The 54,898-nt window shown below is 45.3% G+C and overlaps 1 protein-coding gene across 1 annotated transcript; it reads left to right on the forward strand.

Annotated features, from left to right (window-relative positions):
* Window positions 1-25,024: 25,024 nt before the first annotated feature.
* On the forward strand, window positions 25,025-53,796 carry MTRES1 (mitochondrial transcription rescue factor 1). Its single transcript, XM_088460401.1, has 4 exons — window positions 25,025-25,171; window positions 30,225-30,681; window positions 35,367-35,439; window positions 50,998-53,796. Exons 2-4 carry the CDS (start codon window positions 30,233-30,235, stop codon window positions 51,211-51,213), a joined length of 738 nt encoding a protein of 245 aa, XP_088316527.1. The 5' UTR covers window positions 25,025-25,171; window positions 30,225-30,232; the 3' UTR covers window positions 51,214-53,796.
* The last annotated feature ends 1,102 nt before the right edge of the window (window positions 53,797-54,898 follow it).

Consider the following 54,898-nt stretch of genomic DNA (forward strand, 5'->3'; position numbering starts at 1 on the left):
CCTCTGGGTGGCGAGTGCTCCACTGATGAACTTTGTACTACTGAATACCATAATGTTAAATTGGATGGATATCCCTGACGAACGGGCCAATCACATTCATGCAGGGTCATGCATTTATTACATGGGGGCACACATTGGTGGGCAGTGGGGGAGCTTAATGCATGACCCAGCCACCGCCGGCCTCAATACGGCGGGCGGTGGCTGGGTCATGCATTTATTACCTGGGGGCACACATTGGTGGGCAGTGGGAGCTTACTGCATGACCCAGCCACTGCCCGCCTCAATACGGCGAGCGGTGGCTGGGTCATGCATTTATTACCTGGGGGCACACATTGGTGGGCAGTGGGGGAGCTTAATGCATGACCCAGCCACCGCCCACCTCAATACGGTGGGCGGTGGCTGGGTCATGCATTTATTACCTGGGGGCACACATTGGTGGGCAGTGGGAGCTTAATGCATGACCCAGCCACCGCCCGCCTCAATACGGCGAGCTGTGGCTGGGTCATGCATTTATTACCTGGGGGCACACATAGGTGGGCAGTGGGGGAGCTTAATGCATGACCCAGCCACCGCCCGTCTCAATACAGCAGGCGGTGGCTGGGTCATGCATTTATTACCTGGGGGCACACATTGGTGGGCAGTGGGAGCTTACTGCATGACCCAGCCACTGCCCGCCTCAATACGGAGAGCGGTGGCTGGGTCATGCATTTATTACCTGGGGGCACACATTGGTGGGCAGTGGGGGAGCTTAATGCATGACCCAGCCACCGCCCGCCTCAATACGGAGAGCGGTGGCTGGGTCATGCATTTATTACCTGGGGGCACACATTGGTGGGCAGTGGGAGCTTAATGCATGACCCAGCCACCGCCCGCCTCAATACGGCGAGCGGTGGCTGGGTCATGCATTTATTACCTGGGGGCACACATAGGTGGGCAGTGGGGAGCACATATTGGTGGTCAGTGTGGTTGCAAACTGTACAAATACTCACCAAATATACAACAAAACAAGCCTTCAGTGTGCAGGCTCCCAAAGTGCGACTGTCTTGCTCCATACACGATGCTGCACAAGATGGCGATGGGGCGTGTCCAGGCTTCTGTCAGTCAAATTCCGCATTGTGTGATGAATCGTACGATTCATCGTGAGGAAAAAAACCCTCACGTTCGGCTTCCATCGTGTTCATGGTTGGCTAATCTGCCCTACAGCACGGCAGATCAGAAGATGCGATATACGACGAGTGGGGACGCGCATCGGCATTGTGAGTATAAACTCACGATTTGTACTCTTTTTACCCGATTCGTCGTCATGATTCGTCGAAATCGGCCAAAACGTGTAAAATGTCGCTAAGTGTGTGGGCACTGTTAGAACAGGTCGCAAATCAGTACACATACATAACTACAGTAGTGTAATTGCCGTATTCTTATGACGGCATAACCGATACTGTACATTAATGAGACGCACGCACAGCTTTCATTGATATGGGATGAATTATTCTCTAATGGTGGGGTACTGTTTACTAGTATAATATTTTGAAAGACACATTTTTTTATTATTAAAAACAGCAGCTTGTGGCTGGAGTGCACACGGATGAGCCTGCTAGTGACATTGTACACATTGCCTGCTGTAATTCATAGACGTCACATCACATACACGACAGGTTGCAGCTCTTGACATGGCTGGTGTGTTTGGGCTAGAGGTTTGGGTGAGCACCTTGCAGAGTGGGTGTCCCTGGTTTGAGACCTAGTAAGGGAAATTTTTTTTTTTTTTAAATTTTCACTACAGGATTAAAAAGAATCACTTGGTGGTGTGTGAGTTCTGTCATTTATACAGGTATCTGTGTTGACTGAAAAGACGCACTCCCAGCATTGCATAAAGACCAAGCAATTGAAGTCCAGTATTCTTATCCAACCCTACTTAACTCTACATTGTCCACAGCTTCCCACCACCTGGCATTTCTATGCTACTTTATGCCACTATACTGCTGATGCACCGTGTGCTCAAAAAAGTGTGGTGCTGCATACGCCATGTAGCGCCCTGCTAGTCACGCTTTGCTGTGGCATATGGACTCTGTGCATACCCAGTGGAGCCGATTGGGAGTCACACAAAGTGCATCCCAGACATAGGTACTATAGTGATTTCATGACTTAGAAACTAGTAGTGGGCTCTGTTTGAAAGAGAGGTCTCTGTATTACAAACTGACTGTGTGTTTTAAGCTGCACAGTTGCATCAATGTTGGCACTGTCCCAGACTTAGATACTAAAGTGATTTCATGACTTAGAAACTAGTAGTGGGGTCTGAGTGAAAGAGGGGTCTCTGGATTACAAACTGACTCTGTGTTTTAAGACGCACACTTGCGGAACTGTCGGCATGTCGGTGTAATGGTGGCTAACAGCTCCGGGGATTGCACATGGGATCTCCGGTGCATGCCCAGTAGAGCCGCTCCATACACCATGTAGCGCCCTGCTAGTCGCGCTATGCTGTGGCATATGGAGTCTCAAAGTACTGCGCATGCCCAGTGGAGTCGGTCGGGAGTGACACACAGTGCATCAGGTCTCTTCCCCCAAAGCAAGCAAAAGCCTTTCATTACCATAGTAAAGGATGCTTTGTTAGCCATTTAAGTAGTCAGCTCAAGGTCTGTGTCCTGAAAAGGCAAGGAATGGTGACCACTGCCAAGGACACCATCCCCGTCTGCTAGGACAACTAATGTGCCACTATGAAAGTGTCGGTCGCTGCGGCACTGCAGAATACGCAATGGCATGTCTTAGCAATTTGTAGTGTTGTTTTAACAGTGGTGCATAAAACCATCACTGAGCTGCAAATCAACCCAGAAAGATGTGTCTCTATATTACAAACTGACTCTGCATTTTAAGGTTGCACACTTGTGGCCCTGTCCTAGACTTAGATACTGTAGTGAATGCATCTTAGAAACTAGTAGAGGGGTCTGAGTCATAGAGGGATCCCTGGATTACAAACTGACTGTGCATTTTAAGATGCACTCTTGCGGCACTGTCATCACGTCTCATAGTACTGCGCATGCCAAGTGGAGTTTAGATGAGATCACTCACCCGAGATTGCAGTGTTTTCTCTCTGCCAAACTCACCTGAACAAGCAGCCTGTACATATCAGTGAGATATGTGAAGGCTGCTTGTGTGGTTTACCTGCAAAAAAAAGGGTTAAATGTTTTTAAAAAATGAAGTAGGGTCCCCCTCAAAAAACACATAGCAAGCCCTGGACTGCTCAGCCTGTCCTGGTTCCTAAAATTATGGGGGGGAAAATGTGTAGGGTTCCACCGTAATTTAGGAACCAGCACCAGGCTGAAAGCCAGTCCTGGTTTTAAATATAGGGGGGAAAAATGCGTAGGGGTCCCCTATATTTAAAAACCAGCACCGGACCAAAACCAACCGGGGTGTAATGCCATGGCCAGGGAACCCTATCACCGGGTCTCCATGGCCAAAGCATTTGCACTCCAAGCCAGTCAGCCAAAGCCAGGGATCTCAGGGGAGGTGAGGACCCCCCAAGAGAGGATCCCCCTCTCCCAAAACCCCAGGCTTAGGCTGAAGCCCGGGGTTCTTCCCTGCACACCTGGAGTGGTGGGTACAGGGGTAATAATGCTGTATATAGTTCAAAACTATTGTAATTTGCAGTAGAACTACAGGTGCCAGCATGCCTGCCCTTTGGCACTTGTGGAACTACAAGTGCCAGTAGGTGGCCGGCACCCATACCTCCACTGTAAATTAAATAGTTAAAAAAACACAGTACACACACACCGTCTAAAAAAGTAAAACTTTATTACACACATACCTACCTCACTCACACATACTTACCTGCTGCCAGCTGGTTGGTCCCCTTCTCTAGTAGAATCCATTTGGAGTACCTGGAATAAAGATCTTATACTCACCTCCATCCTCGTGCTGGTCTCCGTAGCATCCAGGGTAAAAAACAAAACCAAACCCGATCCATATATTTGCATTAGCAGTGTATGTGTGTGACCACATACACCGCTACCTGGCTCCTGACTGATCAGTGTGAACTGTCAGGAGCCACCAGCCAATCAGCAGGCGCTAACTGTAGAGCAGCCGCTGATTGGCTCCGGCTCCTGACAGTTCTCACGTGGGCTAGTCAGTGAGTAACTCTAAGAACTTGGGGTCTGATTCAGAGGCAGACGCTCTGACAGAGCGCTCGCTCTGAATCAGGGCCGTCCCTCTGTTTTTTTAGAGCGGCCTCCTGGCCGCTCGCATAGCTGTGGGTGGGTCTCGTTGCCGCAAGCCCTAGAGTGCTTTCGGCTCTACCAGAGCCGAAAGCACTCCCACTGACATCACTTGTGATGTCAGTGGGGCCGGCCTCAGACGGTAGGCGTTCCCATGGGAACGCCTCCGTCTGGCCAGCCACGCCCCCGGCCCGCCAACCAAAGGGGGCGTGCTGTCAATCAACATCGACAGCACGCCCCCTTTGGTACGAGAACCCCGGAGCGATGGCTTGCCCATCGCTATCCGGGTCTCGCACATGCGCACGACGGAGCCAGCTCCGTCGTGCGCATGTGCACTTGTCCACCATCGACCTGCTTGCGAGCGCTCGCGAGCGGGTCTGAATCAGACCCACGCTCTGTGGAAAATGAGATACAGTGCATCAGGTCCCTTCACCCCAAAGCAAGCAAGAGCATTTCATTACCATAATAAAGGATACTTTGTTAGCCATTTAAGCAGTCATCTCAAGATTTGCCCTTGCAATTACATAGTACAGTTCTTGTGTACTTAAAAGGTGAGGAATGGGTGCCAGCTGTCTGCTGGCACTTGTAGCCTCTCAGAAGTAGCAGTAGACGCCCACTTTACCGCCATGCTTATACTGTAGGTGCTGCTTTCATAAAGTAGGCAAGTATGGTTCAGGAGCACAGGGCTGGTTATGCTTTGGGGGATCTTCTTTTGACAATGTAGACAGAACCTTCTTTTGATGATGTACTGTAGACAGCTCAGGTGAACTTGCTTAAATCCTGTTGACGTCTTTACCATAAAGGCAAATTGAACTTTCTCTTCTGTAAATTGTTAAATTGAAAAATACAAAACATGGTGTATAACAAAAAGGTTTATTACAATAAATAAAAATACAATAAATAAAAAAATCCACAAAGAGGTGGGCAATCACCCGAAAGAGGGCCAACATGTGCAGAACTTGCTCTGTCAGAAAAGAAAATGGCACAGTATTACAACACTAATATACAGTACTTTACAAAACAGTGGGGGAGATGTACAGCGCCGCTATAACGCTTCCTACATGACATGCGCCAATGCTGCTTCGGCGGTTAATACATCTCCCCCAGTATATTGTATAATCTTGACATCCACAATGTACTGTACTGTAAGTAGTGTAGTACATGACTGTATACTATAGTAGTAAGCATTAATGTACTTTACCCCGTCTGTAGCCAACATTCTGGCAGCCCCTTCCGGGAGGGGGCTGCCAGGTTGGTCCAGCAGGGAGGGTGCGGGCGGGGGTGTGTCCGTGCATTTGCGTTATTCGCATTCGCATCATCGCGGCCTCGCCCCTCGCTTTATAATATTACCGGCATTACAAAGCAGGGGACAGGGTTACGATGATGCGATTTAGCGCGAATCGCATAATCGCCACCCGAACCGCCCACTTCTACATGGGGCCGCGGGGTGGTTGCGGGGTGCGGCAGACCATGCGGGAGACTTGCCTCCTCTTGCGGGGTGTCGGGAGCTGCACCCGATTTATGGGAGGCTCTCCACAGTCCCGGGAGAGTAGGCAAGTATGTGATTGAGTATACCCTTTACATTATGCGACATTGTAGAGCTGCCACGTAACATTATGTACTGTTGAATTGTAGTGTCACCACTTCACATTGACAAATTGTAGTGCCCACAAATCACACTATGCCAAATTGCAGTGTAACCACTTCACAATATGTCACATTATGGAGGATGAGAGGAAGATCACATGTTCAGTAATTTCAGAACATGCTATACTGTAATTCATATACAGTATTGGGGCTGATAGTGTAGGGAGTGTACATAATAGCACATAATAAGATATACAGTAATCTGCCTCATGCACAGTGCATGTCTCAGCTAAATATGTTTATTATTTATATTTTTAGGTCACCAAATTTTAGAATGCACTGTGGAGCACTGGATCAAGGCACTCATTCAGAGTCGATCGCAAGAAGCGATCGCTCACTCTGAATGAAGGTCGGCACATCTTGTTTTGAAGTGCTGCCTCCAGGTCGCAAGCTAAGCTGTGGGTTACCACCCACAGCTTAGCTTGCGATCAGGGTGATGGTCGCGATGGTCATCACCATCACGACCATCGGGGCTTACGACCAGACCCTAAGGTTGGGTCTGGGCACTCGTAAGCCCCAGGGAACTTCCTGCTCTGTTTGAGCAGGAAGTTCCCCACTGACATTATCAATGATGTCAGTGGGGCTGCCCCCAAATGGCAAGCATTCCGACTTGAACGCCTCCGTTTGTCTGTCACTCAACATCGACAGCTCGCCCCGTCTGCTACGAGACCCCTAGCGGCAGAGCGCCCGTCGCTAGCCGGGTCTCGCGCATGCGCACGATGGAGCCGTCTCCATTGTGTGCATGCTCTGTGGGGACCATCGACCCGGTTGCGAGCTCATCGGCGCTTGCGACCGGGTCTGAATGAGACCCCAAATGTGGGAGTCTGGAGTAGCAGCAGAAGAACCTTCAGTACATTACCTAAATATGACCGATCCATCTAATTGGCTGTGGAACTCCCCGACTCCACAGTCGACTCGTCAATGATTAGCCGGTCTTTGTGTAAAAAAAAATGCTATAAAATTACAGTAATTCAAGTACTTTTATTGTCTCCACATTACAACATGGGGAGAAATGGTATCATCACAAATCAGGAATTCTTGAGGGGGGTTTCCAAATTCTTGATTTTAGAATGAATGTGGCCAGTCCATGAAGAGGGCATAATTAACACTTATCCAGCTTTGCATAATACGAAGGGCCTGATTCAGTACCGCTCGCAAAAAGCGAGAGCTCGCTCTGAATCAGGGCGGCCGATTTGTTTTAAAAAACCCGACCTCATGGCAGCTTTCTAAGCTGTGGGTGACCACCCACAGCTTTAGCGAGCGGCCAGGTGATGGTCGCAATGGTCGCGATCATCGCAACCATCGGGCTTGTGACGAGACCCTTGTGGTAGGGTCTCGTCTGTCGCAAGCCCCAGTGAGCTTCCGGCTCTAATAGAGCCAGAAGCTCACTACTGACATCACTCGTGATGTCTGTAGGGCCGCCCACAAATGGCAGGCATTCCTTTGGGAATGCCTCCGTTTGGCCAGCCACCCCCCCTCCCCGTCTACAAAACGGGGCGAGCTGTCGATCAACATCGACAGCCGCCCTGTTTGTAGCAAGCCCCGGAGCAAGTGAATTTCTCACTCACTCCGGGGCTTGCGCACGCGCATTGCGCACGCCATGCTTGCGCAATGCCCCACTATTGACCCGCTTGCGAGTGCATAGCACTTGCGAGCCGGTCTGAATCAGGCCCTAAGTGTATTGAGTGTCATAATGCCAGCATATACAGGACCAGCGACCACAGCAAGTCATTACATGCGGCAGTAGGTAGTGGTACTAATTATTTCATTTGTGATACTGAGAAGAACATGCAGCTCTAGTAAAATTCTTGTCACAAGCCACCGCACTGCGAATACTGTGCGAGGTGAACACCGGGTGAGCGTTCGCTGATTCACCCCCTACCTCCTGCCCATCATTCTGGGATTAGTCCGGATTGACTCCTGCATCTATTTCCTGCTGGTGCGAACGCTGCTCCGATGCCGGTGATAGCGTTTCACGTGTTTCCGGTTCTGGCGTAGTCTCCTGTATCCTGTTGACCTCCCAGTGTTCCAGTCTTTGTTTTTCCTGCCGTTTGTGTCATCTAGGTGGCACAGTCTGCATACCAACTTTCTGCCATTTGTGTCATCCAGGCGGCACAATCCTGTGTACTGCTGCTAGTGTCATCACGGCGGCACTTAGCACACCTCAGCATCCAGAGTACGCAATCCAGTGTACTACCGCTAGTGTCATTCCGGCGGCACTTAGTGCACCTCAGCGTCCACAGTAAGCAATCAAGTGTACTGCTGCTAGTGTCATTCCGGGGCACTTAGCACAACTCAGCATCATTGAGCCAAGCATATCAGCCCTCAAGGCTGCTCCACAAACCAGAGACTGTTATTCATCCAAAAGGCTACTACTCAGCCTAAAGGCTGCTATACGGCCCAAAAGCCGCATTTAGCTAAGTATCCCAGCCCTCAAAGCTGCCACACAGCCCAGAGGCTGCTACTCAGCCCAAAGGCTGCATCTAGTTATTTTACCAGCCCTCAAGGCTGCTACACAGGCCAAAGGCTACATCTCGGTAAGCTTACCAGCCCTCAAGGCTATTACTCAGCCTAAAGGCCATAGGCCACTACTAATCTACTCTTCCAGCCCCAAGGCTGTTGCTGGCCTCAGTTTGTGTAACACCCTTACAAACCATAGCAATACCCTAAAGAGTCACACCTGTGGCATAACAATTGTATTCTATTACTAATTCTATAGTGGTCATAGTGTGGGTTTGGGTAGGGGGGTTTCCAGGCAACAGGAAACCCCCCCTGCATTTGCCTATGTACCCCATGTATTATTGAAGGGCTGGGCGGTAAATTACAGGGGCACTATGCTCCCCTACTCTGGCAGATGAGATGTTCTTATATGTCATCATTACTGATGATCTGTGCCGCTATAATACTGTACAACTCCCCCTAAATGTGCGCTTATGCTGCTTTTCCCAGTAACGCTGTTTCATACATCTCCCCCACTGTACTGTGCCAATATTTGGCTGGAGGCACTGATAAAAAAAAATGCAAGGTTAAGGCTTACCAGAATCGCTGCTCTCCTGACTCTCCAGCTCCACAAATATGATATGGAGGAGGTCTGTGTAAAGAAAAGAAAAACGCATTAATGTACTCAGCGGGAAAGTAGAGGGTAAACATAGCATTACTGTACACTAAATAAAGGGGCATATGCACTAGACGATCCTTATGAAAGATAATGATATCTTCGAATGATAAATCATTCATATAGTTCAGTGTGTATTCAGTGAACGGCGAACGATGCACACTCCCGCGGGTCGTTAACGATATTTGCAGTTATGCACACATGCAGGCCAATCTGATGATCTCATCAAAGTACAGGAGGAGCAGACATTCTTAAAAGGAAGTGAAGTACACAAGTAAACACAATGTACTATACTTCACAGTGCTTACTTTGCTGGGGAGGGCTGACGGGCTCAGCTGCACCGTCCTCTGCCTCCACCACCTCATCTTCCTCAGGTTGTGGACCTGTGTAAACAAAGAAATATATAATTGTGTCTTTATTTACAGTATAAGGCGCCACAAGTGTACATTACAAAATTATAAACAGAGCACCATTAACAATTAGTACTGTAACTTGATTCTCAGGACACAATATGGCTGGGAAGTAAGGTACAGTAAGCGAGAAGTAATAAGAGAAGCATTTACCTGATGGCGCAAGTATCAAAGCGCCAGTCATTGGCTAACCGGAGAGGACAGGAGGCAGTGTGTTAGGAGACGAGGTTGGAGATATAAGGAGCAGTATAGTCTTTGAAGTACAGGAGGTACGGTACAGGAGGAACAGAGACATTCTTCAAAGGAAGAGAAGTACAGTACAGTAGTAAAACACAATGTACTATACTACTGTATACAGTACTTACTTGGCTGGGGTGGGACTCAGCGGCCCGGTCCACTGCCTCCTCTGCCTCCACCACCTCATCCTCTTCAGGTTGTGGGCCTGTGTAAACAAAAAAATATATAAATGTCTTAAAAAAAAACCAAAGTGAATGGCGTCATCAGCCCTCCTGGACCGGCCACTTTCGGTACTTACTGTACCATAATTCTCTGTACACAATACTACTCCAATAGTGATGGCGCAAGTAGTAAAAGTAGAGCCACTGAGAGTGTAGGAAAGAGGTACAGTAGAGCACAGGCATTACTTACCTGACTGGGGAGGGTTGTCGGGCCCCGCCGCTCAGTCCACCTCTTCCTCCCCAGAGGAGGATATCTGGCGAATGCACCGTCGATATACTACATTGAAACAGAATACTATTATGTAATTTTTCATCAACATATTTTAAAAAAATAACTCTTGAAAACAAACACATATAGAACTTACTTGGCTGTGCAGGCTCTCCCTCTTCTGCCTGCTGCTGTCTCCTCTGATGAACTGTAAAAAAAATAACAGTGGAATGTATAGTAACGTTCGTCTGACAACAATTGGAACACAATCTACAGTATGACAGGGCAGGGCAGGATAGGGCAGGGGTACAACACGGCACCAGCACAGGAATAAAAAAATCAAAGACATTGAAACAGAGATAAAGTAGGAGCTCCCATTTGTTTTTTTTGGTGGCACACTTAAAGACCGCTAGTGTGACATTGCACAGCGGTTGAAAAATGCTGGTCTAGCGTGTACCCGTCATGTACACACTAAAGTTTATGGCACACAAAGCTTATTCATGTTACTGTATGTCTGCAGCATGCTCATTCACGTGCTGCAGACATAACTTTCTGCAGTGCTGGTCAATACACTAAAGCCGGGTACACATTTAATAATGTGTGTACTGTACCCGGCGACATCATTAGTGGCAGGGCAACATCAGCAAATGCATCCACACTTGCCAATGTCGTCAAGGATGAACAATGGTGGGGGGGGTGCGGGGGGCGCAAGGCCATGCTGCTTTTGGCACCATAACGATTAATTTTAAGGTTATGCTGAAGATTAGGGCTAAAAGACATAAAAAAATTTTTGACCATTTGTAACTGTCAACCTTTGTACATATTGACCTTTAGTGTCGACCTATTGACTGTCGTTCTGGTAATCCACACCCATTCATGTTACAGTATGTCACACAATAATGGTGCTATGGAGGATCCTGATTGCCTATACTTAAATAATGTAACTGTACAGTAATACTGTACTTACTATGCACAAGGCGCTGTCTGAGCCTTTGCAGCCGTGGGGCATCTCTCCTCACCGAGTCACTAAAGTGGCGCTGTAGTGACCGGATTGATCTATCCCGGCCTACTTGGGTCAGGATATCACGCCTAGCATTTCAAAATGCCTGGCATTTCTCAGCATTGCTGAGAAGCGGCCGATCCCTCCAATCAAGGAGGATCTCCAACTCCCTCTGGAATATGGCCACTGCCTCACAGCCATTTTCTACAACAAACAGTATTATAACAACAAGGAGCACTACGCACGATGCCGGATATTAATGCATATGAGAAAACGCATGCACAAAACATGAAATCACTTCAGTAAATTACGATGAGACTACAATACGCCGTACAGTGTGTCTCACTCCCGACCGGCTCCTCTGTACATGCGCCGGAGATCCCATGTGCAGCCCCCTCTTTCACTCAGACCCCACTACTAGTTTCTAAGTCATGAAATCACTATAGTATCTAACTCTGGGAAAGCGCTGACAGTGCAGCAAGTGTGCGGCTTAAAATGCACAGTCAGTTTGTAATACAGAGACCCATCTTTCAAACAGAGCCCACTACTAGTTTCTAAGTCATGAAATCACTATAGTATCTAAGTCTGGGAAGCACTGTGTGTGACTCCCGACCAGCTCCACTGAGCATGCGCAGTGCTATGAGACTCCATACACCACAGTATAGTGCAACTAGCAGGGCTCTACATGGCGTATGGCCCCACTGGGCATGAGCCAGAGATCCCATGTGCAACCCCCAGAGCTGGCAGCCACCACAGCGCCAACGTGCCAACAGTGCCACAAGTTTACGTCTTAAAACGCACAGTCAGCTTGTAATCCAGAGACCCCTCTTTCACTCAGATCCCACTACTAGTTTCTAAGTCATGAAATCACTATAGTATCTAAGTCAGGGACAGCACCGATATTGACGCAAGTGTGCAGCTTAAAATGCACAGTTACTTTGTACATTTATAGTTATATTATTTTTTTGATGCAGCGGCCTACAAGTTTTATCAAATCCAATAACTTTTGTGCTCTATGGTAATTGGTGCTCCTGCCAGTCATTTGGCTAATGTCAATAAACACATGTCATAATGCCAGAATGTGGCATCATACTGTATATCATATGCAAACTTATTGGGTTTAAACTTGTTGATAAAACTTGTTGATAAATGATGCAGTAAGTTAAGTACATTTGCATTTTAACAGCCTGTTATTTGCACTTTCAATTTCTGCATAATGTGCATTAAAAAAAAAAATATATATATATATATATATTGAAAAAGCTTATATTTAAAAAATAAACAGTGCAGAGTTTGTACTTTGAATAAAAAAAACAGGATGTAGGTGTAATACCCTGGTAGGGATAATTCATGGTGTGTAAACAATTCACTAACCTCTCGATTCTTCAGCCAAGTTGTTTCCATGGAAGCTATGGAAGTACAGGACCAGTCTCTGGTGTGGCGTGCAAGGCCTCCGTGAGGTCATTTTATTTGCAAGAAATGAACTTGAGTAAAGGAACACTGCCCGCAGGACGGGTGCACCACCATGACAAACAATATAAACACTGCATATGCAGCTCATCAAAAATTGGCAATAATCACTTTTGTATGAATATACTGTACTATACTCAATCTATGAATCACTTTTACATGCACCATGGATCACGTAATAGAGGGAGGGACTTCCCAATATTATACGCAATAGTATAAATCACTTTCAGACATTACGTTTAAGAAAGAAATGACTTTTCCGATATATTGGTAATATCAATATTCATTTAGTAAGTATCCTGTAATATAACACCAAGGCAGTTCACTGCAACATTATTCCTGGGATATAGTTCAGGTATACCAGAACTCAGGGTTTGAGATCCCAATATAAGAAAGAATATATATGCATATACATAAAGCCCTTAAATGTAAGATTAATTTCTCCAAAAGACACAGTAATGGGAATGATCCTGAGTGACATGGACACTGTTCTCCTTAGGATAACTCAGGTGCTGCCTTATCAAAAGCTTGCAACGTTCTGTGCCATAGACTGGAATCTGCTTCCTTTTAATTAAACGTAAATTAGTTGTCCCATAGCTAAACTAGTGTCTCCCTTTACTACTGGCTTGGTCAGGGGCCAGGACACAATACTGGGCGGTGTGGGTAGGTACTCGCTCAGTCCTGGTAGGTGTGCTGGTTCACCGGGTTTCTCACACATGTTACTGAATCAGGCTGCAGGGTCACTCTTTAGGTGCAGGCAGGGCTTCCCTCTCTGCATTAGCTCTTGCCTGGGTGCTGATAGCAGAATGCCCTTGTGTGGTTACAAGTGTCGCTGGGACTCCCTCTTTACTTAATCAGTCCATCTCTGCTCATCAACAACACTGTCTCTCCACACTGGCTCTTCTCTGAACTACTCAGCTCCCTTCAGATGCAGGGCATATTTAACACCTTTCTCTGTCCAGGGCAACATTCCATGCCTGGGATTCCCGCTCTCAGAGCATCTAAACAGGGGAAGGTAAGGAGGCTTGCAGCTAGCAACATTGTATTGTCTCTAGCTGCATTAACCCATGTTGTCCCTGACATTTCTGTAGAGGTGGGCTGTGTGAGCATGCCCCAGCCTTGCTGGCTGCAGAAGCATGCTGGCACCTGTAGTTCCACAGGTTTCTCTGGAGGTACCACATAGGGAGTCACCAGACTCAGCAACTCCTGGAAGGTGGCACCATCTATGCACAGGAAATTGCGGTAGTCATCCAGATTGTGCTCCCGAATCTTCATAAGCAGTGGCATTTAAGAGGCAGACTCCTTCTGCAGTAGCCACTCCTTTGTCCAGCATGGTCTCAGGCTTCTCCAATTCTGGGCCCTCTCCCTATCAGCTAACACCACAGCTGCAGCATATGATGCCCTCACTCGATATCGTTAAGGATTCATCACTGTCACAAACTCACGGGCGGATAGTGGATGCTACCCATATTCAGGGAATTGGCTAGACCTATTCCTGAGGTGCGGAGTCTAATGTGCCAGCGGTTTTCACCAGGGACCCTCGCAAGAAGGTATGGACTTGGCTGCGTCCGACACACAGGTCGCGACCCTCAGGTTAGGTTTCCCTATACAGGTGCTGGCACTTGGATGGTATACAGGAGACTTGAGCGTAGTCAACTTAGCCAGGTCAGAACCAAACGGACGAAGCGGTACCAGGGAGCAGACGTAAACGGGTCAAAGGGAATAGCCGAGGTCAGAACCAGATATCAACCTAGAACCAGGGGTCATGCAGAATCAGAGTCACAAACATGACAAAGGTTAGAACCAATTATCAGGATATGCACAGGAATGCTGGAGTATGGTAATGGAGCCTATACTCTGGCACTGGAGTGCTCCCAGGAACTTCCTTTTATAGGTCAGAGTTCAACTAGCCCCAATTAGCGCTTCCCTACTTTGGTGCCTGTCCCTTTAAATGCTGTAACAGAGTGGCACGCGCGCTTCTAAGGAAGCCGTGGCCGCCTGCACACAGCCGCTGGGGGAGAAGAGGAGCAGCTGACAGCGGGTGCCGGGGATCTCCCGCCCGCTGTCACACACCAGCCCGGACTCCAGCGTCGCCGGACCAGGTAGGAGCAACCTGGATTCTGCGGCGTTGTGACAATCACAACAGAATGTAGTATAGAAGCACTTTGTTAAGACAAGCAAAACAAAGCAGAGCTGTAAAGCAATGTACAGCATTTAGCCTCACTAGTCACAAAGCAGAACTGCACAGAGCTAAAATGGTGCCTACTTTATGTACCCTATAGAAAGTACAGCCCCTATTTAAATTTGTTCAGAAATCTTTAAGATGGTCGTTAGGTGTTAAGAAAGCAAACGATATATTGTTAACGATTTTTACAATTTGGAAGTTCCTAATGAAACACAATATATATTGGTCGTTTGGTAGATTACACAGTGTGTATGCACTATATAATTTGTCCGGGAAGCCGGATGTTGGGATTAGGTCCGCCGGCTTCCCGACTGCATACCTCTCTCCTTCTCCCAGTGGCCAGGCATAGTGTGCACAGAAGAGTGCAATGTGAGACAGCACTGCCATACATAGAGGTGCCACAGACCCTCCTCCTATACAGTCTTTTCCACCATCACCATCACAATTCCTGCCTTTGCCCCCTCCCCATATCTGTGCCTCTGCCCCCTCTCCATATCTGTGCCTCTGCCCCCTCCCCATATCTGTGTCTCTGCCCCGTCCCCATATCTGTGTCTCTGCCCCCTCCCCATATCTGTGTCTTTGCCCCCTCCCCATATCTGTGTCTTTGCCCCCTCCCCATATCTGTGCCTATGCCCCCTCCCCATATTTGTGCTTATGCCCCCTCCCCATATCTGTGCCTCTGCCCCGCCATTTATGTTGCTGTGCTCATTACAATCTTTCCTCTGCCCCTTCCCCATATATGTGCCACTGCTGCCAATATTTGTGCCTTGCTCAAACTACCCATCTCACTTCTTCTGACCATCCCTATCGCCTCCCAAGTATCTGTGCCTCTGCCCTTCCGTATCTGTGCCTCTGTCCCCCCCTTTATATCTGTGCCACCACCCCCTTTCTATCTATGCCCTTGTCCCATTTTCCCCTGTGTGCCTCTCACATTTGTGCTTCTGCCCCTTCACCCAATGGCTGCCGGCTGCCGATCAGAAGAAACTTGACTGACGGAGGCCCAACCACGTTCAACACCACATAATTGAACCTAAGGATGCCAGGTAAGCACAATTTTCAGTTATTAAGCCATGATATTTATTTGTGTGTGTATATGTGTATGTGATGGGCGTGTGTGCCTCTGGGATGTGTATGTGTAGTGTGTTGTGGTGTATGATAGTGTGTATGTGTGATGTGTGTGCAGTGCAGTGTGATGTGGTGTATGTATGATGTGGTGTTTGTATTTGTACTGTATGTTTAGTGTGCATGATATGTGTCTGTAATGTGTGGTGTAGGGATACGGTCAGAATCCCGGCACATGGGATGCCAGCGCTTAGGATACCGGTGCCAGATTCCGACACCTGTCAGAATCCCAGCACCGGCAATCCGACCACCGGCATCCCAAAGGTAAGTAGCGGGGTTAGGAGGAGGGTTAAAGGTTGTGGTTAGGCACTAGGGAGAGGGTTTGGTTTATGTACTGGGTGCGGGAAGGGGGATGTTAGGTTTTACGCACTAGGGGGAGGTTAGGTTTAAGCACCGGGGAGGGAGGGTTAGAGTTAGGGTAGGCAGAGGGAGAAGGTTGAGTCACTGCTCATGGGCTGGTGCTGTGTGCTTGCCACCCAGGGTAAAATTTGCCAGCCAGCTCCTGGCGGGACTGTTTACACAGATATACTACGGTATTTAAGGAATTTCTATAAAAATAAAATGATTAACCTGTCAGAAAACTGAGGCAGCACAGCCACGGGAATCTACTGGCTGCTAATACAATTCCTGTGAATAAAGCAACAGTGATCGTGCACCCTGTTCAAGGATATAATAATACTTGTTATTATGTCCAAATGACAAAAAAAAATCATGAAAAAATCACACATCACTAACAGTTTTGTGCACATAGATAATAGTTACTATGTAACTTTGAACCTTTTTGCAACTAGAGTTCATTTAAACAAAGTAACAGTTGGGGTTGTGTTATAAGCATCAATATTAGATACATCTGCGATCCGTGAAAGAGCTGTTTTAAATACATTTGCAGTCAGTGAGACATACGTCTCTGTACACTACGCACATGTATGTGTGTCAGTGGGCAATAAAAAAAAGTTGTAGCGCCACAAATACAAAAGCCCTTTCTTGCCTGTGTGCATAAAAGCAGTGAACAGACACTATTCGGGTATGTGATGTGAGGGCTTGCAATACAGAAAAAAAGATAGGTCACTTCTGCTGTTCGTATAAAGTTAACCAGCATAGACCCTGTTGCTGATAAGAGTGACTATGGGCTTTTTTTTACTAAAATAAAGTGAAAAAGGGTGTTTTCACATATTTTTCACATTATTTTAGTTTCACATAAATTTACTAAGGAGCAATTGGAGTAGAATTCGTAAAATTCTACTACAAGCCCTAATTATCACATATTGTTAGTAAGCAGATCGGGGGAAGCCCGGTGATAATAACGAGGTGGAGGTGGTGTTATCCATGGTCTCCCCTGGTTACTGTACTCCTTCTTTGCTCTACAGGCAGAGCAGAGCCAGGAGCCGGCCCCAGTGATCAGCCGTGTGGTCTAAACAGACCGCAAGCTGATCACTGCTAAAAATAAACGTGAAAAAAAAAAAACTTACCGGAGTCCAGGGACCTGTGATCGGTGCTCCGGTGATGTTCTCCGCGGCTCTGGTCAGCTGGTCTCTCAACCTGCACTGTGAGCACCGATCACCGGAGGTAAGTAAAATTAAGGGGGGGCCGCAATCATGGGGGCAGTCGCGGGGGGGGGTAGCGGCGGCTGGTCGGCGCATGTGCGGCACCTTCTCACTGTATATTTTCCGAAAAAATACAGTGATAAGGCTGCGGAGGGATTTTTAATCCCTGTGATATTGCCTGAATTTGCAATGTGAATTCAGTCGGTAATATCACACTACAATCTGCATTTTATTGTGGATTGTAGTAAATAGAGCCCTATGAGAGTAAGCAGAAGATACCTGTGTGTGTCACCAATGTTGTGAGTCAGCATTGCTTTCCAAGCTCTAGAGGGGAGTTCCTGTTGGCGCAGATGGGAACCCCTGTACTGGACGTGTGTATTCACCCATGGAGTATAGGGCATGTTCACCAGTTCAGCCAAATTTGAGGTTAGTAAATATGAGCAGATCACATTTCCCATTACAGGTATAGAAAATGCAATCTACTTACTAAAAAAATTAGATGTTAAGTGCTTGGAGGACAATTTAGCGAATTCTCCTCCAATTGCCCATTAATACAATCCTGTGATAATAAAAGAATGTGAGACGGGTGTGAAAACACCCCTTTTCACATTATTTTAGTACAAATAATATTCATAAGAATGCCCCATATTCACCATCTCCTCCCATATATAGCAAAATATTGATGGAAATAGAAGTTGCCAATATTGTCATCAACATGTTATTTTATTGCAATTATTAAATTGTGGACTAAGTCAAATTTACATTTGAAGTTGTAAATAATTGCTTTCAAATTGCTAAATAAGTAAAATAAATACATTATTTGTTGGTTAATTAGGGGTATCGCTAATGCCATCGCAGCTGCAATCCCGCACACAGCTGACGTGCTGAAAATATGCAAATGTTACAGATACTGAGGACTGTGTTAAGAGTTAAGATGCCCACTTGTGGCTTTGCAAGTCCAAGCATTTGCAGCATCGGTTGCAGATCATTAGATTTACGTAATTAACTTATGTTAAAGTTGCCACAAAGAGAACATACAGAGTAATACTGCCATCTGCTGGCTACTATCTGGTCATGCTGAATAGAAACAAGCGACACTACAAAATGTAGGGCTTGATTAATTACCGATCTCAACTGCGATTACGCACACAATCCCCCGATAGTTGCGTATTGTGCATGCGTATGCATAGCAGTGCGGGAGTTGGCCACTACAATTGGGACTGCAATCGCAGTGACTCGCAGACACATCGCAGAGTGATTGACAGGAAGTGCCGTTTGTGGGTGGTGACGGGGGGGTGTGCGTGAGGCTGCGACGGTACTCGATTGTATCGATGGTTTCGCAGTCTTGCTAAACATTACAGATGTGTGTGAGGTAAAGTGGGCGTCCTTATGTTAGGCTGCGACGGCATAGCGATTGCAATGGAATAGCATACTATCGCAGTTGAACGGCATGCGTAATCGCTATTGCAACTGCAGTTGCGATCGGTCATGAATGAGGCCCTTAAACTGTGGGTCAAGCATACTGCACTAGACTCTTAGGGAAATATTTACTAAAGGTCAATTTTAATTGATTTAAAATCAATCAAAACGATCAACATCAAATGTCATACATTTACAAACAGGCAATTTTTGATTTGGTTTTTGAGGTATTAGTAAATGTGTCATTTAGTACCAGAAACACAACATAGATGTTGATTGATTTTCATATAGTTCTATCGATTTTAAATTGATTCAAATTGATTAAAATTGACCTTTCATAAATATACCCCCTCGTACATGAGTCAATACCTTATTGTAGGCTGGTTTTAAGTACCATGAGTATGGTGGTAGTTTTATTATAAGTGTATTATGTGGCTGGCTTTATACCAATGTATCTTATGGCTCTCCAGCTATTGTGCATCAACAAGTACCAGATTGCTTTATAATTCCACAACACTGAAGAGCCAGAGGCACTGATAATAATAAGCTGGCACTCACCTACCTACCTTGGAGTATGCAGTAGTTTCTGTCTGCTACACCAGAGCAGGGGAGTAGAATCTGTCCACATGGGAAGCTGGGATTGCTATACAATTATTTTTTAATTATATTTTTATCGTTTTAGGGATCTGACAGTGAGCATCCACACCCATAAGGCCAGGCATGTGCAGAATAAATATTTAATAGCCAGGAGGGGAAATGCATGGAAGACACCAGAGAGTTATCAATAGATCCTCCTCAAATGTTGATCTCCCCATAGAGTTAGAAAAGCTAACATCACCTGAAGATGGCATTAGTTACCGAGGCTAAGCTAAGCTTTTCAGAGCTTTGTTAATTTTTCCCAGAAAGAGTACTTAAATATTGTAGACTCTGGGCCTGATTCAGACCCGCTCGCGAGCGCTGAGGGAGACGGCTCCATCGTGCGCATGCGCGAGACCCGCATAGCGACTGGCAAGCCGTCGCTATGGGTCTCGCTACAAAGGGGGCTGGCTGTTGATGGTGAGTGACAGCACGCCCCCTTTGGTGGGCGTGCTGGGGGCGTTGCTGCCCAGACGGAGGCGTTCCCATGGGAACGCCTACCGTCTGGGGCCAGCCCCACTGACATCACAAATGATGTCAGTGGGAGTGCTTTTGCACTCCAGGGCTTGCGGCAGACGAGACCCTACCACAACGGTCTCGTCGCAAGCCTGATGGTCGCCATGGTCTTGACCATGGCGACCATCTTTTTGGCCGCTCGCTACCACCCACAGCTATGCGAGCGGCGAGGAAGCCGCTCTAAAAAAAGAGGGGGAGGGCACTGATTCAGAGCGAGCGCTCTGAAAGAGCGTCCGGCTCTGAATCAGGCCCTCTGTGCCTTATTCAGAGATGTACGCAAACCCAATGGTCTCCAATGGTGTGAGATCTGCGCATTTGGAGATGCCGCACTAAACATCTGTAGATCTCATTCTGCGAGATTGCTTGCAGTGCCTCCTAAGCCGCAGCATAACTGACAGTTGGGACAGGGCGGTGACAGACAGTGTTCTCATAAATGGGGGATAGCATACTGAAAGACAGATTTGTGCAGTAGCATCCAAATCCTTATCAGCCCTCACATGCTTTGTGTACTGTAAGTTATAAAAATAGTATGAAAGATAAAAATTGAATAAAGGTGAAAAATATACGTAAACACAAATATATATAACAAACATTAAAAATAACATACACACCACACTCTATCTATCTATCTATCTATCTATCTATCTATCTATCTATCTATCTATATATGGGATGTAGATAGGTCAGGATCTCGGCACCAGTATTCCGACCATCGGCATCCCGAAGGTAAGTATCGGGGTGCAGGGTGAGGGTAGCGTTAGCTAGTGGTGTTAGGGTTAGGCACTAGGGGGAGGGTTAGGGTTAGGCACTAGGGAGGGAGGGTTAGGATTAGGGTGCAGGGAGGGGGAGGTTAGGTTTAGGCACTAGGGGGGGAGGTTTGGTTTAGGCACTGGGGAGAGGGTGTTAGGTTTTGGGTGCGGGGATGGGGAGGTTAGGTTTAGGCACTAGGGGGGGAGGGTTAGGGTTAGGCACCAGGATGTGTGGGTTAGGGTTAGGGGTTATAAAACTACTCACCATTGAGTCCTATGGGTGTCAGGATTCTGGCTGTCGGGATGCTGCTGTCGGTAGTCTATCTATCTCATATCTACCTAATCTAACATAAAATTTTGACAGCACCAAGACATTATCAGCAGCTATTTTAAGTCCTGTAAGTTGAGAGGTAGGGCCTCTATGTCTCAGACTTGTTTTTCCAGCACATCCCATAGAATGTGATTGGATTGAAATCTGGGGAATGTGGAGACCAAATCAACAACTTGAACTCTTTGTCATGTTCCTCAAACCATTCCTGAACAATGTTTGCAGTGTGGCAGGGTGCATTATTCTATTGAAAGAGGCCACACACGTCAGGGAATACTGTTACCATGAAGGAAAGTAATTGGTCTGCAACAGTGTTTAGGTAGGTAGTAAAAGTCCATCAAACATCCACATGAATGCCGGGACCCAAGGTTCCCAGCAGAACATTGCCCAGAGCATCACACTGCCTCTGCCGGCTTGCTTTCTTCCCATAGTGCATCCTAGTGCCAGCTCTTCCCTAGGTAAATGATGCATACGCACCCAGCCGTACACATGACGTAACAGAAAATGTGATTCATCAGACCAGGCCGCCTACTTCCATTGCTCCATGGTCCAGTTATGACGCTTATGTGCCCATTGTAGGGGAGAAGGGGATCTGAGACGAGAGAGATGGGAGAGAGAGAGAGTCAGAGATGAAAGAGAGATGGGGCATGGGGACAGAGATGAGAGAGACAGATGGGTGGTGTGTGTGTGTGTGTGTGTGTGTGTGTGTGTGTGTGTGTGTGTGTGTGTGTGTGTGTGTGTGTGTGTGTGTGTGTGTGTGTGTGTGTGTGTGTGTGTGTGCGATGGTGGTGGCACACTAGCTTGCGACCCAGCAAATAATGGGTCAAACTGACTAGCTAAAAACATATATGAAAAAGTTGGATCTGGTAAACACTGTTTTACATGTATATGTTTTGTACCTATTACTTGTGTAAGCCTATATAAAAAACTTTTTTTCAAAAATAAACACATACACACAAACTGTATATATATATATATATATATATATATATATATATATATATATATATATATATGTAATAAATAATGATTTGTATCCAGTAAAATACCATCAGTCTCAAAAAAGTGCAAAATAATACTTGATAATTATCAAGAGTCATGTCATAGGAGAAAATGCATCATCTTTATATAAGCAAAAGTATATAGCAGGCTGCCTGTTGGCCATTGTGATGCTCACAAGCAACTTCATCATGATGCTCCTGACAACCAATTACTAAAAGTTACAAGCATTAAATACCCACACAAACATAGCCCAAAAACCGAGTCCTCCCCCTCGTAACAGACAGCGGCACGTCAGGTAGGAAGAGAGAGGACTGTCTCTCTCATCTCTATCCCCCATGCCCCATCTCCCTCTGACTCCCTCTCCCCAGCCAAGCATGGCAGGTTGGACAGCAGGACAGTACCCAAAAAGCGGGACTGTCACTCCAAAATCAGGACAGTTGGGAGTTATGACTTGAGGACTGTAGTTGAGAGCCAATGTTCTTAGCCACAGGTTCTCATACTCGGTCCTCAGGACCCCAAACAGTGCATGTGTTCCAGGTCTCCTCATAGAGTCACAAGTGAAATAGTTAGTTCCACCTGTGAATCTTTTAAAATGTGTCAGTGAGTAATGAATACACCTGTGCACCTGCTGGGTGACTTGGAAAACATGACCTGTGTGGGGCCCTAAGGACAGAGGGCCTGATTCAGAGCAGCTCGCTGCTGGTGGGCGCTCGCTCTGAACCTGGGCGTTTTTTTTTTTTGGTGTCCGGCCGCTCGCAAAGCTGTGGGTGACCACCCACAGCTTGTGGAGTAGGGTCTAGCTGCCGCAAGCCCGAGTGGACTCCCTGCTCTAATAAAGCAGGAAGTCCACTACTGACATCACTAGTGATGTCAGTAACCCCTGCCAACAAACGCCAGGCGTTCCTAAGGGAACGCCTGCGTTTGTCAGGCCACTCCCCCACCTGCCCACAAAACGGGGCGTGCTGTCAATCAACATCAACAGCCGCCCTGTCTTGTTACGAGCCCCGTAGCAACTGAACTTCAGTCGCTAAGCGGGGCTCGCGCACGCCGGACGAAGTGCGTGCGCAATGGGGAACCATCGAGCCGCTTGAGATCGGCTCTGAATCGAGCCCAGAGTTTGAGAACCACTGTTCTAGACACGTGTGGGGAGATGTACTAAGCTCTGAGAAGTGATAAAGTGGAGAGTGATAAACGACCAGCCACTCAGCTCCCAACTGTCATGTCACAGGCTGTGTTTGAAAAATTACAGTTGGGAGCTGAGTGGCTGGTCGTTTATCACTCTCCACTTTATCACTTTTCAGAGCTTAGTACATCTGGCCCATGGGGATCATAATTATCATATAGCTTGTTGGATAGTAGGGGCTATATTTAATGAAGTGCAAGCTGTTAGAAGTGGAGTTGATGCCCATAAAAAACAGATTCTACTTAACATTTATCTAGCACCGTATAGATGATAGCTAGAATCTGATTGGTTGCTATGGGCAACATCTCCACTTCTAAAAACCTGCACTTTAGTAAATATATCCCTTGGTGTATAATGTGTTGGACAATATTTGGAGCTTATAGGTGCTAGTCATGGGGCAATATACAGTAACATGCTGGACAGGTTGGTTTTCCAGTGTGCTTAGCAAAAGAATATAACATGCAGTTTGGTAGTTCAACCATCGATGGTTAGTAACCACCAATAGTCTGAGGCAATGGTGATTTTACCATCAATGGGATGCATCGATGGTAAAACATCAGTTGGGCGATCCTCGACTGTGAGCTGTCTGCGTATGTGCATAGCTAATGGGGCATACACACGGTCAGATTTTTCTTCAGATCTGAACGATAATGATTTAAAAAATCGTTCAATCGTTCTTATCTGAAGGAAAATCTGACATATCTGAACGATGCGTGTTCCCAATGGTCAGATAACGATATCTGACATCTGATGTGTTTGCAGTCAGATTTGGACGATTCCATTAATTTTAATGCAGTCAAAATCTGACACATCTGACAAATCTGACCGTGTGTATGCACCATTAGCTGTCGATAATCAGCACTATTGGTACTGCAAAACAACAAGTTTTCTTCACATATCTAGGACCCCATTTACAAACGAAGGGAAATACCAGCTGGAATTTTCGTTTAGTATCACTGTGATACAAACGAAAATTCCACTGGTAATTAGTAATACTTACCCCTCCGGCGTGGTCCCGGAGCCGGAAAGGCACCGCCGGGTCTCCATTGCCGGCAATGAGGCCCGCATCGCTCTCGCCATCTTTTAGATGGCGAGAGCGATGCTGTACAAACAGTGGTAATCTTAGATTACCGCTGTTTACTAAATACAGCAAGAAGGTATAACCCCTTTAGCGAGCGCTAACGGGGTTATATTTCGTTTGTAAATGGGGCCCAATGTCTGTACATTTCTAGTCTGTACCGAATCATTCCTGCAATTAGTTAATTAGGCTATAAGACCAACTATAGGTTGCCATTTGTCCTCAAAAAATGTTCTGACAGGGCTGAATCTAAACACCCTTTCTGAAACACTTATCACCTATTGTAGCAGTATACCTATAATTCCTGCTTCGGTCAGTCATTTATTCATTTTATGCAATTTGTTTTGGCTTCTGAAAACTATTTTAAAGATGTAAACTAACTCCCAAAACAAAAATGACAGAGCATCTATTACTGCATGTACTAAGCCTTGGAGAGAGATAAAGTGGATGGAGATAAAGTACCAACCAATCAGCTCCTGTCACTTTACAGGCTGTAGTTTGAAAAATTATAGGAGCTGATTGGTTAATAATACTTAATCTCTGTCCACTTTATCTCTAGTCAAGGCTTAGTACATAGACCCCATACATCCCAAAGAGCCAAATATATTGTAAAATTAGTTAGAATGTCATGCGATATATCATATGCAGTGTGTATTGTTGAACTTGTAAGAATCGAAGTCTGAGATGACGCTGTAGTTCATAATCACTCCAGTGGGTGGCGCATCATATTACTTTCGTCTGCAGCAGAAGGAGAGGTTACACGAGCGGAAGAGGAAAGGGTCTCATCAGATGGAGGCTGCTACAGAGGCTGATACATAGCTGCTGCTGCTGGGAGGTCAACGCAGAAGCCAGTGTGCTGCACGCAGCCTGCTTGTGGATCTGCTGTGACCTGTGAGGTGAGGCAGACGCTGGATCCACCATAGTGAGAGATACAAACTTCGTGTCTGCAGGACATGCTAGTGTAAGCAGCAGCCTGGCTGTAGTGTCTTGGCCAAGGCTGCAGACGTTTGTATACTTATAATTATGACAGTCTGTGATCTTTGCATTACATATTTATACTTTTTATGGCACAGAGGAGGACTGATAACTGCATAAAGCAAACTGTGTGTAATATGCAATGACCTTAGCATGTATCTTAGCTATGCCAAGCACGTGTACGAAGTATTTACCTTCAGAGCCACTGTGTCACTGTTTTAGTCCTGTTCACATACGGGCTGAGTCTGAGTTGCGAGCAAAGTGAAAAGTGTAACTTTGCACCTTGCTAAAACCATGCTCCGCTGCAGATGGGGCAGATATAAAATGGTAGTGTCTAAGGGCCTGGTTCAGAGGTGGGGCGCTCGCTCTGAATCAGGGCGGGGATTTTTTTTTTTCTCCTGCCCGCTTGCTAAGCTGTGGGTGCCCACCCACAGCTTGTGCGAGCAGGCTGGCGATGGTCGCGATTATCGGGCTTGCGATGAGACCCTGTGGTAGTGTCTCAGCTCTCGCAAGCCCAAGTGGACCCCCAAGTGGGCATAGAGGGGGAATATAACCATGTAGCGAGCGGACAACTTTCTTTAAGTGGTGACAACTTTCTTCTTTATGTGGCCTTAATGTGCATGGAACTGCACTTCCACCTTCACTCATGTCACTTCCAGGTGCCTAGCATGAAGGGGAAATAAGCTCTACCGATATAAAATGTGCAGAGATTTAGATTGAAGAGGGGTGTGCAAACTGAAATGAAAATTGCATCTAAAGCTGTCCAGCATTTACTTTGCATGCAAAGAAGAATAAATGTATTTGCACCCCATGCAATGTAATATGATTTGCCCAAGTTCTCAGAAAATCTTTTGCAATAAAACAGCCTATTTCTGTGGACAATCTGAATCATTATGCTGGCTTCTATTGAACGAATCTCTGTAATTAAACCATAAATTGTATTTGCAGGGTTACAGTATGGCAAATTTAAGAAATATAGTTATTATTCCTCAATTTGCTACAGTATCAGTAACACAGAATTCCCTAAAGAATCTCTGTCCCCATAGTTATCTATGGTTATCCCATATTCAGATTGTGTTTGCTATTGTAGTCTAATGGTAGGTACACACTAGACAATATATCACCCGATCAGGCGAGTCAGGCCGACATATCGTCCACATCGGCAAGTGTGTACCCACTATGAGTGACCATGCGCGCTCTCGCTGGGTCCTTCATCGCATTGACAGATCATGCATACATGCTGCTCAATCTGTCAATTTGATGAATGACCCCATGGTTGTTGATGCTGTTGGTGAATGACACATCATGCTATCATTCACCAGATCGTGCAGTGTCAAACGACTGCATGATATATCGTCCGTCGCATTGTGGGTAGGCCGGTGTAATGTGTACATGGCTGAAGGGCTACATTTCTGAAGTTTCCCCTCCAGCAGCCTCTATACCTTGGCTAAAAGCATTCAGAGAACGCATAAGGTAATTTACTCACAATTTTAAAAACCCCAGAGTTTGAGAGAAATTAAGTGACCTATTGACAGTCTGAAACACTCATTCCCAGAAGCGGATCCACACTGGTGTTGGAAGTGCATTGCGGCATTGTCAAAGCCCTCCCATGTAATCTTCTCCTTCATGATTGGTGGGAGCGCAGGTAAATTATATATTGTTAGTTTACATACAGTCAGGTGCATTAATATTGGGACATTGACAGAATTTTCATGTTTTGGCCTCTATTCACCACCACAATGGCTTTGAAATGAAACAAATAAGATGTGCTTTAACTGCAGACTTTCAGATTTAATTTGAGGGTAATTACATCCAAATCAGGTGAACGGTGTAGGAATTACAACGGTTTCTATATGTGCCTCCCACTTTTTAAGGGGCCAAGAGTAATGGGACAAACTAAACAATCCTAAATCTAACTTTCACTTTTTAATACTTTGTTGCAAATCCTTTGCAGGCAATTACAGCTTGAAGTTTGGAACGCATAGACATCACTAGATGCTGGGTTTCATCCCTGGTGATGCTCTGCCAGGCCTCTACTGCAAATGTCTTCAGTTCCTGCTTGTTCTTGGGGCATTTTCCCTTCAGTTTTGTCTTCATCAAGTGAATTGCATGCTCAATCGGATTCAGGTCAGGGGATTGACTTGGCCATTGCATAACATTCCACTTTTTAGCCTTAAAAAAACTCTTTGGTTGCTTTTGCAGTATGCTTCGGGTCATTGTCCATCTGCACTGTGAGGCGCCGTCCAATGAGTTCTGAAGCATTTCACTGAATATGAGCATATAATATTGCCCGAAACACTTCAGAATTCATTCTGCTGCTTTTGTCAGCAGTCAAATACAAGGGAACCAGTTCCATTGGTAGCCATACATGCCCACGCCATGACACTACCACCACCATGCTTCTCTGATGAGGTGGTATGTTTTGGATCATGAGCAGTTTCTTTCCTTCTCCATACTCTTCTCTTCCCAGCACTCTGGTACAAGTTGATCTTTGTCTCATCTGTCCATAGGATGTTGTTCCAGAACTGTAATGGCTTTTTTAGATGTTGTTTGGCAAACTCTAATCTGGTCTTCCTGTTTTTGTGGCTCACCAATGGTTTACATCTTGTAGTGAACCCTCTATATTCACTCTTGTGAAGTCTTCTCTTGATTGTTGACTTTGACACATATACACCTACCACCTGGAGAGTGTTCTTGATTTGGCCAACTGTTGTGAAGGGGTTTTTCTTCACCAGGGAAATAATTCTTCTGTCATCCACCACAGTTGTTTTCCGTGGTCTTCCGGGTCTTTTGGTGTTGCTGAGCTCTCCGGTGCATTCTTTCTTTTTAAGAATGTTCCAAACAGTTGATTTGGCCACACCTAATGTTTTTGCTAACTCTCTGATGGGTTTGTTTTGATGTTTCAGCCTAATGATGGCTTGCTTCACTGATAGTGACAGCTCTTTGGATCTCATATTGAGAGTCGACAGCAACTGATTCCAAATGCAAATGTCACACCTAGAATCCACTCCAGACCTTTTACCTGCTTAATTGATAATGAAATAATGAGGGAATAGCCCACACCTGTCCATGAAATAGCTTTTGAGTTGATAGTCCCATTACTTTTGGCCCCTTAAAAAGTGGGGAGGCACATATAGAAACTGTCGTAATTCCTACACCGTTCACCTGATTTGGATGTAATTACCCTCAAATGAAATCTGAAAGTCTGCAGTTAAATCACATCTTGTTTGTTTCATTTCAAAGCCACTGTGGTGGTGAATAGAGGCCAGAATATGAAAATTCTGTCAATGTCCCAATATTTATGCACCTGACTGTATCTCGTCTAATTTATTTTTCCTTTGAGATTAATGCTATTTTAAGCTTAATGATGTGTGTAACCAGCGATGCGACAGATGACTGCACCACTGACGAGTCGATATATATCAAACGGCTGGTACACATTACGCAATCCAGTGCCCAACCCCCGATATTTCGTCACCAGCTACATCCAACTGCATGGGGTTGTCAACCAGTTTGTCAGACTGAGCAGTATGTAGAGTTGATTTGCCGATGCAACAGACGCCCAAATGGGAGCACGCTTGGTCGTTAGTGGTGCATACACATTGGCCAATGTGACGGCCAGATAGGACAACATATTTTCTATATATCGGTGAATGTGTACCCAGTTTATTTACTTAGACATGCGATTTACATCGCAAAGGACAGCTCTCCTGATAAGAGCTGTCCTTTGCTATGCCCCCGGATAGAGGGACTTCTGGGATTAGAACCCAGAAGTCCCTTTAGCGTCCTCCTGCGCATACGCAGAAGGACTCGTGCCGCGAAGGGAGATGGGAAGACCTCTCAGGGGAGGCGTCCTGATGAGAAGCCAATCTGAAGATGGTGTTATCCACTGGGACGAAGCAATGCATTTCGGTGCTTAGTACAACTGGGAAATGCGGTAAAACCCCTGAAAATGCAAATTTTTTCGCTGGTTTTACTGCATTTTTCACTTTAGCACATCCCACCCTAAAGTAGAACTTCAAGTAATAATAAAATACAAATTTGATGAAGTTATTGGGATCCCTTGACAGGGTCCATACATGCGGTTAGGGTGAACTCTCTTCCACCAGTGCTGTAACGTATTCTGCAGTGTTGACTGCGCCAAACAAAATAAGTTTATTTTGCAACACCAGTTGATTGGACAGAGCAGTATAAACCGCCCTCATAATACTGCTAGCCGGTGGAAGCGGATGTTATGTGTGCCATACATCTACAGCCCCAATTCTCTGTTCTGCTGATCCGATTGCCGATTAAAAACGCTGAACCGCGGACATCGGTTATCAGCGTTCCGTCAGCAGATCTGGGAGAAAACAGCATGTTAAAAATCCCTGACTCATCTATGCCGATCAATTTTTGGTCTGGATCGATGAATTGAGAATTTCTAACATGTTGGATTTTCCCAGTGTCTGCAGAATGGGGAATTCGTGCATATATATCACAGATGTATGGGTCCCATTACATAAAAATTTCAAGAGGAGCTGGCCTTTAATGGCACAGTAAATGAAGAAGTACAGTTGGAAGTGCTCATCAGGAAACCATGTGCAGAATAACTGCAGTAATAGATAGCGTCCCTGTGTACTGCTCTTTCCAATAACAGACACTTCTGCAGAGTTACACATGTAATTCTGGCTGCTGATGATTTCTATTTTCACTGCTTATATCTGTGGCTCCCAATTGTTCAGTGCTGAGTTATATATTTAGAACAAACAAGTTAGTCCAGGTGCATTTCTTAACTTAGGTGTTTTTTGCTTTGACTAATTTATTCTTCGGAGAAACTCCCTTTAGTGGGGTTGGCCTGTTTGTTCACAGGCAGATTATTCCATCAGCTAAATAGTGATGTTTTGCCAATATGAGTGACAGGGGTCCTGATAATGTGCTTGCTTGCAGTGCTTACCTAAATTGCCAACTGTTGATTTGTTCTATTCTAATAAACAGGCTATGAAATGACTGGAGTCAGACACTACCTCCGGGCGTTTAAAAACCTGCATTTGTATACAAGGATATGTGCGAGTTCAAGCTCCTTTGCATACAGCCATGCTCAATGCAGGACACATTGTAGATATATGACACATTTTATACCAGAACACAATGTGCCCCCTACTACTGGCTTGTTCCACACAAACTCCAATGGTCTTCTGACCTCATCACCACAAAATATCTTCATATACAACGTCAGGCATAAAAGTAAGAAAACCCAAAAAAGCAACAGGACAGACCCATCTCAAGAAGAAGATGACTATGATGTAGAAGAAGTTGATCCAGAAGATAGTGATTATGATGATGAGCCAGAGGAAGACTCCACTATACCAAAGGACTATAAAGACCTAGAAAAGGCTGTGCAGTCCTTTCGTTTTGATGTCATCCTCACTGCTGGATTAGACATGTCAAGAAAGTAAGTTATGTAATATTTCCTCTCCTATAAGTAAAATCAATCTCTAACTAAGTAGACATATATTAAGGGGAATATCAATTGGGTGCAGATTTATGTTGCAACAACTAACGGTGAGCAATTTCCCTTGAACTCTCCCCGGTAGCTCCCCAGCACTCCAGGACACGATGTGCAACAAAAGCTTCACGATGTGTCACAAGATCTATCGTGCACGATCTAAAGATTTGCCGATCTTTAGATTGTGCAGGATAGCAGACAGATGCTTGCACGGATCAGGGATATCTGTGATGCATGCACCAAATTTTTTCTAGCGGGGGCTAATGCCACAGCCAGGGGAGCTCTTTCACCGGGTCCCCTGGCTGAAGCATTAACCCTGACCACTATCAGCCTAGGCCTGGGTTGTCCTGGAGAGGGGGACCCTGTATTGGGGTGCTACCCAGGGATCCCCGGCCTGGGCTGACTAGCGGTCAGGGTTAATTCTTCGGCCAGGGGACCCTCGCTAGAAAAAGTTTGGTGCTGGTTCTGGATAATACAAGGGAACCCAACGCATTTTTTCCCCTGTATTTCCAGGACTGGATCAGCGCTCGGTGCTGGTTGTGCTTAAATACAGGGGAACCCTACGTCATTTTTCCCCTGTATTTTGAACAACCAGCACTGGGTCACTAAGCCCGGGGCTGGTTGCTCCTTTTGGGAAGGGGGGCACGCCGCTTTTTTTTTTTCATAGGTTATTCATTTTGTAGACACAGATGTACGGACGAAGATCTGCCCATGCATCTGTGTCTTCATGCTTGCAGCACAGAGCTCCCTGATCCATGCTTGCAAGCATCGTATGCAGATCCGAACGACATAAACACTGTACGATATGGCGCTGGATCGTGTACAAGATTGGCAGGTCTCTCCTGCTGTGGGCAAGATCTGAAGATGGGATGTACGACCCACGGGGACGCGCTTCGTGATTATGAGTGGATAATCTCACGATTTGGACATATTTTACACGATCTGTTGTTCCGATGTATCGGAATTGGGCAAACCGTGTAAAATATTGTCTGGTGTGTACGCACCTTAACTCGCGTATCCGACCCAAGTTTCAGATTAATGCAGCTATACGTGCAACCAATTCTCATGCTATCCAATTGAAAAACTTCAAACTTACAAAAAAAAAATAAAACATTTGAGAAATCAGCCTGTACCCTGAATAAACTTCAAATATTGAACAACAGTATAGATGTCTATTACTGTCCCAAAGAAACTTTTTAAGATGAGTAAAAAATGAGAAAGGAAAAAAAAAGGTTTGGGTTTTTTTATTTTATCTTTAAAAACAGCCCCCCATATACCTGTCCCACATCTTGTAACCCATTATTCTACACTCTGCATAATTACATGTCATTATTAGGGTCAAAATATTAAGCTAATTAAAAACTTCTAATTGCCTAATTAATCAGGTGTTCCAGGGGTTCTGAGCCAAGGGCCTGATTCAGATTTGGGAATATAGTAAGATCGAGCAAGTAACTGTGCACCTGGACAAACCATGTTACAATGCAAGGGGTGCAAATACATATATTTATTTTGCATGCAGGGTAAATACTGGCTGTTGTTGCATGTAGTCCACAAATGCTGGACAGCTTTATTTTTACACTGCAGTTTAGATTTCAGCTTGGACACAGCCCTCCCAAATCTAATGGTCCGTGTACACTGTACGATCAGTCAGCGATAATTATGTCACTGACTGATCGTCCTGCACCGTCCCGGTGTGCTGGATGATCGTTATCGTTCATCCAGCACACCACCAACGATGGGCAGGTCCCTATGTAATCTGGGCAATATTGACCAGGTTGGCCTGCATGCATAGTCGATGGACGATATTGTTATCGTCCATAAGTGCCCGCACATCGCTGGCCATTTGAGGGTTGGAAGGCACCTAAAAATTAATGATTTTAACGATATGAATGATATCGTTATCGTTCATATCGTGCATTTTAATCGTACCGTGTGTAATCACCATAACTCTCTGCACATGTTACATCTGCCCCACCTGCAGTGCAACATGGTTTTATAAAGATGCACAATTACTTGCTCTTTCTTACTCTATTCCCAAATCTGTATCAGGCCCCAAGTCCCAATATCTTTACCTTTTTAATGAACGATTTTCCCCCACTTTGCGCCTGCTCTAGGGTTGCGAGTGAAAAGCTGTGCTAAATCCTATTGAAATTACAGCTGCTAAAATTCTTGTGGCCTGTTGAATAGGAGAAACGCTGCGCCATGGTTAAAAAAACAAAACAAATTACCATAGCCAATTTAATACGCCCCTAAAGCTTTAATAATTGTGTTGAAAGTGAAATACGCGCACCTTGTACCAAGAGTGCATCACTGAGATTTCTCTTTATCCATAATTAACTGCAGACACAAATCATTCAGAATAATTTTAAGCAATTTGACACAATGTCATTACCCCAACCTTACTCATGTCAAAATTAATTTCATCTGGATCTTACTGTAGAAGATGTTAAACTCCGGTCAAACTCAACCTGTAGTTTATATGGCAATTAAAGCAACATTCTGTCACCCATTACTGGAGAATTATTTTATATAAAGATGTCTTCATTCTCATCCTAAGAGCTATGTTAATACACAAAGCAATTAACATACTACCTTGAAACAGACAATACTCAAGTTCACTCTATTAGCGTTCCCGTTAGACCGCGGGCTGGGCAGGGCACTGGGGGAGCCGCTAGGGAGCCACTGCGCGCCTTGAAGCCACGTGTGCTCCTGAAAAGGGGATGTGGTTGGTCAGGGGGGCGTGTACTTGTGACACACCTTCAATTTGTCACACTTGGGGGGCGTGTTCAGCACGCCGTCTATGCACCCGGCGGTGATCATTCACCGCAACTTTTCCCACCCACGGGACACTGCAGCTCGCGGTGGGGATGGCTAAGGGCAGGCTGTTTTAGCGGGATGCTGCTTAAAAGGGCAGGGCGCATTTTGCCCTTTCAAAATCTGGCAGGGCGCAGCGTCCCGCTAAAACAACCTAGCGGGAACACTATACATCAAATACTGAAATAAAAAGTAATGTTTTATTTTCCAAAATGTCATCATGTGTCTTGTTTAAATTTTATCTAACTGAAATGGGACAAGGACATGTCTTCTATTAGTGAACTTTTTAGTTTTTATATAGCTATGTTATAAAATTAATATAATTCCTCTAGTAGAATATGTATCTGCACTTACAGCAGAGGTGCCCGGCCATTTTTCTGGCTTTTTGCGCATGCGCAGTAGACTGTGGGCACACTGTAGTGTGCCCAGAGCCTACAACTGCTTTAGTAGCTGGCTAGCCACGTCAGTCGGCTGCCAGTCGCCGGGTAGAGAGGAGGGGGCCCTGGACGGGGAATGGACATGGGCCCCCTCCTCTCTAAAGACGCCTCTGCTATTAAATATGAATACATTTAAGGTGCCCATATTCTTTTCTTGTGGTATGTGTTAGTAAAATAGTATAAATTCTATTCATCATTTGCCAAACAGGTTAGTCCAGAGTTTCCCAAATTGCAGCTCATTACATAAATGTCCTTCCTCATTTATACCCCTTTTACACCAAACAAATAACCCGGGTTATTGCCAGGTTGATCTGGGTTGAGGCTCTGTGTGAACGGCTCCCAAAAAAATAACCTGGGTCGATTTACCGGGCAATCTTACTCTAGTTGAGAGCAGGGTTGAAAACGGGTTGTTCCCGGGTCATGCGGCAGCGTAAACAGATGCTACCCTGATTATTTGACCTGGCTAGCTCCGAAAGATGCTGATTGGAGCTTCTGGGGCACCGGCAGATGATGTAATTTGTCAGTGCCCTGCAGAGAGAGACGCACATGAAGCCATCGCTTGCCTGCCTAACCTCCTGCACCACAGCAGTCTGACCAGCAGCCACAAAAGCAGGTAGGCACACAGCCTGCCACAGCCAGAACTGCAGCCTGACCAGCAGCCACAAACGCAGGCTGATACACAGCCTTCCACAGTCAGAACTGCAGCCTGACCAGCAGCCACAAACGCAGGCTGATACACAGCCTTCCACAGTCAGAACTGCAGCCTGACCAGCAGCCACAAACGCAGGCTGATACACAGCCTGCCACAGCCAGAACTGCAGCCTGCACCACAGCCTGACCAGCAGCCACAAACGCAGGCTGATACACAGCCTGCCACAGCCAGAACAGCAGCCTGTAGCAATGCTGTAAGCAGTCCCCACCCCTCTCTTTTGTTGCCTTTTGTGACCATCTTTGTCAGACCTTAAAACAGACCATTTTTAATGACTTCTATAGAGAAAAGCAGGGATTACCCGGGTTCAGTGTAAACTGGGCAAACCCGGGAATAACCCGGGTCGAGTTGCAGTGTAAACGGGGTCTGAAGCAGAGTTCGACCCGGGATTGACCAGTGTTCAAATTCCAGGGTCGGACCCGGGATTTTGGTGTAAAAGGGGTATAACTTTATACAGCTTATGCTTTACCTTCATAGACGACATAAATGTCTAGTATAATCATAACCAACTATACAATCTATCAATAGACCTAATCTTATATAGTAATGTAACGGGATACTATACAGCACAATGTATTCTGTTTGAAATAGGGTATATTTCCTAAATGCAAAATAACACTGACAATGTAAACATACTGTAATCCTATCAAGTAATCAAAATGTTTTTATAGCAAAATTGAGGAAGAATTTTACAAAGGCAAGCTGCGTCTTAATGGAGAGAAGCTATGGAAGAAAAGTAGAGCGGTAGGTACTGTTTGTATATGGGGATTAACAATATTTACAGTTTTATTTTGTTTAGACTGCTTTATTTGTTAATATAGAAAATTACACTATGCTGGGAGGGAAGAGGACACGTATATAAGCCCTACATCACAATCACTCAGGGCAGTTACCGTTCAGTAGGGGCATGAGTTCATATTACATTCTGTTTATACACATGTATATAGTTCTGTAAGTATCTGTATAAATGGTGAGTGCTGATATTACACACTAATAAATGAATAGACTCTTCTATTACCTGCATAAAGGCACTTGTCAGCAGCCACATGCCTTTTCCCCTGCACAGCTAAGATATCAGCAGTGCAAAGCACGAAGGTGCTTTCATATGCATTGTAAACACGAAATGATGGCACTGCCTGCGATGCAGTCAGGAAGGCGACGGTTGAAATGCTGACCGCCGGCTTCCCGACTGTCGAATACCGGCAGGGGTCTAATGACAGGCGTCGAGGTCCCGACGCCTGTCACTTTACCTACGCCGGGAGCCCAATGCCCGGCATACCGATCGAAGGTAAGCCGTGCGCGGACAGCCGCAGGGCGGGAGGGTTTGGTTAGGGGCTCCCAGGGGGGACTTAGGGCTAGGCACCCCCCGGGAGGGTTAGGCTAGGGGAAGGGGAGGTTAGGGTTAGGCAACCCGCCGGGAGGGTTAGGTTTAGGCAGCAGGGAAGTGGGGGTTAAGTTTAGGCACTTAGGATTAGGCACTAGGAAGGGAGGTTAGTCACCCCTAAAGGAGGGTTAGGTGGGGGGGCGGGGGGGGGGGGGGGTTAGGTTAGATAGTACTTACCTTTAGTGCAGTCGGGATCTTCACTGGTGCCAGGCTTGCGGCGTCGGGATTTGAACCGCCGGACATAGGTCTGGCGGCATTTCATACCGATCCCCACTGCCTTGTATCAAACACTGTGGGCCTGATTCTGATTTGGGAGTAAAGCAAAAAAGAAACTGTGTACGCCTTGGTAATGCCATGTTGCACTGTAGGTGGGGCAGATTTAGATTGTACAGTGAGATTTAGATTTAGGAGGTGTGTGTACAAACTCATATAATTTGCAGAGCAAAAATAAAGCTGACCAGCATTTGTGGGCTACATGCAAAAGCAGCCAGGATTTATCCTGCATGCAAAAAATACATGTATTACCCTCCCCATTACAACATACAAAGTTTGTCCAGGTGCAGGTAATTTGCTCTTTTTTGCTTTACTCTAACTCAGAATCAGGCCCTGTGTGTATAAAGTAAGTGCAGTAGATACAGAGAGTAGGCTTGATGTGTAGTTGGAAGTATATCTGGTGTACGTTTCTGTGAAGAAGTGTGCTCAGAAAAAATGCGTATATTCACACTTCTGCAAAGTTACAGGTGTGTCCTCATGCACTATTGCTGCAGTCTCGCCAAACCGCCCTTCTCTGGTCCTGTCTGACTCGGCTTGTGCCAAGCATCTTAGTCATAATGGATGTGACAAACTGCACTGAATAATTTGATAGGTGACACTGTGTGCGACTGAGTCTGACTCTACATCAGTGATTCCCAATCTCGGTCCTCAAGGCACACTAACATTCCTGGTTTTAGTGATATCCATGATTGTGCACAGATAAGTAAATCAAAATAACTGAGGCACTAATTAAATAATTTGTGCTCAAGTATGGCTATCCCTAAAAACCTGGACTGTTAGTGTGCCTTAAGGACCGTAGTTGGGAACCCCTGATCTATAGGAAGTGCTATGATGCAGAGGTGGCAGCTTTTTTTTCCATGCCAAGGTCCATTGTGCTTTGTATACAGACTGTCACGCACAGATAAACAAGTGTCACATAACCGATTAATCGGTGCAGTCTCATAAAACTATTTGTCACATCCGTTTTTCAGGGGGAATAAGATGCTTGGTGCAAGCAGTCACACAAGACCTGGCAGCTCCCTTGCGCCGTATGGTGATACATCTGTATATGCATCGTGTACTGCGACGTTCCCTCCATGTGTATGCTTGGTTTGATACTAGTCTTCATCAGTGCACACTTGCCTTCTACTAAGTGCAAAACATATTTCTCCAAACAGGTGTATGTACTCTTACTGCATAGCCTGCAGTTGTACAGTCACCAATATAATATGTACAACGTACTTGCATGCATTCAGTTCCAAAGCAAATGCAGTGTGAAAACAGGCGTACATTAAATTCTGCATCTGTCCAATGATTTACCAAGTGATTAGTAAACTTGGGTGTTTTATAAATTCTACATTTCTTCTTCAGGGTCCATAGGGCTCCACAGGGAGACAATGGGGTGTTAGTGGTACTTGGAGGACTGGACACCAACAGCAAAGCATTTTCTTTTCCCAGGATGCTCCGGTCCTTCCCCCTATACCCCGCCCACAGCTTGAAGGCAACTCCGTTTTACTTTGTGTCCGGCAGGATTGGATCTCCTTTGTTTTATGATTCACTTTTTTATTTTATTTGACTATAACAGAGCAAGCAGCACTAGACAGTCCTCTGGACGTCTGCACTGCTGCTCCATCACCCCTCCGCGGCGCCGCAACTACAGCCATAAGCTAGGTAAACTCGGCAGGGATCCAAGGGGGACCTAGCTAGCGTTGCTTCTCGGACCCCAGACTGCAGCCGGGACTCAAGAGGACAGGTCAGGCGCGTCTATGCACAGTCTTACCTCCGGAGGCGCTGATGTAGACACTGGTTCGTCCGGGACTCCACTAGACCACCAGGGCATAACTTTATACTGGCGGAAGGAATAGCTGAGGCCAGGGACCCGGTGGTTGATGTCAGCATAGGGGAGACTGCCCTCTCTCTGCATCCCCTCCCCCATCTCAGGGCGCCATTCCACTGTGGTCTTGCTGCTCCTCCCTCACCCTGCGCCCCCTCACAGACTCACTCCGGGATACGCTGGGTCCAGTCTCCCTGTATACCTCTACTAGGAGCCAGGTTATACAGCGCTATTTCCTACCAGCCACTGGTCTGTGTAGTTGAATTTAGTGCCCACTGCAGTTATATACTATGCATTGTATGTGACTTGTGCTAGCACTGCAGTCTGTTTATTTTTCTCTCAACTGTCAGTTTATACCTTTCCCTTTCTTTCACTATAACCCTGGAATACTGAGGTATAGGGGGTTCACTGTACTTCACATCCACTTGTATTTGTGAGGGCTGTCACATACTATATATCTGTGTTGCGCACTGCACTGTGCTATAGTGTGCATATATCTCTGTTGCTCACTGCACTGCATATTGTGTGCTATATTATCCTTGCAGCTATGTCTAGCATAGGCAAGAGTAACAAGCAACAGCTCCTACTCTGGTTTCTTGAAAGTCCTGTTTAGCAGGTTTAGCTCCAGAAGATCCCATGCAGATCCCATGCAAGATGGTCTATGTGCATCTTGTTATATGGCACCTGGCCAATCTGCCCCTGCAGCCTCTCCTGCAGCCTCTCCTCAGGAAACCCCCCTGGGCTTCCTTTTCACAGGTGGCAAAAATTACCACAACAAGTACTCCCTGCAAATCCAGTGCCTCCTTTGCTTCCTCCATGGGTAGATGTACTTTCTACCTCAGTGCAGAGTCTGGCGGCTACCTCTACAGCCTTTCAACTAGGGATGAGCGGATTTGTATTTACTCTGTTCTTATCGCCACATTACCGCAAGTTCGGATTTATTTTATTAACTATCCAAAACACGTGATAGGCAATAAAATGCTGTTTTTAGAACCGAGTAAATCCGAACCCGCTCCTCTCTACTTTCAACAAATGTTGCAAAAGGAGAGACCCTTACCTAGTAAAATTACTAAGCGCGCTGTGTTATCTTCCCAGTCCACCCAGCTATCTGATTCTGAGTCATCGACTGGGGAGGCAGAAGACGCAGACCCCTCTCTCCCCCTCTTCCCCCTTCATCTAAATTGAATATACCTGCACTAGTGAGAGCTGTAAATCAATTCTTCAAATGGAAGATACAGAACCCACTCCTGAGGCAAAAGAGGCACTCTTTAAACGAAAGAAGGTAGTTTTGCTGGAGTTTCCTGATCCTTTTTTTTTTTTTTGAAAGATTTTTATTGTATTTTTCATGCGTACAGAAGACCAAACACATTGAGAAAATTATCAAATAATCCAGGTAATATGGCAAAATATAGCCATGAAACAAGTGTAAAACGACATTTGGCACATATGCGTTTCATTTACAGAGAACAAAACAGACCCATATTATTTTAGAATATATAGAAATGCTGAGGTAAGACAAAATAGAAATGAAAGAGAAATTCCATGAGAAGTGGAAAGCAGGGGAGTGTTAGTAAGGAACAATGGACAAGGAAAGAAGAAGGGGAAAGCAAGTTGGCACAGTAAGCATCTATAAGGGATCTAAATTGAACCAGGTTTGGCATCATGGTAAGCTATACAAGGAGCCCATGTCTCAGAAAACTTATGGGTCTCCTCACGGAGTTGACTAGTAATAAATTCAAGATTATATGTGTGCCAAATTGAACTCTGAACAGCCGTCATAGATGGAGGGTCTATCTTTTTCCATGAAGAAGCTATAGCACAGTTAGCGGCATTAAGAATATGTCTGATAAGGGATTTGGTAGGTTTATTGCAGCTTCGCGGAAGGAGGGAGAATGATAAGCAAGGGGGAAGGGAGACATTGGTGACCAGAGATATTAATCGATGGACTTTCTCCCAAAAACTCTCAATCTTAGGGCAGTGCCACCAAATGTGGGCCAAGGTCCCCTCTCCTCCACAACTCCTCCAGCATTTATCCGAGGCCTGAGGGTAAATAGCTTGAATGCGAGTAGGCACAAGGTACCATCTGTACATTCTTTTATAAGCATTCTCCTTGATTCTAACACATATTGAAGATTTCACCGTCCGCTCGCGAATCTTAGACCACTCTTTAGGATCCAGAGAGACTACCATGTCTTTCTCCCAAGCCAGCTCATGCGGCTCTTTTAGAGGGCGATTTATGAGCAATTAATAAATTATATAGATAGGAGATAAGTCCCTTGGATCCGGAGCGAAGAAGACAGAAAGATTCCAGAAGGGAGTATGTCGGGTGGGATTTGGAACCATTTACTGTAGTAAAAAGGTGACGTAATTGAAGATATTGATGGAAACACCGTGTCGGAATGCCAAGTCTGTCTTGAAAGTTAGAAAACTCAGGGAACGGGCATACGGGGGCGATATCCCTCGGGCTTCCAGGTCTACCCATCCCCTAATATGAGCTGCTGCATGTGCTAGGATCGCCTGGGTTAGGTGTACGGCTAAATAATACTTATGAAAGTTGGGTAAACCCAAGCCTCCCTCTTTCCCACATTGACATAGAATGCGGAAACGAACTCTTGGTTTACGACCTGCCCAGACAAATTTGGAGACCAGCCGTTGCAAAGTAGCTAAGAAAATTGAGGGGACCCTCACGGGGAGCGTTTGGAAAAAATATAAGAATCTTGGAAGTACATTAATTTTAACTGCATTTACACGCCCTATCCAGGAAATCTAATGGGCTCCCCAGGCATTTAGGTCACGACAAATTTTTTCTAATAGAGGCAGAAAATTTGCAGCAAATAACTTATAAGAATTAGTGAGATGAACTCCTAAATATTTTATTGATTGAAGGCCCCATCGAAAATTCTAAGAGGCACGTAAATGGGAAATTGTAGAGGGGTCCAAGTGTATAGGTAAGACCTCTGTTTTATCTTCGTTTATTTTAAAGTTCGACAGACGACCATATGTATGAATTTCCTCTAAGACCGCCGGGAGAGCAGAGGAAGGATGGGTTAGGGTAAGAAGGACATTGTCCGCATAAAGGGCCACTTTATGATGAGATTGCCCCACTTTAATGCCAGTAACGGCAGGGTTGTTTTGCGAATACTAGTGGCGAGATGCTCCATAATGAGGGCAAAAAAGCGGCGAAAAGGGGCAGCCCTGCTGGGTACCATTTGAATATACCAAAAGAAGAGGAAGCAAAGCCATTGGCCAAGACTAGAGCAGAGGGGTTGAAATACAAAGAGGCCACTCAGTTCAAGAAGGTTCCATGGAAGCCAAAAGCATGAAGGGTAGATCTCAGAAAGGACCAATCTACCCTATCAAAGGCCTTCTCAGCATCCAAAGCCACCACCAGGGCCGGGAGTGATTTAGAATTAGCAAAATTAATAAGATCAATGATCTTGCGAGTATTGTCAGAGGCCTGACGACCCGGGACAAACCCCACCTGATCATGATGAACCAGGGAGGGGATTACAAGAGCAAGACGAGAGGCAAGAAGCTTAGCAAAGATTTTTAAATCAACATTCAGAAGGGATATCGGTCTGTAACTGGCACATAGACTTGGATCTCTACTTTCTTTATGTATCACCACTAATTCTGCCCTGGTGGTGGCTTCATCAAAGTTCTGGCCAGCTAAAATAGAGTTCAAAAGATTCAACAAAAGAGGGGAAAGCGATAGTAAAAATCTCTTATAAAAAAAACGCAGGAAAACCATCCGGACCGGGGGCAGAAGAGGATTTCATAGACTTCACAACTTGTTCTAGCTCTTCAGGTAAGATCTCTTTATTAAGAGCAGACACTTGTGACGGTGATAGATGAGGTAGGTTACAGGAGGAAAGATAGGTACGAGTGGCGTCTAAGAGAGAGGAAGGGGAAAGGTCCCTATTCTGAAGAGAGTAAAGTGAGGAATAAAAATCCCTAAAATTGTTAGCGATAGATTTCGGATCGTAATGGAAACGACCAGCTGAGTCTTGGATTTTTAGGATTCTATTTTTGGTACGTTTAGCCTGCAGTTTACTGGCCAAAATTGAATCCGCTTTATATGTTCATAAAATTTTTGTTGTAACCATTTGAGAGTGCGAGTTGCCCTTGATGAGAGAAGTTGATTCAATTGACCTCTGCATAAGCGTAGTTGACTGACTATCTTCTAAAACAGAGATCTCCTTTCTCTCTGCGCTCTTACGAGCAGATGAAATCTGAAGAAAGTGTCCTTAGAGCGAGGCTTTCAACGCTTCCCAGTTAATAGCGTGAGAAGTGTGATCCGGGTCATTATGTTGATGGAAGTCCGAAATCGCCTGTAAAATTTGAGAACGAACCTCTTCACGGAGAAAAAGAAAGTCGTCCATTCTCCATTTAAATCGGTGAGGGGAAATCCAGATCTAGCAGACCCGCCGAATGATCGGTTCAGGAGACGGGAGATCTCCGATGAACGGAGGATGGGAGTGGTAGCGTGGTCCACTAAAAACAGGTCTATTCGCGAAAACACCTTATGAGAGTGAGAATAGTGTGAGTATTCTCGAGCTGATGGGTACAAAACCCTCCAAGAGTCGTAAAGGTTATATAGTTTTAAAAGTGAAGCCAGTTTAGTAGATTCCCGAAGTAAAGACTGGGAGGGCCTGGAAGGGCCAACTCGGCCTATATGAGAGGAAAGGGTCAGATTAAAGTCCCCACCGATAATTATCTTACCCTTCGCTATTTTAGACAGTTTCGAAAAGACCATGGAGAGGAAGGCACCCTGGGAGACATTAGGAGCATAAATATTGGCTATCGTAATTGGGGCGCTTCCGATAAATCCTGTAAGAAAGATAGCGACCTAGTGGGTCCACATGTGAGGTATCAACAATGAAAAGGGAGGACCGATGGAGGAGGATCGCAACTCCTTCAGATTTGTGGTCAGTGGAGGCATAATATGCATGAGGGAAGGTTTTATTTGTGAGATGTGGATGGTGTTTTAAGAAGTGCGTATGAGGGGAATTAAGGCCATTTACATTAAGCGAAATTCATTTCAGAGGGAAGAATCTTACACAGCTTACTGAATTTAATGGCCACAGCAAAAGACACACGTTGCCAACCAGGAAAGGGAAGAGAAATAGAGAAAGATGGGGCAGGATTGTTAGTATGGGATAGTAAAGGGGAAAAAGAATAGAACTGCGTCTAATCCACAGACCGCAGTAAGTACACGATAGGAACAGCACATCCTGTGTACTTGGGGCTTGGGGGGGGGGTGGCCCCAATATAGAGCAGAGAACATATCCATACAAAATTGCAATATTCTATATCGGAAAAAAGAGAAAAGAAAGTAAAAATACGACAGTAGCAAAACAAGAAAATAAGGGAGGAGAACCTCAAGCCATAAGAGTGGTGAGTATCTTCAACCGAGGGAGAACCCACATGACCATTCACACCGGTGAAAAAAAATAATAAAAAAAATAAGGGAAAAAGAGGAATAGGTCCAGGAAGACATACCAGGTATCCAAAAACATTACACTTAAGCCATATATTTGTAAATTGAAACATTGACCAGAATTACCGAATAAAATGCATAGAGTGTCAAGAGAGTTGGTCCCGGAGACAGCGGGGGAGGGACCCCCAATTTACCACAGGGGGGCAGGGCTAGTACCATCCCCACGCGAACTCCAGGAGCAAATCCCACAGCTGGAACAAATTATTTAAAGGCAATAAACATAGCAAAATATTGAAGTTAGGCCATCATGCATCTCACAGGGTCAAACAAAACATTAGCGAACATTATTATCAAAAATAGAAAACATCAAGTCTATTATTGAGGAGATAGAGAAAAACACCTGGTGTCAACCTGGAGGTATTTCAAGCTCAAGCAGTGGACCACTCCGGGGTCGGAGCAGAGCGTCGAGGAGAATCATTGCTACCGGGCTGCAAAGGTGGAGAAAGGGCAATACCCAACTTCGGAAGCAGAGCTAGTCCCTCTTCTAGGGTCTTGATTCTATAGGAATGGCTTTCATGAGACACCTGCAGATGGAATGGGAATCCCCACTTGTACTTGACTTTATGATTTTGAAGGGCTTTCGTGACATTAACAAGGTCCATACGTTTCCTCAAGGTCGAAGGAGCAAAGTCTTGGTATACTTGAAGATTGTGACCACGGAACGAGACAGTGGAGACAAAGCGAACTGAGGAGAGAAATTGTTCTTTTGTTTTGTAGTAATGAAAACGAACAAGGACATCCCGAGGAGGTTGGTCAGATGGAGGCTTGGCGCGTAACACTCTGTGAGCTCTGTCCAGTTGTAGGGTTTCTGCGGAAGAGTCTGGAAGACACTGAAGAAATAGTCCCTCCAAGAAATCAGGAAGCTCATCAGAGTCGATGGATTCCGGGATATTCCTGAGATGAATATTATTGCGTCTGGAACTGTTCCCCGCATCCTTCATCTGTTCCTTGAGAAGGTCAATCTCCGAGCGCATGTCGGCTAATTCTCGACTTGTGACATCTTGGAACTGACAGATCTCATCTACTTTACGCTCCATCGTGTCCGTCCTTGACCCGAGGGAATCTATTTCTACCTTGAGGGAGGAGATCAAGGAGCGCAACTCCGTCTGGATTGTAGTTTGAATCATTCTAGTGATTTCAGAGGAAAGGGAAATCGCAGGGACGTCATCCGTAAGGCTCTGCGCTCCTTCGGCAGGATGTGGGGGAGGGAGCAGGTGTGGAATTGGTTTTATCTTTCTGTCGGAAAAAGTCTGCCGACTCACCTGCTGCAGGCTTCTTGTGCCGGTTGGACATAGTGAACCGTTCAGGAGGGGAGAATAATACGTGAAAAGGGCAATGAGTGGAAATAGAAAAACAAAAATTAGTAAACCGGTGATGGGTGCGGGGGGAGAGATTTTATTCACACTGAAAAAAGGTTCTCCTCTCTCTTCACAGCTTAAACAGAGCTGCATCCTATGCATAGATGGAAAAACTATAGTCATCCACCAAGAGAAGGCCGGCGCTCCCGCAGCTAAATCTGCAGCCAGCATCCAGGTTGTATATAAAGAAGCAGGGATGGGGGCCCCACTCACAGGGGGAGACCACCACAGAGTTATCAAAGTGGCTGTTTGATATATGTAGCCTCAGTGATCCTCTGCTCAGAGCTCCCAATCTTGGGCTTAATAACCTCCTGCAGGGGCCTCAGTGGCCAGGATGAGGGAGCAAACAGGCAGGGGGAACACAGCACAGAGCCTCCTCCTATACGGGGGCAGAACAGGCCACCACATACAGAGCAGCACCTCCCGTAGAAGTGGCCTCACCATCCGGCAGTAGGCTGGGAGAGAGAGAGGCTAGCCAATGGACCAGCAGCGTTGACGCAGGAAGGTAATCCCTACTAGATCACCACTGGGCCTCGCGGCGTCTAGCGGTGTGCTCAGAGAGGGTCAGGAGCACCAGCAGCGAGTGCGCTGTCACAAACTGCAAGAGCGCTGCTTATCCCCCGCCAATGTGCGGCACGGATCGTCAGGCGTTTGGGGTTTTCTAGGGGTGACTACGCAGTAGGGCCGCGTATTGCGGAGGTTCCGACGGGCGGTCCTTTAAATTTATGTCCCGGCTTCTTGGCTCGGATCAGGCCTCAAACTACCGGGAGCCAGCTGACGTCCTCCGGGGACAAGAGCCCCCACACGGGCAGCACAACAGGACCCCGAGATCAGGAACCAGCACCAGGTATGGAGGGAGAGCCCAATGGCAGCTCAAATTAGGATTTTTAAAAAGTTTATTAGGAGCTCTCTGAAGGTGCATCCGATCAGCTCCGAGTCCAGGCCACCTAGTTTCCTGATCTTATGAGTGCAGCATGGAATATGCCAAATAAAAAGTTTCAGCTGCCTAAACACTTGATTTCTTTTTATCCTATTCCAGCTACTGATTGCGCTAAATGGGAAGGTTCCCCAGCCGTAGATTCCCACGTGACATGCCTCCCAGGGTACGCCCTCTCATTCCTGAGGTGCTCCCCCCCAGCAGTTCTTTTGCACAGGCCCTCCATCGGACCCAAGCAAAGCCCTGCTCCTCCAGAAGGCCATTCATTCCTTTCTGCACTCTGGGGTAATAATTCAGGTCCTGTCATCACAGCGAGGGACAGGTTATTACCCTACCCTTTTCTTGGTTCAGAAGCCCAATTGGGTCTCTTCGGCCTATCCTCAACCTCAGGTCTCTGAACAAGTTTATCAGGGTGCCCAGGTTTCGTATGGAAACCCTCCGCTCTATTGTCCTGGCTATGGAGCCTGGGGACTTTATGGTGTCTCTGGACATTCAGTATGCTTACCTACATGTAACTATAGCACCCTCTCATCAGTGATGACTCCGGTTTGCTGTCCTACAGCAACATTACCAATTTCAAGCACTGCCTTTTGGGCTTTCTACAGCTCCACGGGTCTTTACCGAGATCATGGCAGTTACAGCGGCTCATCTTCGACATCAGGGGATCAGACTGCTCCCATACTTGGACGATATCTTGCTCTTAGCAAGCTCTCCAGAGGTCCTTCCCTGCCATCTACAGGTGACCATTGCTTTTCTACAAACGCACGGCTGGCTGATCAACTGGAAAAGGTCTGCCCTGACCTCTTCTCAAAGAATGGTGCATTTGGAAGCCTTCCTGGATTCTCAGGCTCAGAGAATCTTCCTGACAGCAGACAAAATCTCTGCACTACAGCACCGAGTGCACAGGTTACTCCACAGTCGCCAAGTGTCAATTCACTCTGCAATGCTGACCTTGGGATCCATGGTATCCACCTTCAACATGGTGGATTTTGCTCAGTTCCACTCCAGGCCCCTACAACACCTGATCCTCTTCAGGTGGAATGGGCTGCCCGGAGGTTCGCCTGTCCCTCTCCTGGTGGCTACAGATGTCCCACTTAAACAAGGGTTGCCCCTTTTGGATCCCGGAATGGGTACTCCTCACCACGGACGCAAGCCTCCGCAGGTCGGCCAGCACTCCTATCAAGGACGCTGGGCATCAGCCAAGGCGATCTTGCCAATCAACGTCCTAGAACTCCAAGCCATCTACAGAGCCCTCACTCTGACTTAGGATATTCTTCAGGACAGGCCAGTACAAGTACAGTCCGACAACGCCACGGCAGTGGCCTACCTCAATCACCAGGGAGGCACTCGAAGTCGGTCAGCAATGACAGAAGTGCCACGCATTCTCACATGGGCTGAACACCATCTCCACAGTGTTCATCGAGGGAATTCTCAACTGGGAAGCAATTTCCTCAGCACGCAGGGGTGGTCTCTACACCCAGAAGTCTTTCAGCTCCTGGTGGACTAATGGGGTCTACCGGACGTGGACCTCATGGCCTCAGGACACAACCACAAGCTTCCAGTGTACGGGTCCAGGACAAGGGATCCCGAAGCAGCCTTCATGAATGCATTGTCAGTGAAGTGGACCTTCCATTTGGCGTACCTCTTCCCTCCAGTCTCACTTCTTCCTCGGGTTCTTCAGAAGTTCAAGCAACTCCGCTCCGGCTTGGCCCAGGCGCCATTGGTACTCTGATCTTCAAAGTCTCTCCACAGACGACTGGACCTGTTGTCTCATGGTCCCTGTCTACATCTGGACCTGGCCCGTCTGTCTTTGACAGTGTGGCTCTTGAGACATCCCTCCTAAGGTCAAAAGGGTTTTCTAACTATGTGGTCCAGACCATGCTCCTAGCGTGTAAGCCAGTCTCTGCCCAGATTTATCACCATGTGTGGCATACATGTTTCCAGTGGTGTGCTACCAGAAACTATGACCCTCTGGTTTTTAGGGTTTCTAGAATCCTTGCCTTTCTTCAAGCTGGATTGGATCTTGGACTCCGCCTTGCCTCTCTGAAAGTGCACGTCTCTGCTCTGTCCATCTGGTTCCAATGCAGAATTGCTCCACTGCCGGATGTTCACACCTTCCTGCAGGGTGTTCTCCGTATACAATCTCCCTTTATCCCTCCTGTGGCTCTGTGGCATTTGTCAGTGGTTCTCCATGCACTTTTGGAACCTCCATTTGAACCCCTGGACTCAGTAGACGTCAAATGGCTCACTGCGAAGACTTTTTCTTCTGGCTACAGCGTCTGCCCGTAGGGTATCTGATTTAGGGGTGTTTTCTTGTCACTCCCCATTTCTGATGGTTCATCAGGACAGGGCTGTTCTTTGAACACACCCTGGCTTCCTTCCCAAGGTGGTCTCTCATTTCCACCTTAATGAGGAAATTGTAGTTTCGGCCTTTCAATCGCCAGACCACTCAGCAGGTGAGACCTCCTTGGATGTGGTCCGTGCTCTGAAGATCGACGTAGATCGTACCGATTCCATCAGGAAAACAGATTCCCTCTTTGTCCTTTATGGATTCCACAGGAACTGATGGCCAGCTAACAAACAGACTCTGGCCAGATGGCTTCGCATGACTATCTTACAGGCTTACAAGCAGGTTGGCCTTCCTGTGCCGGCTAAAGTATCTGCTCATATTACTCGCTCTGTGGGTCCCTCGAGGCCAACCCGCTGTGGCGCGTCTGCTGAACAACTATGCAAGGCGGTCACGTGGTCTTCTGTCCACACCTTTTATTAGGTTCTATGACTTGGATACATTTGCCTCTCAGAATGCTTCCTTTGGACGCCAGGTTATCCTCTCAGCTCAGGAGCGTCCCCGCTCTTGAACAACTGCTTTGGGACATTCCTATTGTCTCCCTGTGGACCCTGAAGAAGAAAAGGAGAGTTATGGTAAAACTTACCTTTTGTCAACTCTCTTTCTTCGAAGTCTGTAGGGTCCACAGGGCACCCGCCCTGACTCCTGGCTTCTATGGGTTTCTTCTCTTGGTCACTTGTTTCCTTCTCTGTGTGAGAGTGTGATTCTTCAGTGTATCAGTCTTCCTTCTCTCCTATCCTGCTCTTGCCTTGGGCTTGTTGACAAAACTGAGTTGCCTTCAGGCTGTGGGTGGGGTATAGGGGGAAGGACCGGAGCATCCTGGGACAGAAAAAGCTTTGCTGTTGGTGTCCGGTCCTCCAAGTACCACCTACACCCCATTGTCTCCCTGTGGACCCTATGGATTCCGGAGAAAGAGCGTTTTACCATAACTCTCCTTTTCTCCATGAAATTATCTATCATATTCAATATTATAATCCCAATTTTAATATGAAATATTTCAATATCCAAACTTGTACATAATTTGATTGATATAGATTTTATTATCTACACATTGCTTGACAGTGATGCTGGAATCCTACATAATTTTATTATTTTTGATTTGTATAGTGCCTGCATTTTCTGTAGCACTTACGATTGATATTAACACAGAGAGGTAAGAGAACCCTACAGGCAAGCTTGCCTCCCATGCGACCATGCCAGGCAAGTGGTTAATGTTTATGAGGTGGTGTGAGGTCATCCAAAATTAAATGGCAGAATGGCATTCAGTAATGGTGTCCAATAAGGCATCTGGATAGGTTAGATAAAATCCATACAGAGATTATACTGAAATCCAAAGCTACGTTTTAGGTTTCCAAGAGAAGCGCTGTAGATAGAGCAGAGATCGAGCAAGAGAAATTAACAAGTTATTTGACAAATGGCATAGGACATTGGACCTCATTCAGAGGCGGTCGCTCGAGAGCGATCGATAGCACCCAAAGTGATCGAGAATATGCAAAACGAGCGCTCAGTCGCAATGCACATCGTAAGCGCGGAAACACCCACAACAATGAAAGCACACCTCCTATCTCTACGGCCTAATTCAGAGTCGGTCGCAGGCGGCAACCTACGTCAGCACGATTAACACCTGTTACAGTGTTAATTGCCTACAGACATCAGTTGAGGCAGAAACCATCGCCTGCACTCGCAATGCTTAAGGTAGACCCTGGGCTTCCTTTAGCACTACGAGCAGTAGCATCGTTATTGCAACGAGATAACGTGTGTGATGACTCGCTCAGTAATATATGCACGCCCTTAAAACGCCCTTTTTAAGGTCAACCACGCCTGCGTCCGCACCACCACACCCCCATTCACAAGCACCTTCCCCTTTAACCACCCACAAACGGCACAAAATGTCAATCACAGCTACGACCTCGTAGTGAATAACGAGCAAGAGGATTGCGGTCGGAAAGACAGGCTTGCGCACGCGCACTGGCATGTACACGCATGCGCAGTTGAAAAAAACATCGCTCGCTACGACAATTCGCTCCGTGCGACCACCTCTGAATGAGGTCCATTGTCCTGAAAATGTAGGGAATGTAGTGTTTGGTTGGGTAAACATCACAATGACATGTATCCCAGCCGATATGACGCCCGATGGAAGGATATATATTGGGTGTCGATTAACACTGTACGATCTGGTGTCCGACCACGCGATATACCCTTCCATCCTGCACTCGCCTGCATGCTTTCATCAGTGATGTCATCCAATTTGACATGCAGCACATCAGATGGGCTGACGTTGCACTTGAACGCATCATTGAGGGTACACACTGAGCGATATGGATGATATTGTTCCAATCCGTGACTGAATGATATATTGTCCAATATATTTCCTGATGTGTACCCAGCCTTTGAGTGTATGAGATGTGAGTTGTCTGCTGTGTCCAATTAGATTTCAATTAGAATACAGCCTTATCTGGTGTATTTGTATCATAATATTTTTTACCTAATTATTATGGACACAAAGACCACTGACACTTGTATCACATGTGTACCAATGATTTGTTTTATGTGCAATGAGTAAATATTTTATTTATTAATTTTTTTTATTGAAGATTTTCAAACCTAAAGGTATATTTAAAACTGCTCGGATTATGAAAATTGTCTGAATCTTTATTGTAGCATGACATAGTTATCTTTATCTTTTTTAGGTGAAAGTTGGGGATATTTTGGATTTAATTGTAGAAGAGTCCAGGGAAAATGAGACCACAACAGTGATGAGAATTGTATTGAAAGATGTGTTAAAAGAAAAGACCTCAACCGATAAATACAAGGTGTTGCTTAGGCGATGGAAAACTTTGAAAGTTCCTAGAGCTGTGGAGGCTTTGAAAATGACTGACAAGCACACCACTGGTGCAGAACACTGAGATTTGTTGATATTCATTGGAAAGAGATCATTCTAAAAGAGAATTTATTTTTACTGGTTATGTGCATGGTATTTTGACTGAACAAATGGTTGCTCACATCTGCTGCCTTAGTTTGTGTGTGTGTATTTTTTTTTTGCTATTATTTAGGCCACTGAAGAGGAACTTGGTACAAAGGCTGCATGTTTAAAGGGCTACACAGTGGTTCTGATTCAGGGTTGTGAGCAAAGCAAAAAAAGAAAACTGGACGAACCATGTTGTAATGCAAATACGTGTTTTATCTTTGCATGCAGGGTAAATACTGGCAGATTTTACATGTAGCCCACGAATCATGGAAAGCTTTAATTTTACATTTGATGTAGCCAGATCACTCTCCAATTCTGCACATGAAACGACAACAGTTTTTTAATGTAAGCTATAAGTGTTATAACATGTAATAAGCACATCTGATGTTTCAAAGTGACTCCATCAGTTTTTGAAAGGTAGATATATGGCTGGCACAGGCATAAAATAATTCTGCAAATAGGTTTACATCTGGCAACAGCTTACACTTGTTTTTTAATGTTCCACATAAATGTCTGCTGACGTGTGAGCGGAGTCACAAATCCACAACAACTCTTGCAGCAACCCCTCCTCTTATCTCAGTTGATCTAGCACCCATGCCACCCATGCATTTAAACTGAAGAAAGAAATGGGTTTGTTCAGAGCACTGGAATATATGGTTATCTTTTTTAAAAGTGATTTTTTTTTTCTTTTTTACTAATCCAGGGCCTAATGCAGAGTTGAATGCAAGTTCATGTTCTGGACAAATCTTGTGTGTCTTCTAGCTTTCACATTTTGTGGAGAAAAGTCTCCAAGATGTGTTCAACTTTGTATACAGATGAATATACACATTTAGCTGTGTTCACACAATGCGAGTGCACTTGCCTCCGAATTGCATTGAAGTCTGCATCAATATTCTAGTGTTGGTAAAAATCAGGTGTCTGTCATATACATGTGTGTCTCCATGTGGAAATCGGGTATGTCATAGGTAGAATAAAATATATTGTGTAGAATATAATAATACCATGACCTATGTTCTCCTCCTATTTTGTTACCTCAGCAAAGTTGTGAGTGCATCAGAGTACACGCGTGTATTAAACCTACATTTTTATTTAGGCTTAATAAAAGCTTCTGAACACTTGAGGCTTGTTATCATCTAGAGGTGTCTGATGTAAAATAAGTTCTAGACTGAGCCTTTATTCTACAAGCACTTTTTCACCTACCTAAAGGCGAGCATAAGACTCTGGGTGCAATTCAACTAGCACCGCTGTGCAGCTGCAGGCATCACGGATAATATAGGGAGAGTACCATCACTCATTTTACTGCACGCCCATATGAGAGTGGAAGGTGACATGAACGATTTGGTGCTTGGGATGTGCTGCCATTATGAGCTTTCCCATGCTACTCATTGCTAGCATTGTGGATTATTGAAGTGCCCCTATGAGTTTTAATATATAAGTGTTACTACACACATTTATCTATTCTATGGTGTACAAATAAATGAACAAAAACAATATAACTTTTAAAATACAGTATATTATGGTAAGAATGATACATACTTAATACAAGCCCATATTCATAAAAGTATGCAGAAAGTACAGATTGTTTATACCCCCTATGTACAAATAGGCAATTGCAAAGGCAAATTAGCACTGCAGGCCGCAGTCCCCATTATTCTGAAAGAGGACTACTGTCTGACCCATATGTTATATTGAAGGCATACTCGTAGGAGAGGGATCATACAATCCCTTTCCCCCAGCCTCAGACCAGCTCTGGTAACAGCACATTTGCAGTGTCAGATTCATAGGAGGAGTCTTTCAAAAATGTGAAAAACTCTTCCGATGTGCCCTCGATGTAACTCATAGGGACAGCAGTTCTCACTACCGTTGTTCCTACGAGTTAATTTTAGTACATAAAGGGGATAATTTAGTTAAAAATTTAAAAAGAAATATTTTATAATACGGACTGATAATCGTGGCAGTGCCACAATTATTAATACATAGATCTGCAGTCATCCAAGGAATTTTTTTCTTTTGCCTCAAATTCCATGGACGTCGAGGGACCTTCCTCCTATTTCATTGCTAAAATCTAGGACTTTATCAGAATTGAGGATTTCTACATTTTTAAATGGTAATTGATCTATGTGCTCTAGGTGGCGCTAGGCACAACTATATTACTCATGCATTGCCTTTGGAAGGCTTAAAGCAGAGAATAAGAGCTTCTGCTGAAGGGGTATATGATACCAACTAAATAAAGCAGGGAAGAGCTGGTGAAGGCTAGCATGCAGCCCACTACTGATTAGGGATGTTTTTATTTTTCATAAAGTTACTTTACATTTATTCATTTTGCTTTCTCTTTTATGGTGAATGCTGTCAGTATAAATATATTTTACCAAATTGTACTGCACATTCAACAGTTAATGAAAACACAATTACAAAGGGGATATATATACACTGATGTTAGCTCTTGTAGGAGGAATTGTTGATACAAGGTCTTGCGAGAACAAGAGTTGCAAACTTGTGAAACTGTAGAAGGAATATCCTACACAGGCAGGCCAAGCAGACTATGTTGTGGGGCACTCTTAAATAATGTGTATATACTGTATATGAAAAATGTGTGTGGTATGATTAGTTAATTATAAAACATTAATTTTTATTAATTAAAAAATGAGTATTAATAAAATTGATGTTTTATAACTAATCATACTACACCCATCTTTTTCATATATATATATATACATATACACACATTATTTAAGAGTGCCCCACAACATAGTCTGCTTGGCCTGCCTGTGTAGGATATTCCTTCTACAATTGAAATTCATGACTATTGGGTGCATCGTAAACAATACCTAATTAAGAAGGGAGGAATTACTCCTAATTACATATACTACGGTTGGCTCATTTACTTTGACATTTATATATTTCTTTATTTCTCTCTGGTGCAGAATCTTTTTCCATTTTTCCCCCTTCCCGATTTTTTGATAGACTTGTGAAACTGGGAGGATACAGGGGCAATTCTATACATGCAAAATTAACAAAAAAGTGGTGTAAAAAGTTGTATACCTATTGTTTGGTAAGTCAACTTAAGCGAACTGGCATGTAAAAAAACTATACTGTACTTCATAATGAAAGTGCAGTTAAAATATCTCTGCTTAAATAAACCCAACAATTGTATAAGGTAAATAAACATTTGTATTTATTTTTTTCTAAATCTCTTATTTATAAATGCAGGCAGGTAAGTACAGAAAAAAGTATGAATTTGACATCACATCTTTACAGGTTGTTGGTTAGATAACTTGTCATCCTTATAAAGCTGAGGGGTAGTGATAAGTTTCACCTCCCCTCAATTACAGGACCTACAGTATACGACTTTTGGATTTACATTTAAAGCATATAACATACGGAAAGGAGGAAATTGTGTATAACATGGGGGGGTAGTTAGTGAGGGTGGATGAACATCCAGTGGTGGTGGGCTGAGTGACCGCTGCAGAAGCACCAGCTGAGACTGAGCTGGAAAACTGTCAGCACATAATTATAGCGATGCTCCCTGATTTGATGGTCACTGTGAACATCTCTGCATTATATACAACCACTACGATGCTTCCTAATTTGGCGTTCACTGCAAACCTCTCTGCATTATATTG

This window comes from Taudactylus pleione, unplaced genomic scaffold (genome assembly GCF_031769625.1).
Source record: "Taudactylus pleione unplaced genomic scaffold, aTauple2 ptg000046l, whole genome shotgun sequence".
NCBI classification, from domain to species: Eukaryota; Metazoa; Chordata; class Amphibia; order Anura; family Myobatrachidae; genus Taudactylus; species Taudactylus pleione.

Coding starts and splice junctions, on each gene's coding strand:
- MTRES1 (XM_088460401.1), top strand. CDS start 30,233: ATGACTGGAGTCAGACACTACCTCCGGGCGTTTAAAAACCTGCATTTG. Junction 30,682..35,366: donor GGATTAGACATGTCAAGAAA/GTAAGTTATGTA, acceptor ATGTTTTTATAG/CAAAATTGAGGAAGAATTTT. Junction 35,440..50,997: donor TATGGAAGAAAAGTAGAGCG/GTAGGTACTGTT, acceptor TATCTTTTTTAG/GTGAAAGTTGGGGATATTTT.